A 60,948-nucleotide genomic window follows, 5' to 3' on the forward strand; every position below is an offset into this window, starting at 1 on the left:
TTCAGAGTCTGTGTGTGTGTTTGTGTGTGTGTGTGTGTGTGTGGAGGAGGGAAGTACACTCAGTATGTGTGTAGAGATCTGATGTGTGAAGAGAGGCCTAGGACAGCAACTTGAGATTCATAGCTCGGGAAGCAGAGATGAGGGTAGGCATCTAGCCACACAGTGAGTGCACCAGAGCTGGGCCCTCCAGGAAGGGAAAAATGGAAAGACTCCAGATGGAAAGACAGTTGGAGAGGACCCCCGCAGGTATGGGGCTTGGGATGGGAGACACAGCAAAGGAGGAAGAGATTGGTGGGATGAGATCAAAGAATAGAGAAACCAGAGTCAAAGAGACCAGGCTGCACCCCGAATGGGTCCAGGAGCCCCAGCCGGCTCATCATCTTCACTTTACTCAGGTTTGTGATACACTCAGGGAGAGTATGTAGAACAGAGGCTGAATCACCCTCAGCCCTGCTTCTGAGATCGTGTCTTACCCAGGATCCCTCCCTTCTGGGCTGTTAGATTTCTTGCCCTATAGGGAAGAAGTCACATCTTAGCTGAAGACCAGCTGGTGGCAGCAGAGAGTAACAGAGAGCAACAGAGGGCTGCAGAGAACAGCCCGGGGCAGCAGACGGCAGCAGAGCACTATAGAGGGCAGCAGAGAGCGGCACAGGGCAGCAGAGAGCTACAGAGAGTTGCAGAGAGCAGCACAGGGCGGCACAGGGCAGCAGAACAGCACAGGGCTACAGAGGGCAGCAGAGAGCAACAGAGCGGCAGAGAGCGAGCTATTCAGTGGACACTCCCCATGGACTGAGGAAAGTATGGTGATATCCCCAGAAGACAACGGCTGCTCTGGTGCATTGGCAGGCATGGGCTGTTCCACCCAGGTGCATTCCTTGGTCAAGTGGGTTCCCTACACATGTGCCCCTTCATTCATGTTTTTGAGCCACATGTTTCCTGTCAATATGCCATCGCATTCATGTTTGTGTTCCAGCTTCCCCTCCCTACCTGGCTCCTCGCACATCTGGCCGGTGAGACTTCTGAGTGTTATGATGTGGCCATCTTTCTGCTCCACTGCCATCTCCATATACCCCACACCTTCCTCTTCTACCTCTGGAAACAATACAATCCCCACTTCCATTCCACAACCTGGAAAAGACAAGTCAATCAATTGTTTTATGTCATAAATCATCACCCCTGTGACTTCTCTGCCACAAGACTCCATGGCCAGCACTTTCCTCTGTGTGATAGACTTAACATAAATTGGACTCCCTCATCGTACAGATCATAGGCACAGAGATATTAAGTGACTTGCCCAGGGTCACAAAGCTAGTAAGTATTAGAAGCCAGATTTGAACTCAGGTCTTCCTACTGCTAAGTCCAATACTCTTGTCTACTGAGCCATCTAACTGCCTCATGTGTTTTTTTTTTTCTATTAGAGTATAAGCTCCATGAGAGCTGAGACTGTCTGGTTTTTAAATTTGTATCCCCAGTGCTTAGCTCAGTGCCTGGAATGTAGTAGGTGTTTAAGAAAAGTTTTTCCAGTAATTTCATTCATTCCTGTGTTTTCTATGGTATGTCTCTCCCACTGGTGCTGTGATATCTGGTAGGAGGGCATAGGTCGTATGTCTGGGGGAAATCTCTCTTGTCATATTTTGCTATGCCAACTGAATAAATACCTTTTGCTTAGAACAAAAGAGTCCTTTGGTTGGCCTAGTAAAATGCCCCCATGGTGGGGGCTCGAAGTAGTTTTAAGTGGATGCTAAACCAGAGTGTCTTGAACCTGAGGCTCATGTGTGAGGGAGTCCTGCATACACAAGTCTTGGTAACTCCCCCAGTACTGAGCATAGCGACCTTCTTAACTCACAGATCAGCATTCTGAGCTTCTCCTGACTTTCCAGTGTGATTCATCATCACTTCTATCAACGCAGATTGCCACACTCAGACCACTTGGTCAATGGTCTTTGGGAGCATAAAACTGAAAAAATATACCACTCTGGACACGAGCCTCCTCTGTGCTCACCCAGACTGGTCCTGGGACCACAGGTTCAAAGCAGAGCCTCTCTACCATGGGGACATGTCCTAGGGCTTAGGTTCTGCTGAGCCAGCCTTTGAGAGCTCTGGGCACCCTCTGTTCTTTCCTGGTCTGGAAGCACAGGACCTCAGTGGAGATCCTAGTTATAGCTGTCCATGCCTAATGGACTCTTTTTAAAATGAAGGAACATATCTTTACATCATGACTAATGGGAAAATATGCTTAACATGAATGCATATGTAGAGCCTATATCAGATTGTACACCATCTTGGGGTAGGGTGGGGGGAAGAAATGAGAGGGGGAGAAAATTTAAAACTCAAAATCTTTTTTTTTTTAATTAATTAGGTTTTTCTTTATTTTTCTTTATTTACTTATGCAATTGGGGTTAAATGACTTGCCCAGGGTCACACAGCTTTAAGTGTCAAGTGTTTGGTCTGAGACCGGATTTGAACTCAGGTCCTCCTGACTTCAAGGCCAGTGCTCTATCCACTGCGCCACCTAGCTGCCCCTAAAACTCAAAATCTTATGGAAGTGAATGTTGAAAACCGAAAATAAATAAATTATGTAAAAAATAAAATAAAATGAAGGACCATCCCTGACTCCCCCTAGCAAGTGATGCGCTTGGTCCAAATGGGGCTGTCCCAGAAGAAGCAATCTGTCCCCAACCCCCAATTTCCAGATCAAGAAAGCTGACTCTCTGAAGGTCCACCTGTTTCCCCCTTCCCATTACCTAAATGCTTCTGTCCTCGCATGCCCAGTGCCCAGCACAGTGTCAGGCACACAGAAGGTGCTGACTAAAATGCTGACCATTTGGTTTCCATGGCTCTCTCACCTCTAAGCAGCAGCTAGCAAGTTGCTGCATCACTAAATGCACACAGGCCAGTGAGGGCACACAGCCCAGACAGCCTCCAGGGTGGGGCGCCTTCCTCCCTCACACACCCTCCATGGGCAGGGACACCTTTGTACATCATTCCTGCCCAGGCTCATCTGTCCCAATGCACCCTGCCTCATTCTCCCTCTCCAGCAGCCTGCCAATTCACTGGGAAACTTGCCTGTAGGCATGAAACTTGTCTGCTTTCTCAAGAACTCATAGGGAATTCCCCAAGGCTCCTTGCCCTGCTGTTTCTCTCTTTGATAAGGGATACATACATTCTGAGAACGTTCTCAGGCTCACCCTCTAGTGCAGGTTACTGCCTCTGCCCTGGTAGGATCCTCCCATTCCCGCCTTCCCATTCCTGCCTTCCCCTCTCCGCCATACACGTCTGCCCTGGGATAGCTCATTAAGGGTAGTGCCCTGTACCAGCCACTGAGGCACAGACCACAGGCTTGCTTCTCTTTGGTTCTGCTGAGGGTCCATGTTGGCATAGTGCTAATGCTGGGGAAAGGAAGGGTTTAGCTGGGCTGCACCAGCAGCATCCTCCCCAGGACTGGCCAGGTAGGACCCACTGACTCAAGGCCAGCTGCCCATGTTTATATTTCTTTTGATAACCTCCCCGCTACACACACACACACACACACACACACACACACACACACACACACACACACTTAAAAAAATTTTTTTAATTAATTTATTTTGAATTATCAACAATCACTTCCATAAGCTTTTGAGTTTTACATTTTTCTCCCCTTCCCTCCCCACCTCTCTCCCCAAGACAGTATGCAATCTGATATAGGTTATACATATACATTCCTATTAAACATATTTTCACATTAAGAGATGTTGCAAATAAGAATTAGAATCAGTTGGAGGAACCACCAGAAAGAGGAAACAAAACACACCAGAAGAAAAAAAAATAGCAGATAGTTTGCTTCAATCTGCATTCAAACTCCATAGTTATTTGTTTGGAAGTGGAGAGCATTTTCCATCACGAGGCCTCTGGAAGTGTCTTAGATTCTTGTATTGCTGAGAAGGGTTAAGTCTATCAATATTAGTCATTGCACAACCTGGCTGTTACTGTGTGCAACATTCTCCTGGTTCTACTCACTTCACTCAGTATCAGACCATACAAGTTTTTCCAGGTTTTTCTGAAGTCCGCCTGCTCATTATTTCTTATAGCACAATAGTATTCCATTACATTCATGTATAACTTGTCCAGCCATTCCCCAATGGATGGGCATCCCCTCAATTTCCAATTCTTTGCCACCACAAAAAGAACTGCTGTAAATATTTTTGTACATGTAGGTCCTTTTCCCATTTGTATGATCTCCCTGGAATATAGTCCTAGAAGTGCTATTGCTGGGTCAAATGGTATGCACATTTTTATAGCCCTTTGGGCATAGTTCCAAATTGCTCTCCAAAATGGATGGATCATTTCACAACTCCACCAACAATGCATTAGTGTTCCAATTTTCCCACATCTTCTCCAACATTTATCATTTTCCTGTTTTGTCATGTTGGCCAATCTGATAGGTGTGATGACACACACATTTTTTGTTCCTGCCTGAGAGGACCATGAGGCCAGCCTCTGGTGGAGGCAAGAAGGCCCAGAGGACAGATGAATTAGCCTTGTGACCCTAAGAGAGTGTCCAGGCTGTTAGTGCTGACTAACCTTTACACACCAGCTCTGAACCAGATCCATTTTGGTGGAGGGAGTTTCCCTAATGAGAGTTCCCCACACTGAGGAAACCATAGTTGGGACCCCCTGCCCCCAAATGGACAAACCTTTTCTAGGTCTGGCCAGATTCCTGTGGGCCCCTGTACCTCCCAGCTGTCTCCATGCCTCCAGGGAAAGGCCTGGGCTAGTAGCCAAATCTTCTGGAGGACTCGAGTGCTTCCCTGATCCCTGACTCCTCAGCGATGCACAGAGCCCAGTGACTGCCACAGAATGGCACCTGGCAGCTGGTCAACTGGAATTTGCTGAAAAATTCCCTTGGGGAAGAGTTAAGCCTAGAGAGCTTGGCTGCCTGGCCTTTGGATTCAAGGGGCCTGGGTTAGCCTTTCCCCTGCCCTCCCTTTGCACACAGTCCACTCTGGGCTCTGGATGCTGCCCCTCCACCATCACTGGCCCCTTTGTTGGGTGGCCGGGAGCCTGAGGCCCCCGCTGGGCCACACAGAGAACAACTTCCTCCTCTTTGATTGAAAGCAACTCCTCCAGCCTAGCACGTGGTACCCTGCCTCATTCTCCTCACTTGTAAAGGGAAGGGACTGGCCCCAGGGGTCTCTGAGGCCCCTGCCAGCTCTACACCTATGGTGTTCCTACTCTGTTTCCATCTTATATCTATGAAAATGCAGATCTCTCTGGGGCAATCAGACAATTCTAGGTCTGACTTTTGATGTCAAGGATGAGGCTGCCCAACTCCTTCTAAGGTCTCACAACTGTTGGGGGTCAATTTTTCCTTCTTCAGGTGTCCCTGGAGCTCTCGACTCATTCTCCATTGCCCCTTGGTGTATGGGAGAAAGCCTGGAAGCCCTGTCTGATGTTGATCTGTGGGCAGGACACCCACAAAGGCCTTCTTGTCTCTGAGCAAACTTTCCCACTCCCAATCTGACCAGGAGGACCCCTGCCACCTATGACCAAGGTGCCAACAGGTCTTACCTCAGGAATGATGGCAATTCCAGAACTTCCAAGTCCTTGTTCATGTCAGCCCTGAGCAAGAGTCCCCTGTACAACATGCAGGACAAGTGATCATCCAGCTTCAGCTTGCAGACCTCCAGGGCTGGGGAGCTCAGCACCTCTGGAGGCCAGCCCATGCACCTTTGAATAGCAGTTACTGCTAGGAAGTATTTCCTGTCTCTGGCAATCCCCTCATAGTCTGACTCTCCCCAGGCTCCCTGACTCACTGCCATCTGTGCTTCTGGCTCTGAGCACCCCCCACCCCAACCCCGGGGACCTCTTTCTGAAGGATGGAGCCCACCTGGGCTGCCTCTTCTGCCCTGTCTGCTCTGTGACATGCTGCGTGCTTATGGGGCTTCTGCCCACATGGCCAGAGTCTGGGGGGTCCTGATCAGGCAACAACTAGTTTTTGGAACCCTGTCAAGTGCAGGCATCCACAATCCTTTGTTCCCACGGAAGGGCTGACATTTCTATTTTGATGTCTATGGGACCTTTCTTTCTGTCTTTGTCTTCCTGAGGTAGATGCCTAGCCACAGAAGCTCTGGGCTACTGAGTGTGGACATTTTAGTCACTTTCTTAAAACAATTCAACCTTGTTTTCTGGAATGGTTGTATTAAGTCAGCTCCACAAGCAACGCATTAAGTATGCCCATCTCTCCACGACCCCAGCCATGGTGACTATCGCCATGTTTCCTCATCTTTGCCATTTATGGGTATGAAACGAAGTCTCAGCATCATTTGGATTCATGTTTCTCTCACTCCTAGGGATTTGGAGCAGTCTTTCACGTGACCACAAGGTGTTCCAAAAGTCTTAGTGCAGTTCCAAGCTTTTGGGACTTTCTGAATTATGAAACATCTTTGCCAAGCTGTATTCATCTCAACTCAAATCCTTGAGTCAAGGTTGGATGCAGCTAACTCCAGTATGGCCACACTGTCTTCAGCTCCCCTGAAACTCCAAACCTGGAACAAGCAGCTTTCCCTGAGCAAAGTCTTACAGCCCAAGCAGCTCCATACCCCCTGGAAGGAAGACATAAAACAATTGGGGGTAGCAGTAACAGCTGAAGCTGGGCTCATGAGGGTTGCCACAGGGAGGTCCTCTCACCTAGATCTGCTCAGTCCTTGGGGAAGCTGGTTTCTAAAAGGAGAAATCAGGTTCTTTGTCACTCTTGGTCTCTTTAGGCATCCACCCAAGAGTCCCAGGAAATCACTTAGAACTTAGGTTTGCCTCATGTCTGGGATCTCCCCAAAGAGGCAGGGTAGAAAGGGCCTCGAGGTACAGTGAAAAGCAGGCATAGGGTAGCTATTTATTTCCTTTACACAAAAGCACTTCTTATCCCTAGTAACTCACTAGCATGAATTAGCAAGGACCATGTAGCAGTGATAACATTAGAACTAGGATGCTCTCCCAAGAGACTGATACTTTAAGCAAAATGGGAAGAATTTTGTTGAACTACTGACCTGGCATTTTCCTTTCCCCTCTGCACTTACTTCTGCACTGTCCAAACGATTCCCTCCTAGCCCATGGCTTTTGGGAGATGGCTCGGGAGTGGGGTTCATCCTCCCCCCTCCCCCCCACCCCATAGTCAGCTTTAACCAAGGGACCCAGAACCTCTCAGACTCATTAGTCTCCAAGACTGGAAAGCACAAGCAGAAGTTTTCCTTTTTACTGTACTCTTCACAACTACCACCCAAGAGCAAAGAACCCAAGTAACGCAGAGTCTGAGGAAAAGCAGCTCACCAGCTGCCCTGGTCATACCACAGTCCAGAAATGACCCTCCCCCCCCAGCCAATGGCTCTTGTCTCAAGCTTTCTGAGCCAGCCCCATCTCCTTCCTTACAGCCCCAAATTACATGCACAGGCTGCAGTCATTTACCAATTTCCATTCTCTGGAGCACTGCTAGGGGCTTGTGGGGCATTGGGGGGAGGGGGGCTTTGTTTTGGGGGTCTTGCTTTACGGTTCTTACAAATAAAGCCAGGAATGAAAATTTTTATATGGCTGGGCATGTTCAATAATACCCCTTTTCTCTATTCCTGGCAAAATAATTTCCAGGTCAGAAGGTAGGTTTGAGATCCTGTGAGCCTAGCTGGGAGGGAGGAAGGGAGGGGACAGAGCTCAGCTGCATCTAAATCCCTGTATCCACCCATCAATTTCTTTTTTTTTAAATTCTTTACTTTTAGTGAGGCAATCAGGGTTAAGTGACTTGCCCAAGGTCACATAGCTAGTACCTGTCAAGTGTTTGGTCTGAGGCCGGATTTGAACTCAGGTGCTCCTGACTTCAGGGCCAGGGCTCTATCCACTGCGCCATCTAGCTGCCCCAACACTCATCAATTTCAAGACACCCAGTTTCCAGCTGCCCCTGGGGCCAAAGACCCACTTCTCTTAGACCAGATAACCTGTGTCCTCTCTCTGCTTTCCTTCTCTGCCCAAGCCTCTTCTCAGGCTGAACCTTACAGGGGTCCTCAGAGAGTGCCTAGGCCAGGTTGTCCCGGTCTCCACCTCCCCTACCTCAGGTCAGGCCCTTATTATGCAGATTCACAAGATTAATAGTCCCCCAAGACCAGAAGAAGCAAATGAAAGTGTCCCTGCCCTTGGGAGGCTTCCATTATGCTGGGAAAAGGGAGGTACAATGTTCCCATGACAGAGCATTCTGGTAACTCCAAGTCTGTGCCCCTCCCTCGGCCACTACCTTCCTCAGGGTGAGCCCTCCCAGCTCTGGCCCAGGTGGCCATGCTCAAGTGGGGATGGTGTGCCCCTGAGGCCAACATCCAATTTTATCGCCTTCCTTATTTCTGTGGCAAAGGCCCTGTGTTCAGGAAGGGACAGCTGCGATTTCCTCCCTATTTTCCTCATTAGCTCATGGCTATCCGACCTCACTCTGAGTCGGCTGCATTTGTTCAGAGAAAACAGGGCCTCCTGTGGCGAGGTCCACACAGAGGACCCTGGCTCCATGAGGCTCTTCTGCAAACTTAGCCACTGGGGATTTCCCAGGGGCTCTTGGCACATGGAGGGGGCTGTGTAAGGGAGTACCCAGTGATCCCAGAATTCAGAGCTGTCAGGAACCCCTGAGAATATCCTGTCCAAGCCTCCCATTGCACCAAGGAGGTAAGTTTCAGACCCCAGAGCTGTCCAGGTGGTCAGCAGGGAAAGGCCCAGAGAGAGGGGACTGGCCTCCTCACCACACAGGCCCCACTAGAATCTCACGTGTCCATAACCCCAGTCCTGGCCTCCACAACCAAAGAAATTGGACACCAAGCTCCTAACCATATTTTCTTTCATTGTAAAAGTAATTCCAGGCCTAATTTTCACCATCTGTACACTTTTAAAGGCATATGCTTAGAGTATGACATGGTGGATACCAAGGGAGCACTAGTGACCAGGTCATAGCAGGAACACATGTGTGCATGGGTGCACGTGCACACACACATGTATGTACATACACAATGCCAGAGATCAGGACAGTCCCTTGAAGCCAGCCTTACTCAACTAGGATGGGGGAGGGGAGGAGTCCCTCAGTAGACCTCCCAGACACTACTGTGTACAAAGGGCTAGTTTTGCCCAGACTGACCCTACCAAGGTGTGGAGTGGGGCAGGCCTCCTGACTCCATGTGTCCAAAAGAGCCACCCAATATGCAGATGAAGATGTTTGGGTGTACAAATGAAGGAAAGAAGGAAGGGAGGGAGGGAGGGAGGGAAGGGGGAGGGAAGGAGGAAGGAAGAAAGGAGGGAAGGAAGGAAGGAGGGAAGGAGGGAGGGAAGGAGAGAAGGAAGGAAGGAGGGAAGAAAGGGAGGAAGAGAGGAAGGGAGGAAGGGAGGAAGGAAGGAAGGAGGGAAGGAGGGAGGGAAGGAGAAAAGGAAGGAAGGAGGAAAGGGAGGAAGGAAGGAGGGAGGGAAGGAAGGGAGGGAGGGAGGAAAGGAAGGAGGGAAGGAAGGAAGGAAGGGAGGGAGGAAGGAAGGAAGGAAGGGAGGGAGGAAGGAAAGAAGGAAGGAAGGAGGGAGGGAAGGAGAAGGAGGGAGGAGGCAAACTATGGCAGTCAGTCCCCTGGAGGAGAAGGTGTGCTGCTGACGTCCAGATCCCCTCAGTTCTTCCCAGGCCACAGAGTGAGGAGGGGCGGTTACTTTTCAGCAGCAGGATCTGACCCCAGGAGGCAGGTGCCATGGGGCCTGTGTCTCCCTTATTTGGGGGTGTTCAGGTGTCTGGTCAGGTCTTCGATCCTCATGTCCTTCAGCTGCACCAGGTGTTCAAGCCTATGCACTTTCATCTGTAGAATCTGCAGGAAACAGGTGCACATCATTCCAATGATTCGACCCAATGATTCTGCCTTTAAATCCCTCCTACCCTTGTTCTCTCCCTGCTCATTTCTTTCTAATCCCCAGACCTGAACCCTTCTCAGTCTGGGCCTTTTCCTTGCCTTCTAGGGGCTGCCCCACAGAGGAGGGGCAAATCACACAATCGTGGTCTTTGATCTCCACTGGACCATTCCCGTTGGATATGGGCCCCCTGACTCTTCCTTGGCTGACTGTCGAACTCCATAGCAATTCTTACAAACTCTCTCTACAGCATCCCCTTCCTCAGACCCCATACTTTGCAGGAAAAAAATGGAAGCCATCCATCATGAACTGCCTCCTCTGCCCAGCTCCACATCTTCAGTCCCCTCAATGGCATCCCCTGTTCTCTGCTCCTCTGCTCCAGGCTCCGAGCAACAGGTGACCCTTCCAGCTGAGGCCAATGTCCCTGGCTTGTGTCTTCCATCCCATCTCCCCCAGGACCCTTCTTTCGCCATCCCCCACATACTAATCTTCAGTCTTTCCTCCTCCACCAGCTCCATCCCTCCTGCCACAAACATGTCCAGGTCTCCACAACCTTAAACACCCTTCCTATGACCCTCCTCATCTCTTTAAGCTGCCATCCAATGGCATTCATCCCTTTCAGAGCCAAAATCCTAGGAAAGACTGCACGCTGCCATAGTCATTGGCAAACCTGCTCACTTCCAACTTGTGGTCTCATTATTGAAGGGAAGCTGCTCTCTCCAGGTCCCCAGTGAGCTGTCTGACACTGATACCCCTCCCCCTTTCTCCTCTGGGTTCCATGACACTCTTTCTTCTGGTCTGCCTCCTCCTTGGCCAACTGGCTTCCTTCATTCTGTCCTTTTCAGAATCATTTCTCTGGCCTCACCTCTACAGGTGGGGGTGGGGGTGGGCCCCCCCCAGGCTGGGGCTCAGATCCTCCTCCCTATCCAGGTGCTATCATCAGCTCCCCCAGATTCCCAGACCTGTCTATGCAGCCTCATCTCTCTTATGAGCTCCCATCTCATCTGCCTCTTGGGCACGTCCCATAGATTTCATGGGTATCTCCAACTCAAAGATTCCAAACACAACTGATTATCTTTCCCTTCTCCTAACATTCCTACTTCTACTGAGTAGCACATAGTAGGTGATTAAAAATGCTGGTCAAGTTGGATTCTCCCATAGGGCATGGCTCCTTTCATCAAAAGAACAATGAATAAAAGAGATCCAATCTTACAGGAAGCAGAGTCCCTTTGCAACACATCTGACTAAGCTATTTTCCTGTCAGGTCTTACGTAACGAAATTCTCAAGATTCCTGTGTCAGTCAGTCAATTGGCCATGGGGCTAGTGGCCAGGTCTGCTGAGAAATGCTCTCATTGCTGGCATAAAGGCAGGCCAAAAGGAAATGCCCACAGGGCTCCTTCACTGAAGAGCCTGAGTGTCAAGGTTCCTCAAATCCCTCAAGGGGGACAGTCTGGGAGGTGCTGACATAGAAGAGCTGGGCCTTGGGAAGTCTCCCCAAGTTTTTGACTTTGGCACCTCATCTTGTCTATTTAAAATATGAGCAATCTCCCCTTCCTCATCCTTTCACAGGGTCATTCCAAAGGTCTCTGCTGATTTCTTGGGCACAGTAGAGAAGGACAGAGGCCCCAGGCAGTACAAAGGCCACTCGTGTCTGGAGGTGGCAGAGGAGGGCAGGCAGTGGCTTGGACCAAGGGCAGGTGAGAAGGAAAATAGGGGTCTTGCGCCTACCAAGTTGGGAGAAGGATTCTTCTGAGATGGTGACCCAAGGGTTGGGAGGGACCTCAGAGGTCATTTGGCCCCAACCAGGCGCCATCTTGGGAAAGGGCATTAATACGCTGTGGAGGGCAGAGAAGAGAAGGCTTAGGAGAAGTGTCCAGGCTACTGGATAGGAAGGGGATCAGCACCATTCTGCTCGGCCTATGCAGGGCAGAAGTTAGGAAGGATTTCCCAAAGTGGCCTGAAGGTCTCTTGGCATTCAAAGAGAGCCAGAGGGGGCACAGGTGATGGCTGGTGACACAGGCGCCCTCTGGGGCAAAAGGCAGGAAGTCTCTTCCTCCTCCTGGCCAGGGGCAAAGATGATGCTGTCGGGAAGCCCCCTCTTTATTGCTTTGGGGCGAGTCCAATGGTCTCTCCTCTGCCCTCCTCCTTCTCTATCTCTGAGGCCTCCCATGCTGGTTACACCGTCTCTCTTCTTCAATGGTTTGCTTTCTCTCCCGATTCTCCTCCTACCAGCCACTGCTTCTCTGGCTCTTCTGCTGGATCTTCCTGGGTACCAACAGCATCTTTTCTCACTCTCTGCCATGTGCACATGGTGCCATCTCATTGATCCCACCTTCTACTGTCCCGTTTTCTCCTCGGCCCTAAGTCAGACCCTTACCATCCCTCACTTAAATACTACAACAGCCTCGATTCTCTCCTCTGCAGTATGGCCTACGCTGCCATGTGCTCTGGCCACATCTCTGCCCTGCTCAAGGAGCCCTGTGTCCCTCAGGCCTCAGGGAGCACCACTCAGAAAATTCTACTGTTTCTCTTCTGTACCAGCCACCAACATCTTGTGTGATGTTTATTCAGTCCAAGGAAGTCTGGTCTGCGATCTCTGTACCACTAAGCAGCCTTGCCGGCAGCCTGAATCCATAGGAATTTCCTAGCTAGAGTGGTTGCTAGCCCAGCATTGACTCCCCCCACCTGCCCCCATGCCTAGGATGCTTCAGACTTTGAACCATTTGTATCATCTCTTCCATCCAGGAGGCCGCCTCCTGGTTTTGGATACTCCTCCTTTTGGCTGTAAAAATGATCTGCCAGCCCCTCATTTGGGGTCTTAGCTTGCTGTAGAGGCTTAAATTCACACTTTGCTAATAAATTGACTGTGCTCAGAGTTTTGTGCCTCAGTTTACCCTGATGTCAATCCCAGCACTCCCTTTGCAGCCTCATTATACACAAGACTCCCTTTCATACACACCCCACAGTTTAGCCTCTGATCTCCCTGTTCCCACCTCCCCACCTTTGCACCAGCTATGCTCTGCGCCTGCAATGCCTTCCCAGGGTCCCCATCTCCTAAACTCACTTTGTGCTTCCTCCCTACTCTCTCACAAACACCTTGTATGCAATCAGGCTGTTTGGTCCAACAGAAGGTCAGCGACTCCAGCTCCCAGCCCAGTGCTAGGCACAAAAGAAGCAGGTGCCCCCCAAGGCGAGGTGGGAAGCCAGGTCAGACACTTTCTTCCCTCTCTACCCCTCTAGGGTCCCCTTCCTCTGGCCCTACCTGCACCGTCTCCTGTAGCATGATGAGAGCCTGCTCTTTCTGCTCTAGGAGCTGCTGGAAGTCGGGCTCATTGTGTGGGCACTGGCTGAAGTTTGAGTCCTGTCTGGAAGGAGGGCACACCTGTGACCATCCAGCTCGGAAATGCAAAGACTAGCCCATGGGGTGGAGGAGGGGAGGGGACCCAAGAGGGAAAGCAGGGAGGGAACCCAAAAGAGAAAGCCCATGGTGGGGGGGACCAAGAGGGAAAGCCCAAAGGAGGGACCCAAGACGGACAGGCCAAGGGGGGACCCAAGAGGGAAAGTGCAGGGGGGAGCCCTCCTGTGCCTGGCCTGGCTGGCACAACCCACCTCTCAGAGTGGTCGCTGCCTCTCTCCTCCCCTTTCTGACTAGGAATTGTCTCCTTGCCCAAGGGTACCCTGGTAGTCAGGGATTCTGTAAGAAACAACATGCTGTTGAGACATAAAGCCAGAAGAAGCCTGCAGTCAGGCTGGGGTTTTCTACTGTCTCCAGAGGCTTTCTGATGGACGGGCGGGGAGGGCAAGAGGGTTAGGTCTGTGGCTCTTCCCACCTGCGGGGGATGCATGGTGCAGGCATGGGCTTCATGCCTCTGTTGGAGGACGAGCCAGTGACTTCTAGGTCCATTCAAACATGCCAAACCAGCCACCCCTCCTTGATAAGAATCAAAATGGCTTATGTTCCACCCTCAGCACAGAGGCTCTTGTTGGAGGCATGGCGTTCAAGAGGCTCTGGGAGAAGAGGTGCCTCTCAGACTTCCTCGGGGTCATCAGTTGGGAACCAGAAATAATAAGTGATAGTTTTACCTTCTATGACTCTTCAAAGAATTGGTCAACCAATAGCTAAGCATTTATGTGTGCTGGTACTGTTCTGTGGCTGCTAATATTTACAGAACATTTATTAAGCACTTACTGTGTGCTGGGCATTGTGCTATGGTAGCCAACATTTATAGAGCATTTATTAAGCACCTATGATATGCTGGTGGGTGCCACAGTAGTGAACATTTATAGAGCATTTCTTAAGCACTGTGTTCCGGATGCTATGCTACAGTAGAAAACATTCATAGAGCACTTATTAAGTACTGTGTGTGGTGCTACAGCTGCTAACATTTGTAGACCATCTATGAAGCACTTACTGTGTGCCAGGTGCTGTGCTACAGTAGCATTTATTAAGCTCTTACTGTGTGCCAGTGCTCTGCTATAGTAGCACACATTTATAGAGCATTTATTAAGCATTAACTGTGTGCCAGGTATTGTTCTGTGGTAGCTAACTTTATAGAGCATTTTAAGGTTTGCAAAGCACTTTACATGCACGTTCTCATTGGCTCTTCACAACACCCCAGGGACATATATGCTATTATTATCTTCATTTTTTGGAAGAGGAAGACAGGTGAGATGACTTGCCCACCCAAGGCCACTCAGCCAGTAAGTAGCAGAGGCAGGAGTCCTTAGCACTGGGCACTCTGGTGCCAGCTCGTATAGTAGCAAAGAATGTGACAACCTCCCACCCCAACCCCTACTGTTAATTCAAATGAGACCAGGACATATCTAAGCATATACACAGAAGGAAGAGAAAGAGAACAAATCCATAAGGCACTTTAGGCGGGAGGGTATGAGTTTTCTGTCAGCCCGTGATGGTCGCCCAGGGTAGGAAGAAGGTAGTAGTACCCAATTTTCTGAATTCATGACCATCCCACTAAACACTTGTTTACATGACTAGAGGCTGGTCAGATACTATCCATTTTCCCCTGGCTCACACACAGTCATTGCCATGTCAGGGACAATTTAAATACTACCGGCAGATTTGCAGTTTTCCAGCTCTGCCAAGTGTCTGTTGATGTTGATGCTGTCAAATCCAATGGGGTCCTGCAAAGATTTTAGAGAAGAGTCATTATCGGAAATGTGCTCAGGGGTGGATACATATCTAGTCTACGCTCAAGACTGATCACTGCTTATTTCACTGCAGCATTAGAGTTGGATGCCATGAATGAATGAGCTAAAATCCTTATCTGTTGTTAGGAAGGCAGTGGGGCCATTATTTGGCAGAGGAGAGAGGCTAAGTCTACAGGCTAGACTCCCCTCTCTTTCTTCCCAACTATCAAGGTCCACCTAGAGTCCAGCTCTTCCCCTTTGCAGCCCTTCCTTTTGCGGGTCACTAATCCTGTACACGTGACATCATGGATGCATTTGTCTGTTCTCCATAGTTAACATTTCACTCATTCATGGTGTCTGGTTCACCCACCAGGACCCTGGAGGGCAGGGGCCCAGCTCACATCTTCCTGGGCCCCTAGGACTGATTTGCATGTACAGAGTTCTCAGTGGACATTTAAAAAATTTTTAATTAAATTTTATTTTTTCCCCAGTTATATGTAGAGACAATTTTTAACAATGATTTTTAAAAAAATTTTGAACCCTTCCATGAGACAGTAAGCAACTGGATCTAGGTTCTACATGTTCAATCATTCAACACATACTACTATATTAGTCATGTTGTGAAAAGAGACACAGATCCAAAGGGAAAAAATAAAAAACATGAAAAATAGTCCAGAAAGATAAAAAAAGTCAGCTTTGATCTGCATTCAGACACCATCAGTTCTTGTTTTTGTTTTGCTAGGCAATGGGGTTAAGTGACTTGCCCAGGGTCACACAGCTAATAAGTGCCAAGTGTCTGAAGGCAGATTTGAACTCGGATCCTCCTGACTCCAGGGCTGGTGCTCTACCCACCGTGCCACCTAGCTGCCCCATCACCATCAGTTCTTTCTCCTGAGACAGTATTTTTCATCATGAGTCCTTTGGGAAAGACCACTGTGTTGCTGAGAAGAACCAAGTCATTCCCAGCTGGTCATCAGACGGTATTGTTGTACTGAACAGTGGACATTTATTGGCAAGTTCCTTTATTAATTCAGTAATAAAATGGAAGAGGGTGACAACGGTTCGCAGGGTTAGTCAGATAGTGATGCCCCTAAATGCTTCCATGCTGGGAATCCCTGACCCTTGCTATGGGATTTCTATATTATTCTAAGAGTATGTTTGTATAAAACAGTGTTGAAGGCACAACAAAGGCCTGGGGAGAGGCCAGAGCCACAACCTGGGCTGGGTTTGTTGGCCTGGCTGGGAAAGGAGCCCAGCAGCGAAACGCCTGTCTGGTGACGACCCATGAGGAGCTCCAGGGGACCCTGACTTGGGCCAGAAGCAGAACGGTCTGGAAGGGGAAATCCAAGGAGTGGTCCCTGCCTGGCCTGGGCCAAGTCCCAAAGGCAGAGTGTGTGGGGAGAGGGCCAACTCCCAGAGGATCCCAACTCTGCCCTGGCCTCGGGCTCCTGGCCTGCTCAGTACACCCACACAGCCCCACACTTAAGGCAGTGGGTTTCTGAACTCTGATGCCTCCCTGGGGCCCAGGCCCTATATTAGGGCTGCCCACACCATGCTGCCTTCCTAGCCTAGCCTGAAGCTCTTGCTCAGAGGGGAGGAGGATGGTGGTGGCGGTGAGGGCTTCCATAAGAAGGTGGGTTAGAGGAACCCTGAAGGAACTGGTGATGGGGTATGGGCCCAAGCTGAGACCTTTGCCCCTCACCCCAAAAAGAATTTGGGAAGCATTGGGACAGAGAATCTCTCTGGCCTGGGCAGCAGGACCCTCCCCTGGGGCCACCTGACTCTCTTCAGAGCAGCCAGAGGAGCCAGGCCCATCAGTACAGTGGCCACAGACAGAAGACAGGCAGGACCTGGGGCCCATCTCATCCTGCTCTCTTGACTCCTTCTCTGCCCCCTCCCCCCCACCCCCAGCAGCAAGTGCCTCTGGCCCAGGGCTATGGCTCAGACCAGGAAGTGCTAGACTCAGCTAGAATCACACCAGGGACTCTCCAGGCTTGGGGGTGGGGATGAAGGCTGGGCTCACTCTGGCCTCCCAGAACCCCTTGTAGCCCAGGCATTGTGGATGCCTTAGTTCACTCCCAGGTGAAACCATTCAGGATTTGTCCTTGTTCCCTTAAAAGGAGAAGGCAGCCAACAGGGGCCTGGGGCCAGCAGGTTTGGGCAGGGCCCAGAAGGGAGCAGATGTTTCTGCCAGATGCCAATGCTGCTACTTTTGTCTTAATGTGTTCCTATGCACCCCTGTTCACTGGAGGATCATTCTCAGGGGAAAAAGAAAAGCTTACATGATCCCATTGTCATTAAGGTGGTCTGGGCCTCAGGGGAAAGGCTGATTAGAGACACAAAACGCATGCCTCCTGAGGATCTCGGAGTCACACCTTCTAGCCAGACCCTCTGAGGCACCCATAGGCCCTCCCTCCAATGACCCAGGGCTTTGCTGCGGTAGGAGACCCTCCCACTGAGGCCGATTACCATCCTACTGTGAGCAAAGGGAGTTGGAACGGGCCCGTCTGCCCATACACACATCGCTGATGTCCCCAACGGGGAGTCATCCAGCCTTAAGACCTTGGGGGTAGGGGGCACCTAGGCCACTGTGGGAGGAAGCTCGTCCTGAAACTGGCCTCTTGGCAGTTCCTGGCTCCGTCCTTTGGGCCTCTCATGATAACCCCCTGATACCTGAAGACGGTGGGCACATCCTCCCTCTTGGTCTTCTCTCAGTCTTCCAGGTCCTACAAGTGACCCTCCAACCACATGGACTGGGAGAACTTCCCTAAATGTGCTCACCTGCCCCATGTGTCAGAACCGGGGGTTCCTTCAACAGCTTCTGAGGCAATGAGGGCACCAGAACACCACAGCATGGGGCCTGGAGTCAGGAAGACCTGAGTTCAAGCTGGGCAACCTTGAGCAAGTCCCTGAACAGTGCTGCCTGCCTCAGTTTCCTCCACTGTAAAATGGGGAAAATAACAGCCTCCACCTCCTAGGGTTGTGAGGATCAGATGAAATATTTGCAAAGTGCTTAGCCCAGTGCCTGGCACATAGTAGGCACTCTATAAATGCTCATTCCCTTGGGTGCTCTGGCTCTCCCCCTACTTGTCATTTTCCCTTGCACAGGAAACAAAGAGAGTTGGGCAGGCCAGCCATCTCTCTCTTGTCTCTTAGCCCTGGTCCATCCTCCCCAAGGAAAGCCTCTGTTTTTTCCTTTGGCAGTCCTTGGTTAGCAGCTCCCTCTGAGCTTTGGTGACCCTTATGTGCCCACCACGCTCTTCCTTTGCTAAAGATGGCAGCCTGCAGTCAACCTTGTGACAAGCATGGCTGGTCCTGAAAGTGAGCACACACATGCGCACACGCAAGCATGCACACACACATACATGCATGCACACGCACACACACACACACACACGCATACTCCTCATCCCTGGGCCTGCCCACACTAAGCTCACCGACTTCAGCCTCTGTTCATTTTGGTGCCAAAACAAAGCATAGGAGAAGGGCCTCAGGGAACCCGTGGACACACGAGGCCCAAATGCTCTGGAGGGCAAGAAAACACCGTTTTGGGGCTGAACCCTGAAAATGGAACCAGTGGCTACGCTGGGGGAACCAAGGAGGGCCGTGGGGAAGAGTGGGGCGCCGTCACAAGCTTTCTTTCCCTTGGAGAAGTCTGCATTTCCAGTTACAACTTTTAAGGGATAAAGGCTAAGACAGTAACCCCTACGTGGCTTTGCTATCTTGTTTCCCAAACATCCTGGGGAGGAGAACGGCCCCTGGTGCCCAGATGTGGCCAAAGAGGGCAAGGAGAACAATGATCACTTTTCATTCTCAATGCTAAGGCCTTCCTACGACGTGCTACTGACAAAGATTGGCTCAGCAATTACTCTGGCCAGTGCTGGGGACATATATACAAGCAAAGAGAAAGACCTGTGTCAGCCTGAGCGGCACACACTCTGATAGGGGAAGACAACAGATAAAAGCCAAAGAGGAGAGGGCAGGGGCCCATGCAGGGGTGGCCTAGGTTAATGCCTTCCAATGGAGGCTCTGGAGGAAGGCACGTGATCATGTCCTACTGAATGCTTTACTGCCATCTCATAATATTAGTGTGCATTTATGTGGGGCAATTGTGTGGCACTACAGGGGACAGAGTGGGACCAAGAGTCAAGAAGACATCCTCCTGAGCTCAAATCTGGCCTCAGACATAATAGCTGTGTGACCTTGGGCAAATCACTTCACCCTGTTGGCCTCAGTTTTCTGATCTGTAAAATGAACTAGAGAAGGAAATGGCAAACCCCTCCAGCATCTGTGCCAAGAAAACCCCAACAAGGTCACAGAGAGTCAGACATGACCAAATAACCACAAACAACAAGCATATATGTGGCACCAACGTGTGCCAAGTGTTTTATAACGATTATCTCCTTTGATCCTCACAACAGCCCTGGGAGGTAAATGCTGTTATTATCCCCACTGTACAGATGAGGAGACTGAGGTAGATAGAAGGCAAGTGACTTGCCCAAGGGCACACAGCTAATAAGTGTCTGAGGACAGATTTGAACTCAGGTCTTCTTTACTCTAAGTCTCGCACTCTGTCTACTCGATACACCCAGATGTGTATCTCTCATACCAGTGAGCAGATTGAATTCTACTCAGTCCCACAAATAAGTATCAAGCAAAGACTGCCCCCGGCTCCAAGATCAGATGTGGCCGAGCAGTCAGTGCCCAGGAGTTTCCTACACCAATGAAATCACAGGTTTGGTCTCCCTCTCCTCTGGCACCCAAAATGTGCCAGGCATCACGCTCCCTCTGAAGTGAGCGAGGTATTCTCCTAGGCAAAAGGAGACAAGGCGCCTTTCGGATGTGAGAAGCCCACATAAATCATCTGCATTTCTGTCTATTACCAAGGAAACTTAACAGGAAGAGACAGAAGAAAAGTGTCATTTAAAATCACTACAGACAGTTCAAAATACTTGGGAATCTACATGTCAAGACGTACACAGGAACTAAATGAACACAAGCACATAAATAAAGACAGGTGTAAAGAATTAGAGAAATAATGGGCAGGCTGAGTCAATACACTAAAAGCGACAATACCACCTAAATCCACTTATCCTTTCAGTGCCACACCCATCAAACTACCATAAAATTACTTTAAGAAAAAATAATAAAATAAAATTCTTCTGGAGGAAGACAAGGTCACGAATGTCAAGAAAATCAGTGAAAACAAACGGGAAGGAAGGTGGCTCCTGGTGCCAGATCTCAGATGAGGCAAGGCACCTGTGAGGAGCAGTGGGACAGATGAGGCACTCCTAAATGACCACAGTGACCTCACGTCCTAAAGATCCCTGGGACTGCAGCAAGCGCATTCTACGTGACAAAACCTGCAAAGTAGGTTGGCGGAAACTAGGTGAATACCAGAATCTCACACCATACACCAAGAGAAGCTCCAAAAGAGGACCTGACTGAGACATAAACCAGTTAGTGATGTGTGTGTGTATGGGAGAAATGATCTGTCACATCGATGGAGAGAGGAAGAATTTGTGACCAAGCAAGAGATAAAGCAGTTCACAGGAGGTAAAATGGATCATTTCAATTACATAATTTCTTTTTTCACAAACAAAGCCAATGAAGCTAAAAATGAGAAGAAAAGGAGGAAAGGGGAGGGATCTGCAGCAAGTTTCTCTGATAAAGGCTTCATTTCTCAAGTGCATAGGGAACTGAACCAAATTTTCAAGCAGAAAAATTTAATTGATAAATGGTCAAGGATATGAATAAGGAGGTTTCAGAAGAAGAAATCAAAGCTATCAAGAGCCATATGAAAAAAAATGTTCTAAAATGGATGACTTTGATTACACTAAATTAAACAGCTTTTGCCAATGCAACCAAGATTAGAAGGGAAGTAGAAAGCTGGGAAAGAATTTTTACAACCAGTGCTCTGATAAAGGCCTCATTCCTAAAATACATAGAGAAGTGAGTTGAATTTATAAGAATACAAGTCATTCCCCAATTGATAAATGGTCAAAGGATATGAACAGGCAGTTTTCAGAGGAAGAAATTAAAGCTATCTATAGTCATATGAAAAAATGCTCTGAATCATTTTTGATTAGAGAAGTGCAAATCAAAACAACTCCGAGGTACCACATCACACCTATCAGATTGGTTAACATGACAAAACAAGAAAATGATAAACGTTGGAGAAGATGTGGGAAAATTGGAACTAATGCATTGTTGGTGGAGTTGTGAACTGATCCAACCATTCTGGAGAGCAATTTGGAACTGTGCCCCAAGGGCTATAAAACTGTGCATACCATTTGACCCGGCAATAGTACTATTAGGGCTGTATTCCAAAGAGATAATAAAAATGGGAAAAGGACCTACATATACAAAAATATTTATAGCAGCTCTTTTTGTGGTGGCCAAGAATTAGAAATTGAGGGGATGCCCCATCAATTGGGGAATGGCTAAACAATTTGTGGTATATGAATGTAATGGAATACTATTTTGCTGTAAGAAATGAAGAGCAGGTGGACTTCAGAAAAACCTGGACAGACTTACATGAACTGATGCTGAGTGAAGTGAGCAGAACCAGGAGAACATTGTACACAGTAACAGCCTCACTGTGCAATGACTAACTTTGATAGACTTAGCTCTTCTCAGCAATACAATGATTCAAGACAATTCCAAAAGACTCACGACAGAAAAAGCTATCCACATCCAGAGAAAGAATTTTGGAGTCTGAATGCAGATCGAAGCAGACTATTTGCTCTTCTTTTCTTTTCTTTTGTTGTTTTGTTTTGATTCTTCTTTCTTGTGGTTCCTCCCCTTGGTTCTGATTCTTCTTTACATAATGACTAACGTGAAAACATACTTAATATGAATGTATAAGTAGAGTCAGATTGCACACCGTCTTGGGGACGGGGAGGAGAGGGAGGGGGAGAAAATTTGAAACTCAAAATCTTATGGAAGTGAATGTTGAAAACTAAAAGTTAAAAAAATAGTTTAATTAAAAAAATGCTCTAAATCACCAATAATTAGAGAAATGCAAGTTAAAACAAGCCTGAGGAGCTACCTCACACCTATCTGATAGACTAACATGACCGAAAAGGAACATGACAAATGCTGGAGGGGATGTGGAAAAGCAGGGATACTAATACACTGTTGGTGGAACTGGGAGCTAGTCCAATCATTCCAGAGAACAATTTGGAACTATGCCCAAAAGCTATTAAACTGGGCCTACCCTAAAGGGTCCAGGGTTACCATTACCAGGTCTGCATCTCAAAGAGATCAACGAAAGAAGAAAGCACACAAATATTCATAGCAGCTCTTTTTGGGGAGGCAAAGACTGGAAACTGAGGGGATGCCCATCAGTGAGGAAATGGCTGAACAAGGTGTGATATATGATTGTGATGAAATGTTACTGCGCTGTAAGAAATGAGCAGGATGCTTTCAGAAAAACCTAGGAAGACTTACATGAACTGATGCAAAGTGAAGTGAGTAGAATCAGAAAAACATTGTACATAGTAACAGCAATACTATAACATTAATGAACTGTGAAAGAATTAGCTACTCTGATCAGTACAATGAGCCACCACAATTCCAAGACTCATGAGGAAGCACCTCCACATAGAGAGCTGGTGGAAACACATTTTCTTCTCTTTCTTTTCTTTTTCTTGACTTATTTGGGGGCAAGGAGGAACATGACTAATGTGGATATTTGTTTTGCATGACTATACATATCTGTAATGAGTTCTATTTTTCTTGCCTTCTCAATGGGTGGGGGAAGAAAGGGGGAGGGAGAGAATTTGGCAATAAAAATAAAATTAAAGTGATTTAAAAAAAAGGCATCAGGGGACCCTTTGTGCACAAAGACTGGGAGGTAGGAGTTTGGAGGTACGCACAGGGGATTAGCATGTTTGACCAAAACAGAGTTTGGAACAAGATGAGAAGGGGCGGTGGGGGCCAGACGGTGGAGGGGACAAATGTCAAGCTGGGGAATGTCTCTTTTATCTCGAGGAAATGGGGAGCCATCAGAGGTTTGGGGTCAGAGTTATGTCTGAGGACTCTTAGTTTCGCAGCTGCTGGAGGACAGACTGGAGAGGGCATGGGACTGTCATCAGGCCACACACATACACATTGGAGCCAAGGGTGCATGAAGTACTGGTGTTCCCTGTACCTCTCATGCCTGGGTCAGGAACCAAGGCAGGTGACAGGCAGGGAGGAATGGGAGCCCACCCATGGCCCCCTAGCCCAGCCCCAGCACCTTTTTCAGGAGAAGATATGCAGGTACCAGGTGGCCTGGGCAGCCCCCAAAATGCCTGCATCTCTCCCCTCCATGTCTCCCCTAGGGCACCCCCCCTGCCCCGGCAGTGCCCTAGGAGGATGAGGACCTAGGGACACACCTTTGTGTTCATCCTGGCCTCTTGGATGGCCTTCCTTTGGCATTTTTCTTCCACTTTCTGCCTCAACGTAGACAGCACAGACTCAATGGCCCCCGGGGCACTGATGACGACCTTCCTAATGTCCTCCTCTGAGACACAGAAGCGTAGTTTAGGGAACACTTTCCTGAAAAGCAATCAGAAGACGACTGGGCTCTAAACAGGCTTCTCTTACTTGCTGTCAGCCTCGGACAAGCCTCACAGATATCACCTCCTGCACCTCCTGCCAGCTCAACCAATGGGCACCTGGGAAGGCAGAGGTCCAAATTCAGGGCACAAAGCTGTCCAGGGAGGACCAAGGAATAGCCCTGTCATGGATGTTGGAAAGAGCCCTGAAGTCTCGATACAAACCTATGTTTCTGGTTTCCCAGAAAAACCACCTGCCTTAAACACAGCAGGCTGGAAATAGGAAGGAGAGCATTCACGGCCCAGATTGGAGGGAATGGCATAGGATAACATGGATTCCCTCCTTTCTACTGAGGCAGGCCTGCGGGCAAATCAGAGCTAGGAGACCTACAAGTCCAAAGCACAGCTCGAAGGGGGCCCCTCTTCAACATCCTCAAGTGGTCAAGGGTCCTTTGGGGATGACCTCCAGTGACAGGGAACTTGTGGATATCTATCTCCATTAGGGAGCTTTTCCTTTTGGGGACCTGAAATCTGTTCCCTCACCTCCACCCCCTTTTACCCCTGAGTCTGCCCTCCGGGCCAAGCAGTACAAGGCTAATCTTCCGTCCCACGGAAAACCTTTCAAACACCTGAAGGCAGCTATCTGATCTCCCTCTGAACCTGACTTGGTTGGTTTGTGGTCATTCAGCCCAGCCTCAACCCGAACCCAAAGCTGGCAAGTGTTTGGAGACCTCACACTATTGTGGAGAAACAAAGAAGCCTAAACCGTGGTACCTTGTGAGGGATTGTCTGATGTTGGCTACGTGCCACGTGGGGGTTGTGGCAAGATGGGGCAGGGCCAAGATATTAGGAAGTAGCCGGAGCTCACGCTCCCGAGGCAGGGGGCTGTGCCATGTGGAGTTGTGATGAACTGGAGTAGGAACAGGATACGGGGAAGTAGCCGGAGCACATGCTCCTGAGGCAGGGGGCTGTGCCAGGTGGGAGTGGGACGGCAGAGAACGAGCTTCCTTTGTCACGTCCTCTCCCTTGGTGCAGTGCTAACCCCAGACATCCCCTGCCGGTATCTGGTCCTACAATCATTCACTGGTAGGCGGGCTGAGGAGGAGGAGCTAGGAAGGTAGATAAGGGGCGGTAGGGGTCGGAGCTCGCTCTCTCTTGCTCCTGCTCTCTTGCTCTGGCTTTCCTGCTTGGCCTTGCTGTGATGGCCTCTGAATAAAGTTCGAGTGCTTGCACCTCCCGATCGGCTAGTCTCTATGTTTATCCGGGTGGGCTCCGAAGACTGGTAAGTATGACCCTGGCAGCCTGCTCCTGTTAGGAGGAGAGTGCATGGCGCGACCGGCACAGCACCTACTGCACCCGGGACAGACCCAGCCGGCGTGGTGTCCAATGCACCCGGGACAGACTCAGCCCGTACAGCTCCCCCAGCCCCCCACCCCCGCTCCTGGCACCTGCCTGTTCAGAGTGCTCCAGTTGCTCAGCTTTTGCTCGGTGTTACTGGTCGGAATGTAGTTGTGCATTTCCACAAGTTTGGGTTGAAAATGTTTCACAATCTCTGCAATCATCACTGCAAGGAATTCAGAAGAAAACCAGTGCTACTTTTGTCGCCGAAGGCGAAGGAAGCGGGAACTGCAACAAAGACTCACGGTCCGCTACTTTGTACCAGTTGCATCCTCTCCAGCCCCGGCTCCCCCCCCCAAGAATGTGAGCTCGAGGTCAAGGGAGGAGTTTCACACTTTTGCTTTGGTTTGGTATCCTCAGCGCTTTGCACTTAAATGCCCCTGGAATCGAATTGAATTCGATGAAGTCGACTCCAAGACTCCAGCCCCAGGCACTCAGGGAACGCGAACTTCACGAGACAGACGGTCCAGCAGTTTTGGGTCAGAGCTGCAGCCAACCCCCCAGCAGAGTTTCCCTTGCCTCCCTCCAGCCAATCCGCAGGGTGCATTGCCGGAGGTATGGTGACCGGCCCCTCCCTTGTCATGCCGCATCCAATGGTCGTGCTGCATCCCCGCCCCGCCCCCCCGCCTAGTGACGGACCCCGCCCCTCACTGTCTCTAGCCAATCCCCGGGCCGCCACGCCGGCTGCCTCGAGACCGGCCCCCTCCCTCGGCTGAGTCAATGCCAGGTGATGGCGTCCTGACCCCTAACAGGCCCGCAGCCAATTAAAAACCCGGTGCAACCCCTCGCTCTCCGGTTCCGGGCCCCGGCCCAGCCTCAGTCTCCAGGCCGGCCCCGCTTCGGCGCCGTCTGGCTCACCACCGTCGCTGAAGTCCCGGGCCAGGTGGCGCTTTGGGCGGCTGAAGGGCACGCTGTCCACCCAGGCATAGAGGTGGTGGAGCGCCGTAAGCGGCAGGGGCGCGGAAAGCAGCGAGCCCGGGACCGTGCGCCCAGGCCGGTTCATGGCTCGGCCCGCCCGAGCAGTGGTCCTGGAGCCGCCGTTGCTGGGAAACGGCGACGGCGGCCCCGGAGGAACATAAATCGGCGAAGGAAGAAGTCAGGGGTGGACGGGGGCCGGGCTGGGCCGCGCCGCAGGCGGGGCAAGGGAGGGGAGGGACCAGAATGGAGCGAGGACCAGCCAGGGCGGAGCGGGGGCGGGCCCTGCGTCGAAAGGCTGCGAGTAGGCCAGGCCTAAGGCGAGACGAGGGCGGAGCCAGGGCAGTGGGCGGGGACACAGAGAGGCGGGGCTGGAACGGATTGGCCCTGAAGCTGGGGGCTGGCACCTGCGGAGCCGAATGGAACGAGGAGACGGAGGCGGGGCTGGAGCGGGTGGGGGCGGGAGTTGGGGGCGAGGCCGGGGCGCGAGGCAGGGCAGAAGGGGTGGGGCCATGCTGGGACAGGGGGGGGACAAGAGGCAGGCCGGAGGCGGGCCTAAGCGGAAAGGGGCGGGGTCAGAGCAAAGTAGTGAGAGGGGAAGAAGGGAGGAACCAGGACATGGAGGGGCGGGGCTGGAAGGCGCGGCCAAAGCAAAGTAGTGGGCGAGGCAGGGCTGGGCAGAAGGGGGAGGGGTGGCGACACGGAGCGGAGCTGGAGGAGGGGCTAGGGTTGAAGGGGCGGGGTCCGGCGGGCTCGAAGGCGGGACCAGAGTACACCAGTGGGGCGGGGGAGGGGCGGAGCCAGAATGAAGAGGGCGGGGCTAGACCCTTCCACCTGGTGGTTGGTCATTCTATCATGGGTCAGCCCACTCGCATTTATTGAGCACCCATGTGCCTGCGAAGTTGGGAGTGGGGGCCTCAGTCCAGATCCCAGATTTCACTGGTACAGGGAGGGAGCTCCTCCACCCTGGATCTGGGTGCAAATCCCAGTGCCTGTTCCCCAGCCTGTCAACTAGCCTGAATGAGGGCGCTTCTGAAGGGAGGGTCTGTCTAGGCAGCTCAGAGCCCTGGACTAGAGAGGTCTCTAGGAAGCCCTGGGTTCAAGTCCTGCGGCAGAAACTCCTGCCTGTGTGGGCTTAGGTAAGTTTGCCTCGATTTCCTCCCCCTAAAAGGAGGGCACTGGGCTCGCCCACCAGTGCAACTATATTTAATAGCCTGCGAGAGGCCAAGGATGAGGCCTCAGAGGGAAGACTCGAACCCAGCCCTTCCTGACCTGGCAGCATTGTGCCTGGTCAGACAAGAGCTTGGTCTGCGGAGGAGATGGCCTCAGAGGCCCCACCCCCATCCAGCAGGTTTCTTGCCACCTATGGGTCTCATGTTCCCTCGATCTCCTTCCTTCCGACCGGCCAGCACCCGGCCAGCCCCTGACCAGCTTGTAACCCAGCTCAGACTCAGACTCTGCCTCTGCCTCTAGGCTTCTCAAGACTCTTTCTCAACTCCCTTCATGTTCGTGCCTTCCGAGACAATCCCAGCTCTTCTACGTGGTCTCCCTTTGGGCTGGGAGCTCTGGGGAGCAGGGTCACCTTTGTAACCCCCACACAGCACACATACAAAGCATTTACTGGGTGCTCACCGACTGACCACGCCCAGGGGGCCTTGGGGCTGAGCCAAATGGCTCACTGGTGATTTACCTGGCCAGCTTCCCATCCTCCTGTTTGGGAGGGCTGCTCTGGCCTTTGGCCCTCCCATCAGCTCTGGGGATACCCGTGCAAGCCCCCCTGTCCAGAGGAACCAAACCCACAGGAACTGATTGCAGGAGAGTGTGTGTGCCAATGCCTGGTCCTGGTCCTCTAGAGCACAGAGCAGGGCCTCTCTTTTCTACCTGTCTCCTCTTCCATTCATTCCTATAGAGTGCCCAGAAAATTCGTGGCAGAAGCAGTTTGGGGCATCAGTGAAGGCTGCAGAGCCCAGCCAGACATTTGGATCCTTAGATGGGGTAGGACAGTGGGAGGCAGCCCCAAAGGGTACCTGTATGAGATCCTCCAGGTGGTCCCTGCTCCCTCTGGTCACTGGAGTTTCCTGAGCTGGGAATGACAGACCCTGGCCATCCCACCCCCACACTGTAAGAATTGAGGCAGGTCCCTACCAAGCCAAGCTTGGATGCCCAAGGCCCCCATTGAGGATGATGTGGCTTATCCAAGTGCCAGCTTCTACAGGCCAGACTGGTCAGGTTGGCTTCTGGGATCAGAGACCCCCTTGAGACACCCTAGATGTTAAATGAGTTCACTTGGCTTTCTCTGGTCAAGATTTGGTGCAAATGCTCGCTGTCCTGGAGCTCCCAAACCCTTCCTCCCAAACACACACCTATAGCTCAGGGAATAGGTGAGGCTCACAGGACCCAGAGACCACTGGGGAATCCAGGCCCTCAGTGGGGGGGGGCAGCCCACACACCCATTCTGCAGGAGAGGTCATGGTGTCAGAGCAGCCAGACCCCTTACTATCAAGAACAGTAAGGAGCAGTTACTGAGAACCCTGTGGAAAGAGATCTCCCCTCCTCCAGACTCACACCTGGGCTGAAAGCTGGACCTTGTGAAGGGAGAACAAGGACAGAGAAAGACCACCCAGGCACAAGACCCTTTCAGGTATTTTATTTTCACAAAACTAATCTGTAAATGTGATCAAAATGACAAGCTCCAGACTCCATAAAGCCCCATTAAAATAGGCAGATTAAAGATGAGGATTTTTTTTTAATTTGAGTTTTTAATGCTATAAAAATATTCATGGCATTTCCCCTTTTTCTGGAAAATTCTCTCATAGAATAATTTAAGGATAAAATGCAGCATTTTCAGCAATGAAGACTAATCAAAAAAGCACCTTCAGTCTTGCTGGAGCAGCAGATACGGCTCTCTGAAAAACTGAGATGAGCAGAAACCCCAGCCCCTAGGCCAAGCATGTTGGGGGGTCCCCCAAAGAGGTTGTCGCCTTGGACCATGCTGCATGTCAAACCTGATTCAGACTAAAGCAAGTGAGTGTGGTCCCACGACAAAGTAAAGCCGTGGGCAGTCTGGCTGGCATACTGTTCATAGCTGGCCAGGGTGCCTGACAGGGACCTTGACTTAGAGGCTGATTAGTTCTTGGATCCTTAGCAGACAGGGAAAACTGCAGCCTTTTGGGAACTGCTTGAAATGAATGGAGTGAAACCACTGTCCCTGAGAAATGTCCATTGCACACAAAGAGCAAAGGCTGTCTTTAAGGGCCCTTGAGGAAACGGGAGATAGCGAGTATTTCACAGACCCCATGGTGTGCAGCAGCCTGGACTGTCCACTGAGGGTGCAGAAGGGGTGGGGCCCACTGTTCCTGTGAGCAGGTACCAGGCAGAGTGGCCTGTAGGACTGCAGAGAGCCCCAAAGACTCCATGGGAAGCGAAGAGGGGAAAGGCCTGCAGGTGCAGAATAATGCCTGGGCACCAGCTCAGGGCTGGCCTTTTGCCTTCTCTGGGAAGGTCTTGGCTCTCCAGAGACAGGCAAACAGCAGCCCCTGCCCTGGGGAATGTCTGAGGGTTGCCAGATGCAGGGTGTAGGAGGGGAGAAACAGCCAGTCAGGTCACTCCTTCCTCCCCCTGAATTGCAGATGACTGACTGTGACATCAAACATGGTCCAGGCCTGCCAGGATTGGGGACCATCAAAGCAGCCAGCTGATTTCTTGGTCTCGGCCCCAAGTCTCTTCGGCCTCAGGGCCCAGGTTTCCAGTCACCTGCGCTGGCCTGGTGGCATCAGAGTCACCTTGGGACCAGCTCCCTTGGAGAAGGAAAAGGTACTATCTTGAAAAGCGTGTTTCACTTAGGGAGCTTACTCCCCCACAAGCTGGTAACTGGGTACCCCAATATTAGGCCCCATGGACACAATGATGACCCAGGGTCAAACTGGGCTTTCACTTTCCTGAGATAAAAGGCCTTGCAGGGGCAGATGGGAACCCCACATTCACAAGGGCAGCAGCAGGAACAGAATGCACCTGTCACTCCAGGTGAGTTCTTAAGCACAAAGGTCAGACCTGGACAGCACCCTCCATGGGCATGATTTTCAAAAGCTAGCCTCAACTCTGCAGGGGCACAGATGCCCCGAGCTAACAGCCTCATGGGTCTTTCCAAGAGCATCTTACCTGGGGCTTCGAGGAAGTCACAGCTGGAGGTTTTACAGGTGGCGGTGGAGGACTAGAAGTTGGCTTGACCACCTGAAAGGCACAGTCAGGTCACACGTACTCTCATCACATTTCCCAGGCCTAGCCCTGCTCTCTAATTCCCCCCAGAGAGCCCCCAGCACCCTAGCTCCGCAAGGCCTATGGTGGAGCCAATCACAGAAAGGAAGTGGTGTGCTTTTTGAAATGGGGACAGGCCTGTTGACCCACCACTGCAGGATGGATCCAGCCCTACAAACCAGCTAGCCAAGGGCTTCAGGCAGACGGGGGAGGGGTCAGCCCTTCACCTCTAAGGGTGGGAACCACAGAGCTGCAGGACACCCCCAAACTCAGGTCGGGCTGGGTTAATACCATCTCCTTCCTCCTTCTTAGGTGGGGCAGAAAGAAGAGGATGCTATGGGCCTGGTGTTCAGTGGCGAGGCTGGAGATGCCTTGGAGTAAGATGGCAGAGGCTGTTTCTTGTATGGTTCCTGGCCCCCCAACACGAGGACAGGAAGTGTGGGTCAGAAAGAAGACATGAACGAAACAGGGTGACATGGATCAGCCAGAATGGGCAACCCTAACCCTGCCTCCTAGCAGGTGGAAAGCCTGAGATTGTGGGCTCAGTTCGGGGACAGAGGTGTCTGAGAGGGGCAAGGCAGTTGTCTGCTTCCTTCAGGGGAGTGCTCTCCTTGACCCCAGAGCTGCCTCACCTGCTTAGGTTTCAGCTCTGGCAGTGGTTTGCTGGGTGGCGCAGGTTTGCTCTGAGAGGGAGAGAAAGAGGAGGTGGGAAGCGTGAGGTGCCCTGAGCAGTGGGGGACCAAGGCCAGCTCAGCCCATGGGAGCCTTAGCTGCTGGCTTGGCCCCCAACCTGGACTGTGCGGCTGACCACGTCTCGAGCCGTTGAGCATCACGAGGTGGGATTGTGGCTCGTGGAGAATGTCCACAAAGGCCCAGAGAGGGGATACCCCAGGGAAGTCTTTGGGAGAACATGGGGTTTGAAGGCAAAGGCCCAGGGTCAAATCGAGTCCTTTCACCTCTTTGGGAGCCCTCCCGAAGACCCAGGAATGACTGGATTGTTTCTCTTTCCCAGGGAATTGGACGTGACTCTGCTCCCTGACTCCCCCCCTCCACCTCCCCAAAGGTGGAGCTTGACATTGCTCTCTCAGAGGAAGGCTGGGTCACTCTGGCTCCCTCTGCCATCAAGCAGGTCCCCCCAGATCCCATCAGAAAGTGCAGCTGCCAGGCCACGGCTTACCTGCTGAGGGGCCTGCCTGGTGTACACGGGCACTCTGAAGGGTGTCTGGGGTCTGGCTGCTGCAGGAGGCTGTGAAGCCACAGAAGGCAGGGTTAAAATGTATCTGCTCGAAAGGCCCAGTCAGCCAGGGGAAAGCTCAGCTGGTCTGTGCTTTGGTAGCACATGATTATGCCTGGATTCAGAGGATATCTCTCCTGGGAGGAAGCTCAGTGTCCAAGCTATCCCTGCACCAGGAGGTCAGGGGCCATGGCAATAATGGCCCATCATTGCAGAAGAGAGAGTGAGTGCAAGAGGTCCTCCTTGGGCTGGACCTTTATCACGGCTCATCTACCAGGCACCCAGCGCAACTGGAGCTCCCAGAGGAAACCTGCAAGGACGGCCATTCCTAAGACTGCTCACAGTAGGCCGGCCATGCTCCATCACTGTTGTACTCACCGCAGGGGGTGGCTGGCCAGGGATGACCAGAGCAGACCGGGGTTTAGGGTGCTGGGCAGCCGATGCTGTAGAGACCAGTCCTGGTGCCCTGCAGCCACCTTCGTGGAACAGGGGGTTGGAGAGGCCAGAAGGGGTTTCTGTCGCAATTTTCCTGAGGGAGGCAAAGGGTGAAAACTGGGGGTGAGTGGAGGGCTCAGTTGCATTTGGGTGCCAAGGTGCTTGGGGTGAGCAGGGGGAGTGGCAGGCTAGGGGCTCTGAGCAAACAGGCATCCTCCCTTTGTGCACACGCGCACACACACACACACACGCCAGTCACCCTGACACATCCCCCTCCTGCTAGGCCCCTGAGAACCACTGCTGAAATGTGAGCTGGGAAATCATTTCCGTTTTATAGATGAGGAAACAGGGGCTCAGTGAAGGGACATAGCTTATCCAAAGTCACCCACCATGTTACAGGGGATTGCCAGGCATCGGCAAGCATCCCTGACATAAAAGAGCTGAGCCTGTCTGCTCTTGGTGTGTATCCATGCCACAAAGCCACAACTCCCACAAAGCATAGGCCCCTTCAGAAAGTCTAAGGAAAGGGCTAAGCCAAACTGAAGCCAAAGGTCCTGGCACTGCCCCTCCCTCCCCGTGCCAGCAGGGACGGGGCTGGAATCCCCATGCTGTTCTTGGCTGAAAACCCTGGTGTGTTGGGCTCAATCTGAACTCCCCTTATCGAGAGCAAATGATTCCCACCAGCAGCTGGGGAGGGCAAGCTCTTGTGTGAGGAGGGAGGAGGGAATACAGAACTCAAGATCAAACCCTTTTTCTGGGACTGTGAGCTGTATGACCATGAGCAAGTCACTAACCCACTCTGAGCTTGACTCTCCTCCTCAGAAAAATGGGGCTGAAGCCACTCCCCCTCAAGGTTGTGCTTGGCTCGTTCAAGACGACAGATGGTTATAAGGCAAACCTTAACGCGTTCCCCAGTATGCCCACGAGCATGCCTGTCACCAGACTTCTGGCCTCCCTCCCCACCTCTGCACACTGCCAGTACTCAGGTGTGCTTTCACGGTGCTGTGTTTCCTTGCAGACAGACCCAGAGAACATTTCTCCTCCCCGGAGCCAAACCCACTGGGCCAGGGCAGCCAGCAAGAATCTACACCCTGGACGGTTCTCACCTCTTCTGCAAAGGGGGCAGCATCCGACGCTTGTAGAGAATGAAAGCCACGCCGATCAGGAGGACAAGCACGGCCAGGGTCACCAGCACCCCTACCAGCACACCCTGGGCCCCTTGGGAGGAGGAGGGAGCTATTAAGCACCTCTGTGGGCCAGGCACTTTGCAAACTGGAGCAGCCTTGCAGCAGAACTTTCATGCTTGAAACAGCCCAGGCCAATGGATGCCATCTCCATTCCCCTTTCCTCCCTGAGCCCTTGAATCAGCAGAACCAAGGGAATGACCCACAAGAGGAATGTTACAGAATTGGACCCCAGCTGGCTGAAGCCAGGTCTGCCCAGTCAGCCTGAGGACAGAGGGCAGGGCACCTTCTTGACTTCTGGGCATTTAGCCTTCCTTGCCTGGGAAGAGTCTCAGCCCTAAGACCAGGGCTTGCCGCGGGGGTCTGTGGTTGAGCTGGGTCTTTCTCTGCCTCTGGTACTTCCTCACTTGTACAACAGCAGTGACCCAGCCCATGGCAAGGCTGGCTCAGTGCCCCCCCAGACTCTGGTTAGTTCACTCTGCTCTCCAGCTCTCCTCCTCCCCAGTATGCCCAGATTACGGTTATCCCCTCGTGGTCTCTCCTGCCTGACGAACACTGAGAGAGCAAGACCGTCTACGTTATACCAGTAGGCAGCCAGTGGTCTCTTGAGTGACAGGTCAAGGAGAGTGGGGACTAGACCCTAAAACAGGCATGGCCCAGCAAAGTGTTTGGGTCACTCAGGCTGCAGATTGTTCATCCAGGCTTGGAGATGAGGAAGACAAAGGAGAGAGGGTGATGGGACCACAATCCCTGGCTCTTCGGGGGGCACACCCTCCTAGGCCCACTTGACTTGGCTGGGAAAGGGAGACTTGCATGTCTCAAGCCAGGGGCCCAAGTCAATGCTTCTTCTGGGCTGCTCACTGCAGACAATGCCCATTTTTGCCCTTTGACAGCCCACCGATCCGGCTGCCCCAAGCATGGCTGGCCAATCCCTGCCCCCGATCCCATGTTTGCTTCGTGTAAGGCATTGTGCAATGTGGTGAGGAGGCCAGTGTGGGGGGAATCACGTCACAAAGTGGCCCATTGGGGGTGTCTACCTGAGGTGATGGCAGCCACTTTCTGGTGGCAGTATGGTGGAGCCCAGCCTGGCTGACAATGGCATTCTCTCTTGTGGTTGCAAACCTGTAAGGGCATTAGCAGGGCATCAGACGGCGAGAGCACGACCAACGCCTCCATGCACAGGGAGTAGCTGGCATCGTCAAGATGGCACATCCCTATAACTCAATTGTGCAAAGACCTGGATCTGACTCTGGGCTCTGTCCTACACCAACTGTGACCTCAGTCAGTCAATAGGCATGTATTAAATGCCTACTGCATGCTAGGCACTGGGGATACAATAAGAAGCAAAAGACAATCCCCACTCACATGGGCTGACAATCTAATGGGAGAGATGAGCCAACATCTACGTACAAACAAGCTCTATAAACAGGAAAGAATGAACGGAGGGAAGGTGCCAAAATTAAGAGGGGCTGGGAAAGGCTTTCTCTAGAAGGTTGGATTTTAGTTGGGACTTAGAGGAAGCCAGGGGGGTCAGAGGAGAGGAGGGGAATACTTCTAGGCATGGGGAACAGCCAGAAGGCCAGTGTCCCTGGGTCTGAGAGTACGTGTCAGGGAAAGGGAAGAGGGGCCAGTTATAAAGGGCTTTGAGCATTTTCATTTGACCTTGGAGATGTGATAGGGAGCCCCTGGAGCTGACTGAGCAGGAGGTGGTATGGATGAAACTGAGCATGAGGAAAATCACTTCAGTGGCTAAATGGAGGATGGACTGGAGTGAGGAGAGTTTGAAGGCAGGCAGACCCCCCCGGCAACTATTGCCATGGTCCACGGATGAGGTGAGGAGGGGCTGTACCAGGGTGGGGGCAGGGTCAGAGGAGAGAAAGGGGTGTATTCGAGAGATGCTGCAGAGGTGAAATCAACAGGCCTGGCCACCATTTTGGACGTGGGGATGAGAAAGAGTGATGAATCCAGGACGATTCTTAGGTTGTGAACCCAAGGGACTGCAAGCAAGATGTTGCCCTCTACAGGGATAGGGAACCTAGGAGGTAGGGAGGGTTTAGGGGAAGATCATGAGTTCTGTTTTGCACATACTGAGTTTAAGATGTCTATTGAACATCCAGTTTGAGATGTCTGAAAGGTAGCTGGAGATGCAAGATTGGAGGCCAGGAGAGAGACTGGGGCAAGAGAGGCAGATTGGAGAATCTTCAGCACTGTTCAGTCATTGTTCAGTTCTGTCCAATTCTTCATGACCCCATTTGGGGTGTTCTTGGCAAAGATTCTGGAATGGTTTGCCATTTCCTTTTCCAGCTCATTTTACAGATGAGGAAACTGAGGCAAAGAGAGTAAAGTGACTTGCCCAGGGTCACATGGCTAGTCAGTGTCTGAGGCCACATTTGAACTCAGGTCTTCCGGACTCTGGGCCTGGCATTCTATCTCCTGGGCCATGTAGCTGCTCCATCAGCACAAAGGTGGTCATTAATCCATGGGGGCTGATGAGATCACCAAACGAAGTGGTAGAGAGGGAGAAGAGAAGAAAGCCCAGGACAGAGCCCCGAGGGACGCCTAAAGCTCATGGGCATGACCAGAAGGAGGATCCGGCAAAGGGACAGAGGAAGAACAGTCAGAGAGGGAGGAGAGCCAGGAGAGCACTGTGTCCCCCAAACCTCCATCTAGGGTAAATCTCTTAGCCTCTCCGGAGCCCACTTGTCTCATCTGCAAAAAATGGGGATTGACCTACACTAGCGTGAAGATAGGTGCCCTTGTCATTCTGCAGGCTCCAGGAGCCTGTGACCTCATGACACTGAATAAACCCCCGGCCCTCAGCCCCTTCTTCCTACGCCTCCTTGTGCCTGGGAGGAGGCCCTTAGCTCCACAAGGTTTTGCCAGCTCCTGCCAGGCTAGCGAGGCTTGGAGTTCAGGCCCAGCAACAAACTGCCCACCCAGCAGAGCTAAGCTTGAGCCTCGGGCAGGGCTCATAGGTTCAGGTGTTGAGAGGCTGGGCCTCTGAGACCACTAGACCTGCCTCGGTTGCACCACAGGAGAATGTCCACCATGAATGGACAGGTTTACACTGGCTGCCTGGGCACAGAGGAGGCCACTTCTCATTTGACTCAGTGGCACTGTGTGCACATGTCAGGAAGGAAGGATGGATTAAGCACCTACTATGTGCTGCAGATTGTGCTAAACCTTTGACAAACATCTCATGTGATCCTCACAACAAACCTTGGGAGATTTTCTCCCCATTTTACATCCCCATTTTACAGCTAAGGAAACTAGACAGAGGTTAAGTGACTTGCCTAGGGTCACACAACTAACAAGCATCTGAGGTTAGATTTGAACTCGGGTCATCCTGACTCCATTCCCAACATTCTATCCACTATGTACCCCCGGACGCCTCAGCTTCATGAGAAGATGCTGGGGTGGGGAGGGGGTGGACTCTGGGAAAACAAGGAGAAGCTAGCATCGGGGGTAGCCTGTGAAGGCAAGGAAGGGGGAGTCTGGGAGCCTGAGAGTCTTAGCATGTTCCTGAGATGCCACAGAACATGGGGTGAGTTGGTCATCGAGCAAAAACGGGAGACAAAAACCGAGATGTGGTTAGGTCATGGTAGAGATAAGGACCTTCCAAGACTACAGAAACGCACTACTCAAGGCCAGGAAGCCTCCACTAAGCAAGTGAAGAGCGTGTGGCCACAGATGTTGTTTTCAGGGCTGGGGGCTAAGGAGGGAGAAGCTGCTTGGCTTCCAAGGAGAGAAGACCACGAAGGCCGGTTGGTGACGGTGACTCCACAGCTACCTCCCAGACTGGTCACCACCACAGAGAGCACACACGCACCGACGTGACATACAGTGGATGGACTCATGCCAGTAGCACTGAAGGGACTGTTCTGCTTGACTCGGCATATTTGTTACAGGAAATTTGTTTCTTTCACTTTTTTAGGGGGTGGGCTGGGGGGATAGATTTCTGTTAAAAGCAGAGAGGACCTACAGGTGTGGGATGCTGCCTGCACTCCCTGAGGAAGTCACTCTGGTTAGTTTTACTATTGTTACGAGAGACTTCTCACAAATTGGCTCTGCTGGAAAGGGTTGGTATGTAAAACGAAAACATTAATGAAATGTCTCAAAGGTATACACAAATTAAAAACAAAACAAAACTTATTGCTGCCCACTGAAGGCAAGGCATGCAACAGAGAAAGAATGGTCTGGGAGTGGGGGGCTGACAGGGTTAGCCTGGGTGTTCTCAGCCACAGTTTGAGACCCTGGGGCTGACCCACTGAGCAGGGACGGAACGGGCCTCAGTGAGAGCCAGTAAGAATGCATTCTGCTGGTATCTTGGAAATCTAATCAAAAGGGTGGATAAAGGCGGAAGAAGACTGGCCGTCTGGGTGCACCCGCACCAAGCTGGGTCAATAAAGCTCAATACACAAGATAGAGAGACGGTGGCACATGGAGAAGGAGAAGGGCGCCCCAGGAAGACGCCATCATGGGCAAGGAGACTGGAAGATGAGCCTCCCACGTGTCCATCCAAGACCGTATCCCAGAAAGGGAAGAAAGCAGAGAGTAAAGGCAACATGGGTGGGAGAGAGCATCTGAGGAGGACCTGGATGGGGGAAGCCCTAGGGACCCCCAGGGTGCCAAAGTGTTTTGTACGGAAGGGAAAAAGGTCAGCCTCACACACAAAACCAGACATACCCACGAGGGCAGTGTGAACTCACCCCATGACCGTTGCATTGGCTGGAACAGTTCTCAGCTCCATAGACATGGAGCTCCTGACAGCGACCATTGTAGCAAACCTAGCGGAAGATGGGGGGGGCAGGTGTCTAGGGGAGCCCTGTCTCCATGCCCTCCCCAAGCTGCTGCCCTACAGGACCCACTGCTGGACAGACAAAGTGGAGGTTACCGCCCATGTATTTCTGCTTAAGACCCATAAGGCTTTCCTCTCCATACCCCCCGCCCCCTCCCCTCCCCCCCAGCTCATGTGTTGGGGTGGGGTACGGCTTTTCCCGGGGTCTGAGACCTTGGGGGCCATGGCCCCAGCAGCCCACACTCACCATCCGCTCTCCACACTTCGTCCCAGTGGCCACCATCTCAAAAGGCTTATCATCTTTCCCCTCTCTCACCACGGTGCACGGTATCCCACTCAGGGGGATGGTGCAATAGGCCCTGTTGGTGACCATCCCCCCAGAGCAGTGCAGGACCCCACATCTGTTGAGACTGCCAGGAGAGAAGGCTTTCCCTCAGCAGGCTGGCTCCTTGGGCCTCTCCACCAGCTCAGCCCAGGGCAATCAAACCAGCAGACAGCCCATCCCCCAGGCAGTGCCGTGCCGGGCTCGGGTGCTGGGCTCGGGTGCCAGGCTCAGGCATGGGCATTGGGCCGGGCTTGGGCACCAGACTCAGGCACCAGACTCAGGTGCCGAGCTCGGGTGCTAAGCTTGGGTGCTAGACTCAGGCACCAGACTCAGGCGCTGGGCTTGGGTGCTAAGCTCGGGTGCTGGGCTCAGGCACCGGACTCAGGAGCTGGGCTTGGGTGCTAGGCTATGGTGCTGGGTTTGGGTGCTGAGCTTGGGGGCTGGACTTAGGTACTAGGTTCAGGCAGGGCATTGGTCTGGGCTCGGGCACTAGACTCAGGCACCAGACTCAGGCGCTGGGCTCGGGTGCTGGGCTCGGGTTCGGCCGCCCCATTCCCCAACCCTTCCATTCAAGGAGGGCCAAGGTTACCACACCCTCCCTGCCTCAACCATCACTAACAGGTATCTGTGACCCTACAGTGTGCCTCAATGCAAGGAACAGAATTCAGGAGGCCCATCCCGGCTAACCTCGTGGGGTGTGTGGCTGGTGCAGGGCAGGACAGCGTCCCCCTCAAACCACGCGGCAGCCAGGGAAGAAGCGTTCCAACTCACCTCTGTCGGTATGATACCAAGCAGCCTGCCTGGATGTCAAGCCAGAAGCAGCTGTCAGAGGCCACAGAAGCACCTGCCGGGGAGGAAGCTCACTGAGCTGAGGCAGACCCAGCAGGGGAGGGGTCTGGGAGGGGCGGGCTGGACCCGGACGAGGCGCAAAGGCCCCCAAGAGTTTTGCACCATTTCTTTGCGTGGATGAGAGGAGATGACATTTCAGAGTGAGGTTGGCGTCCGCCCCAGGTTGACCTCCCATGGCCGATGAGCCTTAGCCTCTGCTCCCGGGCAGCCCAGACCACCCTGGCTCCTCTATATCCCCCCGTCGCTCCCCTCTTCTGCCCTCTGAGGCCAAGTGCAGTGAGGGGGGTCCACATGGAGCCCTGCAGGCCACGCCCCTTATTCCTTTCTCTCTTCATAATTTCATGCTTGAGAATGTCCCCATCTCCTGGGCTGACGTCTCCGTGGGATTCTAGGCCATGGACTCTTTCCTGGACCCCGGCTGCCCTTCTCCCGAGCTCCTCTCTCCTTGGGAGCTCCCCCGCCACGCCCCCCCACCCCGCAGACCCAGATGAGGCAGATGTCCTGGGGTCCACAGGGAGGAAGCTTAGAAGCCCCTCGACAGGATGCCTGCCCACATTCCCCAGCTCACCCTTGCCCCAGAGTGCCTGGCACTGCTGCTGGTGGGTGGGACAGGCCCCATTGTAACAGTAACCATTCTGGCAAGGCATGCCATTTTCTTGGAAGACATTCTCTGGACACTCTCCCCACTGGCCATCACAGTACTCCGGCAGGTCACAGTCATCCTGAGCCTCACGGCAGATCTGCCCGGGCGGTACCACCTAGATCAATGCCCAACAGGGACACGTCACCCACCTGAGGGCTGGATGCTCCTTCTCAGGGTGGCCTAAGCACCCTGCTCCTCCATGCCATGTCTCTGATTGGCTTTCCCCACCCTGCATGGGCTAGCCCTTGGGTCCTTCTTCCTCCTGTTTCCCCCAGGAACTGCCCCATCAATCGCTGACCCTCTCTGCCTCATCTTCAATCCCCCCTGAAGGGCCAGAAATAGGAGGGTGGCGCTCTGGCCCAGGCATCAAAATTGGAGGGCCCAGACAGCCCATGCCCTGCTCCAGTGGCTTCAAACAACTGGACTCATTGCTCAGGTATGAACAGTTGTTGCTTAAACTAGGAAGCTGCCTCCTGGAGGGCTCCCAGGGCACCCTCACCCTTGGGTCTGGGCCCCCGGCAGATGCCCTGTCACCAGGGGTCCAACAGCCCTGCAGCATGGCTCCCTCAGTCTTTCGCAGCCTCCCCAAATCTTTCCAAAGGCAGGTGGAGAGCATCTCTCCCCTCATCCAAAATGAGCTTGGCATTGTTCTGCTAGCTGTCCATTGGCTCTGCTCCAGCCATCCATCGGCTCTGCTCCAGCTGTCCACAGACCCTGCCCATGTCCTCTGTCTTGAGAAGCCTCCAAAGGAGGTCTTCCTGGAAGAAGCTGTCGCCCTGAGACTCAGCTGTGCACTCTGCTTCCTTAGAGTCCACTTTGGACCAGCACTGGCCTGAAACCGTTCTCCCCCAAGATCAAGCTCCCTTGGCCCCGTAATCCATCTCCTCATCTGTACTTAATGACATGTTTCTGCCATAAAATGACCTATCTGTAAAGCACTTAGCACACTGCCTGGCATACAGTAGGTGCTTCATAAATGCTTGTTCATTCACTGGCTTTTGTTTTTATTGACACCCCACCTACATTTCCTGCCTCCTAGCTCTCAGTGAGGTCCAAGGCCCTTTTCATTCTCATCCTCCCTGATCTGTAGAGCTTCTTTTGGCCCTGCTGACCCCATCCCCATCCCTTAGCTTCTGTGATGCTAAGCTCCGTGTTCTCCTCTCTCCCTCCCTCCCCCCTTCCTCATCTCTGTCTCTTTCCCTCTTCCCCCCTCCAGGTTTTCCTCCTGCTATGACCACACCTTCTCAGTCTCCATTGCTACCCTTCATCCACCCCTTGCCTACTAAGGGTGGGAGTCCCCCGTCATCCCACCCTTCGCCCCCTGGCCCCACAGTTCTGTCCTGGATCCTTTCTCTTTCTCCTCTATACCCCCTCTTGGTGCTCCCAGAAGTCCCACAATCATCTCTTGGCAGATTTCTCCCCCATCTGGACAGCCAGCCCTCACTTCCCTCCTGAGCTCCAGTACCATTTTAGACCCAATGGTCACCTTCAGCTGGACACTCCCTCCCCCTGATCCTCACTCTGAGCTGCTCTGTATCTGTTGGAGGTACCAACATCCTTTTAGCCCCCAGATTTGACCTGGGGGTCACCCTGGACCCTGTCCTCTTCCTCACCTCCATGCCTACTTGGCTGCCAGGTCCTTGCAATGCCAGCTCCCCAAAGTCTCCCTCTTCCATCCCCTTTTCTCTTCCCCCACCAGCCTCATTCAGTTTCTCATTACCTTCCCCAGGACTATTGGGCAAAGCCCCTAAAGAAAGTCTGCACTGCTGACTTCTCTGTACAGCTGCCAACACACTGCCCGCTTCACTCCTGACTCAGCCCCCATTTTTAGGTCACGCTCCAAGGGGAGAAACAGAGTGGCTACCACAAAGGCTGGCTGGGGTGCTGGGGTGCCAGACATCTGAGGCCCGTTAGAAACATGCCCAAACATATGCTCTGACAAAATATGTCAGAAAGCAGCCAGCAGTAGGAGGTCTAAAAGTCTACAAGGCAAGGCAGCCCAGTACAGACCAGGAGCTTACAGGAAGGAAGTCCTGAGGCCTGAGAGGGTAAGGTGCCCTGTCTCAAGAGGACAATATGGCCATGGTACAATTGGCTGGCCTTTTGCCAAAGACATGCCTGGCATGCCTGGAAGATGGAAGGAAGAAACAACGGGGCCAGTTGGGATGGATCTCAGAGTGAGCTGAACCCAGCAAGGAGATTGAAGGAAAGCCAAGAGGGCTTTTGTCTACACTGGACAAAATTGCCTTAGTGGTCCAGGCATGATCCCAGGCTCCTGTCCTGGGCACGGCCCCACCCATCGCTCCTGGGTCCGCCCACAGCTCCACCCTTGCTCTGCATTCTCCTGCCCCACCCCCACCCCACCCTTCCCAAGGGAGGGGCCTGGCTGCGGCCCCTCCTGGAATGGAAGCCCCTGGAGGGTGAGGAGGACTCTATCACCCCAGGGCCCAGCACAGAGCCTGGCCCACAATAGGTGTTGAACCTCCACATCAGTCCCTGACAGTGAAAAGACTTGAGGTGGGCTGGAGCTAAGAGGGACACAAGGCAGAGCATGCTTCTTCCCTAGGGGAACCATGGCTAACCCCAACATTCTGGGCCACAGGTTTTGGCGGCTGCTTTACCTGACACTCATGGCAACATTCTCCATGTGCACATGTGGCGCCTGTGACCAGTCTGCATGTGGTGGCATTACAGCAGTGGTTTGTGCACTCCTGCAAAGAGAAGACAGAGCCGTGAGGGGCCTGGTCTGTGGTGTGCGATATCCCAGCAGTCAGGAAGGTGCCTGCTCCCGCTCCAGGGCAGGCTTCCTTTTAAAGGGCCCGTGCCTTCTGTTCCCCTGGGGTTCCAGAGCTCCTACTCTGAAGGGTGACAAGTCATATAGCTGCCAACATACACTGCCCACTTCACTCCTAACTCAACCCCCATTTTTAGGTCACGCTCCAAGGGGAGAAATGGAGTGGCCACCACCAAGGCTGGCTGGGGTGCCACAGCAGGAGCGACTTCAGACCCTGCCCGGACTGATCTGTGTGCCCACGGCTGTACCCTGCACTCAGAAATGACTTTAGACATGGCCGTGCCCCACACTCGGGTGACTTCAGACCCAGCACTGCCCTGTCCAGCCAGGTCTATGTTCTAGTGACTTCAGACTCAGCCTGAATGTCCACAGTTGTGCCCTGCACTTGAGTGACTTCAGACAGAGCCCTGCCCTGCCCAGCCCACGTCCATGCGCCTGGGCCATGCCCCACACTCGGGTGACTTCGGACCCAGCCCTGCCCGCTCGCATCCACACACCCACAGACCTCTGGGATGCCACAGTCACACTCCTCCCCACGCTCCACAAATCTGTTTCCACACACGGGCCCTCCATAGATCTCATCCAGCTTTGGAAAGTTTGTCAAGCAGTTTGTCTGGAAGATGTTATTTCCAACAAAATTCTCCAGGTTGTTCCTACTGCAGGTGCTGAATGTTTTGGGGAAGACGGTGCTGCCAGAGAGGAGAGAGCGTTGGGGAGGATGCTCAGAGGAGTTACGGAGCTCACCCACCTCCGGTGGGGAGAGGAAGCAGCCAGGGCCAGGGAGCCCCAGCCTGGAAGCAGAGAGCATACCCCAGGCCAGTCATGTCTGACCTGGGTCCCAAAATACAGTCCCATAGCTCTGTACTTCAGGAAATAATTGTCCCTTTCCAAAAATCTACTAAACTCTCAGGAAAAACCCACTTCTATGAACAAAGGGAACAGGACAAAGGTGTGCTGAGACCTTCTGGCCACCAAGGCTGAGGGAGGAGGGAGAAGGGCCCTCTGGGAAGCCCAGGTCTCACTAGCCAGGTTACAGAGCCAGCAGAGTGTGGGGCTGACAGAGGGAGGGGTGCCAAGCTTACCCTCAATCCCAACCCTTACCATGCCCTTTCTTAGAAAGGATGGTCATGGGCAGCTAGGTGGCGCAGTGGATAGAGCACTGGCCCTGAAGTCAGGAGGACCTGAGTTCAAATCCAGCCTCAGACCAAACACTTAACACTTCCTAGCTGTGTGACCCTAGACAAGTCACTTAACCCCAACTGCCTAAAAAATAAAAAAATAAATAAAAAAAAAAAGGATAGTCATGAGAAATACCGGGCACGGTGCCCAACTACAAGGAAGGAAGGGGGAAGTTGGGCACCCCCCCCAAGCTCCGGGGCTCAGACCCCACTGGCCCACCAGGGACTGGGAACTTGGCTCCTGCCGCCTCCATGGAATCCACCTTGGTGGCTAACCCTACCTGAGGCTGGCCGCCATGATGCACCCACCGTTCTGCTTCTGCTCTTGACAGTAGCAGCCGGCGATGTTTTCATCGTGGTCCATGCCGAGGTTGTGTCCCATCTCATGAGCTATGGTTGACGCCACCCCAATGGGATTGACATGGTGGTCCTGGGGAGGGAAGAGAGTGGATGGATGGATGGCCACATCAGCCAGCCTGGTGGTGGGATGGAGCCAGCAAACGAACCAGGGACCCTGCCCTCCAGGCTCCATCGAGCTGGGAGGAGAAGCCATGGACACAAATCACAAGGACCAATGGAAAACAGGCCCAGAGCCCCTGCGACTTCAATTCAAACTTAGCCCTAAATGTGTGTGCCCCCCACCCAAAAGGCTTGAGAAGACAAAAAAGGACAGGGACATGAGGTCTGCAGGTCCTGCCGGGAGACTGTGGGGGGAGGGGGGAGACCCTGAAGCGTCTGCTCACCAGCAGCGCCAGGCCAGGCAGGAGCTCCTGCACTGTGGTCCCCAGCCCCGTGGCTTGGGAGCCCAGCCCTGGGATCGGGGCCCAGGGGCTGCCGCCTTCACATATGCTCACCTGGTTTACGGCCCCGGAGCCCGGGGTGCACATGGAGGCCACCTTGGCCAGCCCCACTGTCGTTTTTTCGAAATCCACACCTCTAAGAGAAAAGTTATTGACAACTTCTGAACCCAGTGCCCAGGAAGCCAGCCATGCCCAAGCCCAAATTCCTCTGCTGGGTGGGTGGGGCCTCACAGCCACCCCCCCAGTCACTCTTGGGGGTCCTCTCTACTCCTAGCTGTGACACACTCCATTCCAGGCCCCTCCTTGCCTTTGTCCATGCTGTTCCTCCCTCCCTGAGCACCCTCCACTCAACTTCTTGTCCCCATCTAAATGCTCTCTTTCCTTTGAGGCTGAGCCACCCCGACATTCTCTGTGCTAGAGCTCCTTTTGTTTTTAACTTCCCAGGGGAACCTGTGGGCCATGCTCCCTTGGGGACAGGCAGGGGCCACAGCCTCATGCCTGGGAAGCCAGCAGGTGCTGACCCCCTCCCAAACCCGGAGGATGCCCCCTCCCACCAACCTCCAGAACAAGCTTGGTCACTCACTATGGGGGCTGAGGAGCTAACAATGCGGCAGCCTGACAGGTGACGTGGCACTGATCCCCAGCTCTCCCTGACTCCTTCCGGTGGGCAGTGCCTGCTCCTGGAGCTCTCTTCCCCTCCTCCTTTCTTCCCCCCAGTCACCCAGGCACACGGCCTCTTCACTCGTCCTCATCTTCCAAACCCAGTCAGCTGCCGACTCCCTCTCCCCGCCCCTCTGCTAGCTCTCATCACCTCACCTGGGCTCAGGCCTCAGGCATCTGCCTTCACCAGTCTGAGCTGCCAGGGATGTTCTGACCACCCCTCCCCGTTGCCGCCTGATCGGCTCCGGAGCCAGAGCACCTGGGGCCAAGGTGGAGATGCCTGCTGCCACCCCCTGTGCACACAGCCTATGCCCCGGCACTTGTCTTCCTCTGGCCGTGGGCCCTTCATTTCCTTCTGCCTCTCAGGCAGTCTCTCAGGCAGAGCCACTAGCTACACCGTCCCTGGCCCTGCCACACCTCAGCACACGTGCTTACGTGATCAGCTGGGCATTGTCATGCTTCTTTCGAGGAACCAGCTCCTGGCTGCGCCACCTGAGGAAGTTGTCCAGCGTGGAGTCGGGGTTGCTGCTGATCTGGGCTTTGTCCCCCCGGTCCCATATTTCCAGGCCGATGAGGACCACGCGGAAATGGAGCTCCTGATAGAGCTGTGAGGGCAGGGGCGTGGCCAGTGAGGCGGCTGGGGAAGGAAGCCAGGCCAGCCCTCTTCACCCTGGACAGATGGGTCCAGGCTCATGGTCAGTAGACCCTGAGAATACCAGCACCCTGCCCACCCCATGACCCCCCAATTCATTCTGGCCTGTGTGCAGAAAGGGGCCAGGCAGTGGCCTTCCCGGTACAGATACCTCCCACAGAGGCTAAACCAGGGGGAAGGTCATGGGGGCATCTGGGGGGGAGGAGGGTCATGGGGGGTAGGAAGCCAGGGAGAGGGAAGAGAGTTGTGGGTGGTGGGGGCCACACCAGAGGGAGGAGGGCCAGTCATGGGGGCGGGGTTGGAGGTCATTCCCATAATGAGCTCACCTTGTCCACATGATTTACAATCTCTTTCACCCGACTCCGTATGTCCTCTCGGCCGCTAAACTTCACATACTGGGGAAGGAAAGAGCCGTCACCTCTGTGAGCTTCTCCCCCAGGCCTCAGCCTGTGGGGAGTGAGCAAATTTAGGGCTGGAGTGGGTGGGTCGTGGGCCTCATCCCGGCCTCTTACCTCCTCATGATCCACAACCACAAAGAGCTCCACGTAGTGGGTTTCCTTTGGGCCCGTCCCCGATTTCTGAGGGTGAAACCAAGGGCCCTACGGGTCAGGGGAGCGAGGTCCAGATCCCACTCCAGCCCTGGGGCCAAGGCCTCTGCCCCCCTGTCTTCCAGGAGGAGAGCCCTGGGCTGACTGCAGTAGAACTGGGCTGCTGAGACTGAAATCCTGGCAGGACGACCCCCCTACCCCAGAGATCTGGGGACTGGCCCTTCCACCCTCCGAGCCCTGACACCCGGTGGTCCTCGGCTCCTCCGTCAAATGTGGGGATTGGGTGGCCTCCCCTCCCTGCTCACTCTGGATCTGGGATCTTTCCGAGGCCCCAGCCCACAGTAAGCACTTAGAAATGCCTGTTGGCTGCTTCAGCCCTCAGTACAGAGATGGCACTCTGGGAGCACCAAGTCCGACGCCACCTCCCACCCAAAGGCTCCTGGTCAGGGGCCCTGATCTTGTCCCAGGGCTAACCCTGAGGCAGGGGGCACACCCCAGGCAGGGCCTCCAGACAAGGCCACTTTGTGACTGATACAGGAGCTCTCAGCCAGAGCAAAGGGAAGACCCAGACTCTGGTGCCAGGGTACCAAGCCCAAGAGGAAGGAGGGGGCCATCTCCCCAGAGCCTAGAAGACTTGACCCTGGGACTCCAAATCAAGCCTTCGGACTGCTGAGTGAGGAGTGTGCACGGGCTGCTCCTGGTGCTCTCCCTGCCCCCCTCCACTCCAGGCCCAGGGGCCACACCCAGGGCCTCACCCAGTTCCTCGGCTTTTGAGCTGCAGCCATCCTGGGCTCCAGATCCTCTTCCAGGGTGGTATTGCTGACCCCACATGTCACCAGCTTCTGAATGAGATGCTCTGCTCTGTAGACCGCATGTCTGCCCTCGTGGCCAGCACCCTCTAGGGGCTCGATAAGATGGACGGTAGAGCCCGTCTGGAAGAATCCCCTGCCAGCACAGGAAGGACGTCCCCTTGCTGACACAGAGCCCATCCAGGGGCACCTTCTACAGCCCCTCAGACCTTAGCAGGAGCAGCCCAGACGCTTGTGGCCAGGCTCTCGTGTCCTGCCCATGGCCCAGCTGGTCTGTGAGCTCACTAGCGTGTCCTTCACTAGGCCCATAGGCTGCCCTCCCCCAGGCTAAGGTGCTGGCAGAGCTGGGGCACTCATGTGAGCAGGGAAGGTTCTGTCACGTCAGTTAGGAGTGCTCTGAGGGGTCTGGGAAGGCAGAGCCATGCCTGGGAGGTTGAGCCGGGCAAGGGGCCGCCAGATCCTCTAACCCTAACCTCTGGCCTAAGGAGAACGAGAACCACCTTATCTGACTGCTTGCCACGCACAGTTCCCACAGGGGTGGGAGACGAGGCCATGGACAGCAGGGCTGAGACAGAGGGACACAGCTTAGGTGTTGTTCAGAACGTCCTCGTGGGTATGGGTAACATGGCCCCTCTGTGAAAGCAGGCAAGACTGGGCTATGTCCAGCCTCAGTGTCTTCACCTGCAAAATGGGCATAATAACCTTTCCACTCCTTAACTCCCAGGGGTATCACTAGGAAGAGGGCTCAGCAAACCTCAAAGCCGGCAGAGGCCTAATTACTTCCACTTGGGGAGGATCGTGGCTGACAGCGGCCATCCCTAAGGGACCTACCTGATTCCGTGGCAGGCACTGATGCTGACTGCCGAGTCCTGGTGCCCCTCAACGTGGCCCTGGTAGAAGCAATGGTCCTGGACCGGCAAGAGGAGAAAGAGGACAGAAGGTCACAGCAGTGGCCCACAGCCTGGCCAGGGAAGCCTCCTTGTCCCCAGCGCCGTGCCCACAGCTGCCTCCCTACCTGCAGGTCTCCGGGCTGCTCGGTCACCTCGGTGCCATTGGCCGAGGTATAGGTCTCCGTGTAGCTGGCCCCCATCAGGTCCCTGCAAGACAGGGGCTGCTGAGCTCCTCTCCCCTTTCTCCAGAGCCTCACTGGGTTTCCCCCAAGGTTTCTCATTATTCTCCTCTCCCTGTGGCCTCTCACAGACAGGCGAGCTCGCCTGGAGCCTGGGGGGCCCATGATTCCAGCAGGGGACAGTGGGTGGGGGTGCTGGGGCCTCCAGGGGCAGCATTCCTCTAGGGTGGAGCCCCGGCTCCGGCAAGGCACCAGCAATGTCTTCCTGAGGGCCTTCCGCGCTCACCTGTTCCTACGCAAGTGCAGGGTTAAGTTGCTTCCTTTCAGACCCAGGACATAGCGGAGGTTTTCTGGATACAGAGACTGAACACAACAAAATGGACATTCGTTAGGGACGAGCGTGCCAACCAACCCTCGCCTGGGGCCCAGGTACGGGGGGAAGGTCTGTGGCCGTACGTGGATCTACCCTCAGCTCCCTTCTCATGCCTACCATCTCGAGCAGTCACTGCAGGGTGCTCCAGCCGCCTGGCACCCGCAAGCCCACGGCCACAGCCCCAGTGACACTCAGGTCCAAGCCCGGCTCTACCCAGACGGCCCCAGGACCGCCATTTCTCCTTTGTGACCATCGCTGGGCCTTGGGCCAAGCCCCTTCCCTCTCTGTGCCTCAGCCCCCTCCTCTGTACATGGAGGGAGCTTGACTCAATGACCCTTCCAAATGAGACCCTGGAACCCTGCCAGGGACCACTTAACCCCGAGAGGGAAGGAGGGCCCACTGTGGGCTCCCTTCACAAGGACAGGCACTCACGGTCTCTGGACCTGGGGGCTCAGCACAGCCTTTAATAACTTTCAGGTTTAAACAAACATTAACACTCTCAGTGCTTGATAAATGTGCAGGACTGACTTGAATGGACAACCAGGGGGTTGATACTGGCCAAACAAGTGCGTCAGGTGACCAATCACTGGGATTTTCTTGACAAAGATACTGGAGGTTACCATTTCCCTCTCCAGCTCATTTGACAGATGAGAAAGCTAGATAAATAGGGAAAGTGACTTGCCCAGGGTCACATAGCTAGTGTCTGAGGTCACATTTGAACTCAGGTCTTTCTGACTCCTGGCTTGGGACTCTATGCACTATGGCGCCACCTAGCCATGCTCTTTCTCCATTATTATACAGCAAAGGAGGAGGGCCAAGGCCTCAAGGCAGAGCCAGAACTAGGGGTAGGCAGACCGGGAGTTGCCAGGCACACACTCTTCACACCGTCACATAGGGCTGAAAACATAGCTCCCATGTGTCCCCTGAGAATAACCAGTCTTCCAGGTTTTGGTACATACCTCTGTTTTTTCTTCCTAGTGTTGGACCATGGAACTGGTGCTGGAAGGCACCGGGAAGGCTAGCTAGCCCTCCATTTGACAGATTAGAAAACTGAGGCCCAGAGAGAAGAACCCAAACCCAGGCCCTTGGGAGCTGCCCTTTGGATTCCACAGCAGCCCACAGATCCTCTGGAGTACCAAGTCTGCCCCCCAGGAACCCTCCCTCCCACACACTTCTCTGGGGAGACCCACCCCTTGGGGGAGGAGGGTCACTGCCATGACGATTCTCTAGAAAGCCACCACGACATTAACCATGTTGCTGTACAGAAGCTCTCCAGGGTAGGCTGGGCCCGGTCCCCCACCTCCCTTCCCAGCACTTCTCTCTTCCAGGCCAGAGGCCAAAGCCGCTCTGCAGAAAGGATTGCCCCTCGGCAGCAGCGGGACGGAGGTATCTCCTGCTCCCCATCTCCCCTCTCAGCTGGGGCTTTAGCTCCCTTCGCCAAGATACCTGACCCTCCACAGGGATAACCCTGTGACCCACAGACCAGCTGAGCCAGCCGCCTGCAGCCATCCTACAGGCCCCTGGGTCCAGGGCTCAGCTAACTTTGGATGCTGTCCTCTGGAGCTGGAATTCGCTAAAGTCTCCCCAGCTTTGGGAAGAGCCAGGTACCAGCAGAGAGAGAGTGGGAACCCTGCTGACTTCAAACCACAAAGCCATGTGATGTGGAGTGGTTGAAGAGGCGGGCAGGCATGAAAGATCACCTCTTCTTAGTTTTGTTTCCTCTTTCTGGTGGTTCCTCCTATTGCTTCTAATTCTTACTTACAACATCACTAATGTGAAAATATTTTTAATAGGAATATATATGTAGAGCCTATACCAGATTGTGTGCCGTCTAGGGGAGGGAGGGAGGGAGAGAAAAATTTTAAACTCAAAAGCATATGGAAGTGATCGTTGATAAATCAAAATAAATTAATTATAAAAAAAAGAAAAAAGATCAACTCTTTTGAAGTCAGGCCCAGAGCCTCCACTGGGAAGGCAGCAAAGGCCTGGGGCCTTTGGCAGTGGGAGGCCCCAACTCAGAGTCTTGTCACTGTGGACCGGGGGTCACTCCAGCAACAGAGCTGTAGAGCTACAGCTCCAAGTGGGCCAAGGCCAGAAGCATCTGGGCTGCCCAGAGCTTCCAGCACCAAGAGTGGGCCAGGGGCTACGGCCGTTTGCCCGGGACATCACGTGGCTTGTTCAGACTCTGGTCAGGTCATTTGGGACCCTCTGGCTCCAATGAGACAAGCTTATCTCAGCCAAGAGCCACTGCCTGGAACAAAACAGGCCAGAGGTGGTTTCAGAGGAGGAGACTGAACTCTTTTCTCCAAAGGAAAGCCTGGCATCTGACTTAAGACTTTGCTGTTTCACCTGAAACTTGCCCTTTGGAAAATACTAAAAGGAGGAAGTTGTGAGAGGTAGTGAGATTATGAAAACAAACCAAAAACCATCTCAGGAAATACCTATCCCGACCCACATTTAGCGAGCACCAGTTGTGTGCACATAGGCTGCAGGCTAGAGAGGAACAGAGAATAAGAGGAGGGACCTCTTCTCTGGAGGACTAGACGCCCCAGTTGCCACCTGGACCTGGCCTGCCCCAGCCCCGTAGCAGAACCACAGGCACAGCCAGGCCTGGAGGGTTGGGTCTGGGCATCCCCAGTGTAGACAGATAGAGGGTGGGTCTAGAAGGTGGGTCTAGGCTTCCCAGGTATAGACAGGTAAAGTCGCAGCAGGGAGAGAGTGGAGGATGGGAAGGGCTGTGGAGGACATCCACAGTGGGGGGTAGGAGGAGGGGCTCCCAGGTGAGCAGGACCATCCCTCAGAAACACTGTCCCAGTCCCAAGCAGCTCATAGGTGACCACGGCAGGTGGAGCATCCAGCAGCTGGACTATGAAGGGGAGGGAGCAGAGAGGCCAAGGTTGGAGCCACCAGCTTAAGGGTCTGGGCAGTGAGGAAGCAGGCGAGGAGGCGGGTGGACAGGGTCATCCTCGGTTCTCTCTGCCAGTGCCTCACCCTAGCAGACTTTTATACACAGAGAAGCAAAAAGATCCTTGTCCTCACAATCCCAATGACCCTGATCCAGGGGGTCCCCCCAGGGCCCAGCACAGGACCCTGCACACAGCAGGAGTCTAATAACTGCTGGCTGTGCCATGTTTTCTGGAGTGGATGGGGATGAGGACAGCATGGGAGCAGATTCCTGCCTCCCAGCCCAGCCTCTACAGGAGAGAGCCCCCTGCCACACTTGCCCTCACACTCACTGAGCCAGGGCACAGCAAAGGAAGGAGGAGGACTGTCGGGAAAAAAACCCAGCCAGCCCTGGCACTGGCCTGCCTGCCCACTTGCCCGCCCACCCGACTGCAGAAAAGGTTGCTGATTTTAGCTGACAAAACTGGGAAATGCCTGCTCCAGATTTCTACTGCTGTCTCCCAGTCACCTGGGTTCCTCGAATGAACAGCCAGGGCAGAGCTCAGAATTAGAGCTACAGGTGGAAGGACCCCAGAGGTCTCCCCTGAACCGGGCAGCCACGACCCGCAGAAGACCCAGGGCTGAGGGGACGAGCATCCCGAGTGAGAACTCAGAGCAGGCTCCCAAGTCCCTTGTTCCCAGATGTGGGCCCAAGTGGGCCACTCTGCAATGAAGAGCGGAGAGGCCCCACAGGGCGCGTGCTGGGGAAGTCAGAGACAGACTTACCCGCGGTGAGGACAGGTCTCTCCGGGCCCTGGGGACGGGCACCTTCAATGGATACACAACCTCATACTGTTCCACGTGGGTCAAGGGGCCAGACGGAGGCAGGTGGGCAGACAGTCCTGGAGACAGGAGGCAGTGGATGATGATACTGGGGGGGCCAGGGTGGGGAAAAAGTGGCCAAGACCAGGAGCACCACCTGCGCTGTGCATTTTCTCAGTCGGCTTGGTGGGGCCCAGAGTTCAGGCAGCTGCTTCCTCTCCCACTCCTTCCCTCCAGCCCCAGCGTCCTCCCCCATCTTCCAAAGGCCAAGGGCATCAGCACCCCATCACCTCTCACCAAGCAGCCAAAGAAGGGAGGGAGAAAGAGGAGGCAGCAATGACCGGAAGCTGCATCTCAGACCCTGGCGCTCCCACAGATGCCTCAGTTCTCAGAGGCTGAATGGCCAGAGGTGGAGTCCAATGCTCAGCCTGCCCCACAGCCTTGGCCAGCCAATGCCTCCCTGCGCCTCAGGTTTTCCTTTGGAAGCCAAAGCCTGAGGCCGTGAGAACAAGTCTGTCACAGAGGAATGAATCTGTATGTCCTATGAGGAAAAGGGCGTCACCAGGGTTGGCGCTGCCCAGAGCCCAACGAGGGACCTGCAGCTGAGCACCTTCCGTCCCCTCGGGCCGGGGCTCAGTGAAACTCACCTGCAACTATGCCGCCTGCCCAGACCGACAGATTTAATCACATATACCACAGACACACTCACAACCTCAATCACCATCATTTCAGATCGGTTTTTGTTCAGGCATTTTCAGTCATGTCTGACTTACCATGACCCCATTTGGGGTTTTCTTATTTTTCCCCCCCATTTAATAGTATTTTTTTTTCAAATTACATGTAAAAAGGGGTAGCTAGGTGGTGCAATGGATAGAACATGGACCCTGAAGTCAGGAGGACCTGAGTTCAAATCTGGCCTCAGACCCCACACTTGATACTAGCTGTGTGAGCTGGGGCAAGTCGCTTAAACCCAACTGCCTGGAAAAAAAAAAAAAAAACAAACAATTACATGTAAAGATAGCTTTCAACATTCATTTTTATAAAAGTTCTTTTTTTTGCTTGTTTGTTTTTTGCTAGGCAATGGGGTTAAGTGACTTGCCCAGGGTCACACTGCTAGTAAGTGTTATGTGTCCGAGGCCGGATTTGAACTCAGGTCCTCCTGACTCCAGGGCCGGTGCTCTATCCACTGCACCACCTAACTGCCCCTCATTTTTATAAGAGTTTCAGTTCCAAACTTTTCTCCCTCCCTCTCCAAGACAGAAAGCAATCTGATATAGGTTATACACGTGCAATCATGTTAAACACATTTCCACATTAGTCAAGTTATGAAAGAAGAATCAGAACAAAAGGGGAAAACCACGAAAAAGAAAAGACAAAAAAAGTGAAAATGCTTCCATCTGCATTCAGACTCCACAGTTCTTTCTCTGGATGTGGACAGCATTTTCCATCATGACTCTTTTGGAACTGTCTTAGATAATTTTTTTTTTAATTTATTTTGATTTATAGACAATCACTTTCATAAGCTTTTGAGTTTTAAAATTTTCTCCCCCTCCCTCCCTAAGATAGCGTGCAATCTGATATAGGCTATACATATACATTTCTATTAAGCATATTTTTACATTAGTGATGTTGTAAGGAAGAATTAGAACCAATAGGAGGAACCACCAGAAAGAGAAAACAAAACAAAACAGAAGAAAAAAATAGTAAATAGTATGCTTCAATCTGCATTCAAACTCCATAGTTCCTTCTTTGGATGTGGATAGCATTTTCCATCATGAGACCTTTGGAAATGTCTTAGATCCTTCCATTGCTGAGAAGAGCTAAGTCTATCAAAGTTAGTCATTGCACAGTGTGGCTGTTACTGTGTACAATGTTCTCCTGCTCATCATTTCTTACAGCACAACAGTATTCCATTACATTCATATGCTATAACTTGTTCAGCCATTCCCCAATTGATGGGCATTCCTTCAATTTCCAATTCTTTGCCACCATGAAAAGAGCTGCCATAAATATTTTTATACGTGTGGGTCCTTTTCCCGTTTTTATTCTCTCTTTGGGATACAGCCCTAGAAGTGCTATTTGCTGGATGAAAGGGTATGACACATTTTTATAGCCCTTTGGGCATAGTTCCAAATTGCTCACCAGAATGGCTGAATCAGTTCACAACTCCACCAAAAATGCAGTAGTGTTCCAATTTTCCCGTATCTTCTCCAACACTTATCATAGGTGTGATGTGGTACCTCAGGGTTGTTTTAATTTGTATTTCTCTAATTAATCATGATTTAGAGCATTTTTATATGACTATAGATAGCTTTGATTTCTTCATCTCAAAACTGCCTGTTCATATCCATTTGGGGTTTTTTTGGCTAAGATACTGGAGTGGTTTGCCATTTCCTTCTCTAACTCAGTTTACAGATGAGGAAACAGACAAACAGGGTGAAGCGACTTGCCCAGGATCACACAGCTAGTAAGTATCTGAGGCCAGATTTTATCTCAGGTCTTCCTGACTCCTGACCCCATGCTCTATCCACTGAGCCACCTTAGCTGCCCATCATTTCAGAGGCAGTTGGTAAAATGGAGAAACAAGAAAAGCCCACTGGAGCAACTAGGTGGCGCAGTGGATAGAGCACCGGCCCTGAAGTCAGGAGGACCTGAGTTCAAATCAGGCCTCAGACCAAACACTTAATACTTACTAGCTGTGTGAACCTGGGCAAGTCACTTAGCCCTAATTGCCTAAAAAAAAAAATTTTTAAAAAAGCCCACTGCTGAAAGTCCTCACCGGCCCCTTGCCCTCACACTCAACCCCTGCCTTGGCCCTGGCCCAGATACAGGGAGTTTCAGGTACACCTTGACACCTCCCCACCACCTCCACCCATCCTGCAGAGCCACATTCTTTTCTTGGGCAGGGAGGCTTCCAGGCCCCTCACAGGAGGGAGGGAAAAACAGGTCCTGGGGCACAGAGGAGGAGGCTTGGCCTCTCTCCTCCCTAGACTGGAGGACCCAAAGCATTTGCTGACCCCAACAAGCACCAGCATCCAAGACCACAGCAATCTGGGCTGGGCTGCCCCTCCTGTTCAGTCTGCCTATCAGAGATGCAAGAGAAATAAGCATGGTACAGCAAATATTGAGGTGGCCCCTGGAGACTGTGGGACTCAGAGAAGAGCAGAAAGGCACGCTAGCCCATTATCAGCAATACAATGATCCAAGACCCAGAGGACTCATGGTGAAGCATACTATCCACCTCCAGACAAAGAACTGATATTGACTGAATACAGACTGAAGCAGGCCAGTTTTTACTTTCTCTTTCATTTATTTGAAATCTTTTATTTGAGTCTCCTTGTACAAAATGACTAATATGGAAATGCTTTATGTAATTGCACATATATAACCTATATCTGATTGCTTACCATCTCAGAGAGGGGAGAGGGGAGGGATAGAATTTGGAATTCAAAATTTTGAACAAAAATGTTAATTTTTTTTTTAAAGGATGCTAGAAATTCCTCATGTTGCAGATGAGGAAACAGAAGCCTAGGCAGGGGAAATGACCTGCCTGCCCAGAGATGCACAGAATTTGAACCCAGATCCTCTGACTCTGCCGTCTACCACTGCTGCACAGCTGTGGTCAGGGCTCTCCCATCTGCCAGAATTGGCCCAGTGGGGTCAATGAGGTGTGAGGCCAGGGAGGACCAACACACATCTACAGAAAAACAGAGGTCTCCCCTAAACCCTCCCCTCTTTTTAGCTTCCTTATTTCTGTCCAGGGCACCATGCTCTTCCAATGAAACCAGGACAGGCTCTCAGCCTTAGAATCAGCCTGGACTCCTCACTGTCTCTCACTTTCACATCCAAGATGTCTAGGCAGCCTGTGATCTCAACTCTGCAACATCTTTTGTCAATTCCACCTCTATTAGAATTTTCCTCAATTCTACTTGTTACATCTTTTCCACCTCTGCACCATCTCTTCTCGATTTTGCCTCTGCTATACTTCTTGTCAATTTCACCACTACCTCATCTTTGATAGATGTCACCTTCCTGTCATCTCTCCAATACCCCTCCTCCTCTCCTCTGACATTGCCCACTCTGGTGCAGGTCCTCATCACCCCTGGACTATTGCTATAGCTGTTGGCTCCAAGGGCCTCCCACAGAAAGCCTGTCCTGATGCCTCAATCAGTGAGTGCCCCCACTCCTACCCTGGCCCAATCTCTGCCTATACCACAAAGTAGTATATCTGAATGCACATTACGTTTCTCCTGCTGCCTGTTCAAAAAATGTAAGTCCCCTGAAGGCAAGACAGAAGACTGTATTCCCACACCTCACACCATGCCAGTACATTACAGGTGCTTAGGAAATGCCTGTGGGTGGATGAATGAATGACCATATGACTGCCCCAGCTACCATCAGAGAGCTGAGGGGAAGGGAGGTGTAACTGGCCAAGAAGCTTCCCAGGGGAGGTTGGCCTAGAACCCTGGAATTTTCTGTAAGAGAAGGGGTTTGGGCCTGGGATAGTCCAACCTCAGGCCCAAGACTGGTCCTGTCACCTAGATTTCCAGAACAGGACCGGGAGGCCTCTGGGGTGAGACTCACCCAAGGTCCCAAGGCAAGGCCATGCTGGGCCAGGCCTCCTCTCTCCAAGCCCAGGACAGGACCAAGGCTGGTGGGCTGGGGGGTCAGGAGAGTTGGCTTCGGCTGTTGGGCAGGTCTCCAGGTAAGCCTGAATATCCAGAGCAGAACACTCAGGATGGGAAAGGGCTTCCTCTGGCCCATGTCATCTAAGGGGGGGACCAGCTGAAGGCATTGGGCATAGATACCCTGGGAGAGATGCTGGCTTTGTGTCTGTCCTGTGGAAAAGAGCCCCAGAGAGCAGACCCGGGAGCAATCTGCATCAGGGAGGTGATGAGTTCTTGGTCATGGAGGTCTGCAAGCAGAGGCAGAACGAGAGTTTGTTGGGGATGAGACAGGTGGCACTTGTGCGCAGGTACGGACTGGACTAGATAAATGACCTCTGAAGTCCTTTACCAGTGGGACACTGTCATTTTTCCTGAGCCTCAAGTTTCCTCATTTGTAAAATGGGAAAAATAATACCTGGGCTATGTGATGGGACAGCTTCACTGCCGATAGGTGTATCCATCCAGTGCTTAGCACAGTGCCTGGCATTCAGTAGGCACTTAATAAACCTAGGTTGACTGCTCTGAGCTCTCAAGGTAAGCCACTAGAGGCCTCAGATTTGAGGGATAGGGCCCCACCCACCCCTGGGGCTGGATTCTCCACCTCTTAGCTCCACTATGACCCTGGGTACTTCTGGCCTTAGCTTCCCTACATGTAAAATGGGATCGCTGGACTCGATGATCTGTAATAGTCCTTCCAGGGCTAAAATCCTAGAACCCAAGTGGAAGAAGGAACTGAGACCTAGACTCCTCTCTGCGTCACTGTGCCTCTGTCATAATCTCTCTCCCTCTGTTTCAGCCACTGTCTCTCTGTTACATTTCCTCTCTGTCACTATCTCTCAGTTTGTGTCATAATCTCTCTCCCTCTGTCTCTGTCCTTGTCGGTGTTTCTCTGTCATAATCTCTGCCCCTCCCCCCACTTCCTCCTTCCCGTCTGTCCAGCATTTGAACTCAGGACTTGAACGACCTTGGTCACCCTATCATATCACATTCCACCCCTTCATTTTACAAGACAGTAGGAGGTGGGAGTGGTCAGGGGACAGGGGACTCAGCCAAAGTCACACTCAGCTGGCTCTGGGCCACTGAACAGTTACTCTGAAACTCAGTTTACTCACCTGTAGTCTGGGGATAATAGTGCCCAATTTACCTTACTCTCAGGCCAGCAAGAAATATATCATATTCATCATTTCCTATGTGCCAAGCTCCAGAGTTAAGGGCTAGGGACACAGAGAAAGGGAAACAGTGTCCCTGCTCCCCAGGATTTGGGCTTGCACGCTCACAGGGAGGGGAGCTGCTTATGAAGCATAAACAATCTGTTATCTGCAAAGTGGTGGGACGGGGCGGAGGCCGGGGCAATATGAAGGGCAGGGCAGTGGGACCCCTGAGGTGAGCCAGGGCTCCAACATTTGCTAGCTGTTAGACCCTGCAAGAATCACCTAGCTGCTCTGTGCCTTGTTACTGCTGCCACCCCAGATGCCCCCGTGGTGTAAGTATACAATAACAGGGACAGCTAGGAAAGGGAACTGGTAGCCAGCTGACCACAGCCAGTCTCGGGTGAGGGAGGGAGCTCAGCCTGAAGCCACTCCAACACTAACCCTAATCGCGTGGTTCTGCCCTTCTGGGGCAGGGCAGGGCAAGTGGCCAGTACCAGCTGCTCTCACAACCAGCACAAACCCAGCTTCTTCCCACACACCAGCCAGCCTGTAGCCAGATGAGTAACCTGCCCCCGGCAGGGATTATTTTCAAACCCAGCTTTCTCCAGGTGCACTGACCCCATTTTGCCCACCATTTGTGGCTTTCCCTAGGCTCAGTGGGCTTAAGCTTCCTTGCCCCTTGTGCCCCAGCCTCTCAGCAGTAATAGAAACATGGGAATTTTCCAGGCAGCGGCAAGACCCCCATTTCCAAGGGTTTTCTGAGCAACCTGGCCAAACAGAACCGCCCCCCCCCCCGGCCAAATACACACTAATAATAAAGAAATCGCACCCAGAAAGCCCTAAACACCCATCATCCTCTCCCATTCTCACAATCCTCAGATATACCCAGTGCCTGGATCAGGGAGCCCACTTGCCTTAGGGAAGGGATGTGACTTGCCCAAGGTCACACAGCCCTAGGAGGGGCCAAGGCCTAGGCCGGTGTATATGGCCAGAGCTGCAAAGAAAGGAAGCTCCAGACCCCAGAGAAGGGCAAAATCCCAGGGCCAGGTGTGGGAGGTCAGTCGGGAGTCGTCGGGACTCCCACAACAAAATCTCCGAGGGCTTGGAATCAATCCTTTCTATCAGCATGCTTCCAGCCCTCGGTGTGGACTGGGGGAGACTTTTGAGGGGAGGAAGGGGCTTCCAGGCTTGGAAAGAATCCACGCCCCGGGGCTCCTTCCCCAAATCCCTCAGTCGAGTGAGTCACTTAGGTTAGTCCTACATCTGCAGAGACCGCCTCCCGCAAGCTCCCAGTCCCTGACACTGCAGGGGACCAGATGATTCACAGCGATTAGTCACGGCCTCACGGCCAGGGCCAGGGAAATCACTCTGTGGTTATAAGCACATCCCCCTTCGGAATCCGCAGCCCCCTCCCTTTTGGAATTCTCGGAGTATTCCCCTCTTCGGAATGCTCAGTCCCTAACGCCCTACAAACTGGACAGAAGAGTCGAGCCCTGGGTTCCGAATTCCAGTCCCAAAGGAGGGCTGCGTAACACTGGGCAGGTACCTTCCCCTCTCTGGGACCCCGGTACCTCCACCCTACTGTCAAATGGGGGCTTAGACTGCCTAGGTGGTCCTGAGGTCCTGCCCAGGTCCGATCTTTGGGGAAGTCCAAAAATTGGACTTGGAGTAAGGCCCGAGCCAACTAGGAGGATGCTTGTAGAAGAGCCGGCGGTCAAGGTGGCTTCCGAGAGTCCCTGGCCACTAAGGGAACTAGCAAAGGTCAAGGGTCCCCCCCCCCTTTACTCCGCCATTTGGGCTTAGGGGCTGAGTCGGGGGGGGGGGTGCGGAAGAGAGGGCTCTTGGGAGAGTTCACAGTTCCACCGACCTTTCCCTCCCCTAACACTGATCACACACCCTAACTGCTTTGGAAGTGTCTATCTGCCTGTCAGTCACTCCGCGTGCCTGCCCCCTCTGCGGTCCCTACTAGCCAGACCCAGGGCCCCGGGAGGGGTGACGGTATCAGACAGGGCTCACTCGGAGCCGCCTGCCTGACTCACTTCCCTTCACCCAAAGCTTAGGAGCCAAACCCACCATGACCTCCCGAACTTCGGACCCGTCTGGCTTAGGACGCAGCTCTGGAACCTGAAAGTTCAGGGACTCAGCCTGGAGACCCCTGGATCCAGCCCAGGATCCGGGTAAAGATCCAGGGACCCCGTCACGGGCAAGGGGCCAGAAGTAAACAGCTCAGGGAAGCTAGGTGAGGCGCGTTCCGCTCCGGGCTGCGCCGCCCCAGGTTCCCCAGCCCCATACCACCACCCCCACCACCCCACTCACCGGGGAGCCCCAGGGAGCTGGGCAGGCTCACGACGAGGACCAGGACGAGGCCAAAAAGGCAGCAGCAGAGGCGGGAGCCGCACATGGTCCCAGCTCGGACGGAATGCGCCCCGGCTCCGGGGCAAGGAGAGCGCACTTGAAGCGCACCCCGAGCGGCGGCTTTCTGTCTCAGGTCTGTGGGCGCTCCACCCCACGCTACCCGGCTGAAGCAGAGGAGGGGGGGGCGGCGCTCCCCTCCCTCCTCTTCCTCTTCTATCTCTTCCTCCTTCTCAGTCCCGGTAGGCACCACCTCCAGACCCTTCTCTCCAGGCCCGCTAGGTAGGGCTCTATTTGGCCCTGGGGAACTCCGGGTCCCGCCTCGCCCAGCCCCGGAGGAGGAACAGAGGAGGATCTAGGCACGGCCCCGCCCCCTCCCGGGTGGGCCGGGAGGGTGTGGCCCAACCGCAAGCTCACCCAGTCCCTAGGAGATGACTTTCGACCCTAGGTAGTCTCTGCCCTCAGGGATCTCCCTGTCTAATGGGGAAAAATACTAGCAAATCCGTCCAAATAGGCTCTCTGCAGGGCAAATTGGAAATGCTTAAGAGAGGGGACTAAGAGCCTTAAGAGAGATTGGGAAAGGC

General features: G+C 53.1%; 2 protein-coding genes across 4 annotated transcripts; both read right to left on the reverse strand.

The window, feature by feature from the left end:
• Positions 1-9,521: 9,521 nt before the first annotated feature.
• On the reverse strand, positions 9,522-25,972 carry LOC114026781 (sperm flagellar protein 1-like). The gene is made up of 7 exons (XM_027840497.1): positions 25,828-25,972; positions 25,024-25,135; positions 23,410-23,572; positions 14,953-15,022; positions 13,490-13,574; positions 13,143-13,245; positions 9,522-9,839 (listed from the first exon to the last, which is right to left on the reverse strand). Exons 1-7 carry the CDS (start codon positions 25,970-25,972, stop codon positions 9,744-9,746), a joined length of 774 nt encoding a protein of 257 aa, XP_027696298.1. The 3' UTR covers positions 9,522-9,743.
• Positions 25,973-28,515: 2,543 nt separating this feature from the next.
• Positions 28,516-60,630, reverse strand: ADAM8 (ADAM metallopeptidase domain 8). Of its 3 annotated transcripts, XM_027840469.1 has the most exons (24): positions 60,329-60,630; positions 52,159-52,274; positions 48,403-48,479; positions 48,063-48,144; positions 47,879-47,955; positions 46,994-47,183; positions 46,203-46,268; positions 46,017-46,085; positions 45,474-45,643; positions 44,433-44,514; positions 43,860-44,008; positions 42,906-43,089; positions 42,228-42,317; positions 39,532-39,721; positions 38,886-38,958; positions 38,037-38,199; positions 37,701-37,778; positions 34,029-34,113; positions 32,914-33,025; positions 31,751-31,901; positions 31,316-31,384; positions 30,771-30,821; positions 30,043-30,114; positions 28,516-29,681 (listed from the first exon to the last, which is right to left on the reverse strand). In XM_027840469.1, the coding sequence occupies exons 1-24, from the start codon at positions 60,411-60,413 to the stop codon at positions 29,634-29,636; spliced, it is 2,529 nt and encodes an 842-aa protein (XP_027696270.1). In that variant the 5' UTR covers positions 60,414-60,630; the 3' UTR covers positions 28,516-29,633. The 3 variants fall into 3 exon arrangements, with proteins under 3 accessions (XP_027696270.1, XP_027696271.1, XP_027696272.1); XM_027840470.1 differs by lacking the exons at positions 28,516-29,681; positions 32,914-33,025 and having other exon boundaries at positions 30,042-30,114; XM_027840471.1 differs by lacking the exons at positions 28,516-29,681; positions 30,043-30,114; positions 30,771-30,821; ... (1 more) ...; positions 31,751-31,901; positions 32,914-33,025 and adding an exon at positions 33,032-33,165.
• Between the last annotated feature and the right edge of the window lie 318 nt (positions 60,631-60,948).

Source organism: Vombatus ursinus, unplaced genomic scaffold (assembly GCF_900497805.2).
Source record: "Vombatus ursinus unplaced genomic scaffold, bare-nosed wombat genome assembly UNPS02014845.1, whole genome shotgun sequence".
Taxonomy (NCBI): domain Eukaryota; kingdom Metazoa; phylum Chordata; class Mammalia; order Diprotodontia; family Vombatidae; genus Vombatus; species Vombatus ursinus.

Excerpts from the sequence above, each read along its gene's own strand:
- LOC114026781 (XM_027840497.1), bottom strand. The coding sequence starts at position 25,972 with ATGAACCGGCCTGGGCGCACGGTCCCGGGCTCGCTGCTTTCCGCGCCC. Across the intron at positions 25,136-25,827 it reads CCGGGACTTCAGCGACGGTG|TGATGATTGCAGAGATTGTG; the intron begins GTGAGCCAGACG and ends AATTCCTTGCAG. Across the intron at positions 13,575-14,952 it reads GGAAAACTGCAAATCTGCCG|AATCCCTGACTACCAGGGTA; the intron begins GTAGTATTTAAA and ends TGTTTCTTACAG.
- ADAM8 (XM_027840469.1), bottom strand. The coding sequence starts at position 60,413 with ATGTGCGGCTCCCGCCTCTGCTGCTGCCTTTTTGGCCTCGTCCTGGTC. Across the intron at positions 47,956-48,062 it reads AGCAGCCCGGAGACCTGCAG|GACCATTGCTTCTACCAGGG; the intron begins GTAGGGAGGCAG and ends TTGCCGGTCCAG. Across the intron at positions 37,779-38,036 it reads CGAAGTGTGGAGAGCGGATG|GTTTGCTACAATGGTCGCTG; the intron begins GTGAGTGTGGGC and ends ATCTTCCGCTAG.